We start from the raw sequence: 72,089 nt of genomic DNA, 5'->3' as shown, positions 1-72,089 counted from the left end.
GACAGAATGGAGTCTTTTGGACTTTTCAGCAGCATTCGCCACTGTGAGTTCTTACGCCACTCCTCCACTACTGTCCGTTTCTCCTGGGTTAACAAAGCAGGCCATTGATGCCATCGCTCAAGTTGAAAAGCAAAGATGCTCATACATGTCCTTTCCACTCTCCTTCACACTCGTAACTGAGAGAATTATTTCCTTCTTTGAATCTATTTAAAATGTTCTTATTGCTACTAATCTGATCATAGCCTGAGGCTACTGTGCCTCATTCTGTGCGTACCCTGCACACTCCTTATGACAGTGTATAGAGTTCTCTTAGTGGTATTTCTAAAACCCCTAAACAGATTAGGTGCCTAAATCCTATTGAAATCATCAGGCATTATATGATGCTATTAACTCAGATACATTTTAATATCCCACTAGGCACCTATCTGCATCTTTAGGTGCCCAAATACCTTTGAAAATCGGTCCCTCAGGCACCCAAATTGCACTGAATTTCAGTGAGTGTTGGATGCCTAACTCCCTTAGTTCCCTTTGAAAATCCCAGTCAAAATCTACAGCGTTCTGAATCAGGCTGTTACTCATTGCTTGCTGTGTCTTAAAACACAAGCCATCTATTTGGTATCATCAGCCAGCTTTGATATCCTACAGGCAATGTTTCTGCCCAAGTCATTTACTTATGTGATAACTGACAGGTCCAAAGTTAGACCCTGGGAGTGTCTCAGTAGTTATTTTCGTCCAGCTAGAAAAGCTCCCTCTTCTTATCTCTTGTCCCCAACAATCTAACTAAGTAATTTATTCCTACCAGCTAGAAAGGAAGAGAGAGGAGGACTGATGTTTGTTGTTTTAAAATCTTGAGAGGTGCTCAGATATTAAGTGATGGATGCTGTATAAGAACCTATCTAGATGGTCCCAGTTTCTTTAGACAGTTTTCTATCCCACAGTCTATTTGATCCTGGATTCTATTTCTCTCTCACTAAGCTGATAATCTTTGTTGAGGAAGCTTATCAAGTGATTTCTGACAATCTAGTAACTATAGAACATCCATGAGCTTTTCCCTCAGGCTTCATGGCAGCAAGATCTCTGAAGAACGCCTAGTAAAGCAAGGCCTGCTCCTCATAAATCACACACACATATTGGTTGTCTCTTAATCAATCTTTTCCAGGTGTGCCCTCACTAAACCCTGATTGTTTGGAAGGCTTTCCTTGCAATGTGGATTTGTAACTGGTCAGTAATTGCTTGCGGTGCTCTAAGTCTTTGCATGATAGTGTCTTGTTTGCCACTTGCCTGTCCACAGAAGTCTGAACCATCCTCAGAGAACTTGTCACAATATGTGATTATAACTCCTGGTTGGATGTCATTATGGATTCTCTACCTCAATATGTGAGCACCCGAAAAGAATCTAGACTGTTTCTTCATTAACAAATCTTTTCAATTTTTTTCCTAGCACTCATAACTCCTCCTTCCCTATCATCAGGTACCAGGAAATAGATATACTCTTTCTTGAGTAGTTATCCATTGGGAACAGCCTTCAGGGCTGGTCAAAAATTTTGCACTGAAACTTATTTTCCCCAGTAGAAATCTGAGTTTTTGATTACATGATAATTTTCACAGAAAGCATCTGTTATCCTCAAAAGTAAAATAAAATTAAAATAAAAAATTGATATTTCATCAGTGAATCAACCCCTCCTCCCTCTCAAATGTGATAATTTCTTAGCTTTCAGAAGTTTTTGAATGAATGTTTTCGAATTTCCATTACTTTTATTTGTGTGTATGTGTTTTATTAAAACTTTTTTTTCTCTTTTTGTCTAAATTTTCTATGGGAAAGAAAAAATTTCTGACCAGTTCTATCTACATTTTCATAAAGATAGAAGTAAAATAATTGTTTAACAATTCCTTTGTTCCCATGTCCAATCCACCACTATTGTATACCATATTTCTCTATCTTCTGTAGTTATTTTTGAGGAACCTTTTAATGTCAGTTGAAATATTGTCTGCAACTTGACAATCATTTTTTCCCTTTTGTCCCTCTCCTTATTACTCTTGGTTAATCTGGCTTATTTTTCTAGATTTCTAGTCTCACAACCTCTTTTTTATCATCCATATTAGCAACCAGTTTACTGGTTTCAACAGAGTGGGGATTTTGCCTCTTTCTTATACACTTCTGCTCATCTCTCTGCAGTAGGGCTAAATAACAAGAATCCAAAACCTTTCAGCAGCATCAACTACCCAGTCATCAAGTCATTCTTAAGGCACTGATGATAAACCAATAATTAACTGGAAACATCCCACAAACTAGAGCTAGTCAGAAAATGTTTTTCCTCCCTATGGAATATTTAGGAGTTTTGTTGAAAAATCAAAAAATGAAATATTTCAGCCAAAACCAACATATTTCAGCTAAAAATAATTCAATTCAGAAATGCCACCCCAGTGCCTGTTGGGAGTTGTAGTTTGGGTGCTTCATAATCCTATTTTCTTCTTTAGGCTGGTCTTCCTGGTTGGACTACACATCTGGTGTCTTACCACAGTCTCCCATCTTGATGAGGGTAGCCACGTTGCATCATGGGAGATTAAGTCTAGCAGTGGATCCCAGCCGATTGAGGAGAATGGAGCCATGAAGCAGCTGAAAAAACAGTTTTCTGTGTGATAGCAAAGTAATAAATTATCATAAACTGGAAGATTGCTCAGGGTATGTAAAACTTGGACACAAATTCAAAATAGTCTCTTCAGTTCTAAGCTAAATTGCTTCCTCAGTTTCTGAGTTACTGAAACATGCACACAAAAAATCCTTTTTCTGTATGACAATCAAAAAATTATCCCAGTAAGACTTGGCTGTAGCTAATGAACCAAGGGTGTTGAGATTTTTCCCCAGATGAATCATTGGTCAGAAAATGAGGAGAAAAAAATCACAAAAAATGTCACCAAACACATTCCCTCCCTCAACCTTTGAATTTCAAAATTTAGATTTGTCTGTTTCAGATGTTAAAATATGAACTGGCTATCCTTCTGTGCTTCCTTCCTTTGGAAAATCTACTGCAGCTCTTGTTTCTCTTTCCTTCGTAATTAGTGGTTTGGTGGAGAAAAAGAGTGGAAAGAAAATAATGTAAAAATAAGAGGGCCCGAGGGAGATCTTGTAATCAGTCACCAATACCAGGCCCTTTGTTTTGCTGAAATTGGGTTTGAGGTATAGGTTATTGCCACTAGTTTCTCATCTGTGTTCAAATCCTAATTTTTGGTCACTGGAGAAAATGATTTCATTTCCATAAGTTCAACCTAAAGTATTTATGTGGCCTTCATCATTATAATATCTGAGAACCTTACAGTCTTTTTATTGTATCCACACAACACATCTATGAAGTACTATTATTCCCATTGTACAGTTGAGGACTAAGACTCAGAGAGGCTAAGTGACTTGATTAAGGTCACGCAGGGAGTTGGTGGCAATGCTGGGTACTGAACTATCACCAATTGCCCATGCTATGGCACAATTGTCATTCTGAAGCTGGCCAAGAAGGTCTGCCCAAGGCACCATTTAAGTCCTACATAAGCCCTCAAAATGGAGCTTAGGGGGTAGACCCTCAGCTGTCAGTGATTGCAATGGAACTATTCACACAAGCAGAATGTTCTGCACCTGAGTGTGGCATAAGTCTTCAGTGAGAATTGGTCACCTTGTACAGTGTTGTCAACATTCATTATTTCACTGTGAATCTCACAATATTCAGTGTTCTAAAAGCCTCAGCTCCTTGAGTCATGTGAATACATGAGGATCTCAGCTTTGGTTTCAATAAAAACATTTCTTGCCCTTATGGTTGCAGAGACAAGCCTGAAAATGTGATTGGATTGTCTCTTACTGACTCAAAACCCAGAAGACAAATAAAAAGCATTAAAAATATATTATTTATTATCATTTTAAACCTCTTGATTTTTAAGCCAATATCATCATTTTTGTGATACTGCTTAACTTCCTTAGGTTACGTTGATATTCACAGCCTCTGTGCCCTAGAAAGTGTCAACAATTATTCCTGGCACGTCACTGGTTTTCTTTTACAAACAGGAGCAGGGAAACAGTCCAAGTCTTCCCCACCTTCATCCCCACAAACTTTTCCCTAGCTCTGTTCTGGCTGAAGAACCACTCTTCCAACGGGATAACTTGCTGCAGGACAGATCCTCTCAGCATTATCCAGGCTTCCCCTATTCTTCTTCAGGGCCTAGTGGTGAGAGAGTGCCTCTTTGAACACTGATGGTTGATTAGTAAAACAAGTCCAGCTCCTACTAGCCACCCTCCCACACCTGATGGAGGGTGAGGGCTTAGAGTGGGACATTGCTCCCTTTTTCACATATTGTTGGTTTTTATTTAATTGTAGTAGCACCTAGGGACCCCAAATCATGGATCAGGGCCCCGTCTCCTAGCTGCTGTAGAAACACAGAACAAAGAGATGGTCCCAGCCTCAAAGATATTACAGTGCAGGCATACTAAAGCTCAGGGGAGGTGCAAGCTGTGAGTAGAAGGGATTAGTTATTAAGAGAAAAGCTTCACTGTATTTTGAAACATCAATAAAAGCAAACCGAAGCCTCTTTAGAATGACTGACCTTTTAATTTAGGTGGAAATGGGGCTGCCCGGAGTTTCCAATGGTTGTTAAAATGTCTTATGGGTTTTAGGTTGATTTTTTTTCATAAGTAAGTGTATTTTAATGAAACCCTATTTAGAGTTTCTAATCTTGGCTAACTACACAGTTGGCACGTTGTTAGTGACCCCTCTGGCTGAAGTAAAGGTTTGTGTTGGTAGGTTCTGCAGAGAGTTGTGTAGAATCCCGGATATCTCTGACAGAAAAAGGAATCTTGAAAATTACTATGATAATTTATATAGGACCTGGTTTTCAGAAGAGCTGAGCACCCACAGATCCATTTGTTGCAGAGTCCTTCGACTGAACAGTTTTCCATCAAAAAAAGCAGTTTTGTCAAAATTGGAACATTTTTTGGGAGCATGTCAATTTCAACTACATTTTGTGTCTCTCATTTTGTTTTGATAATGTTGAGATGTTTTGTTTCAAGAAGATAATGTTCTATTTTAATTTTTATCATTTTAATTAATTAATTATATTATATTATAGTTTATATTATCTTGTCACAGGATAAGGTGAGATGGGCCTAGCCCCACCTGACACACCATTTCTTTTTAAGGATCCAAGTTTCTCATGGGATGGAAATTCCAGTTTCTCACCAGCTCTTATCTGTAGCCAGTGGGAGCCCAGTACCTCTGAAAATCAGGCCCAGCGTGCTGGACCCTGGACAGAGTGCAGAAAAGTCATGCTCCTTGCCCTTTTTACATTCTGTTGGGCCAGTCCTGGAAACACTGCTCTGGATAGAATGGGACTACTCATAGTACTCAAGTCAGCAAAAGAAGAAAGGGAGAGGAGAACAAAGATCACAACTAGAGCTGGGCAGTTCCTGGCTGGAAATTTCATTTTGCAGAGAATTTTAAGATTCTGAATTTGGTCTTATTCCAATTCAAAACTAACTCCCCAAATTTCAGAATTCTCAGTGAAACAGAATCCTATTCTCTGCCCAGCTCTCTTGGGAGCCCTGACACTGGGGCAGCTCACCCTGCAGTCCTTTTCAGGGTCAACACACTGGTAAATTCCAAGCAAAAAAAAAAATTGGATGAAATTTCCCCTACCAGCTCTAATTACCATGAAGATCACAGGGTTGCTTGGCTATCTAGATGCACATTTTGTTGGTAAAGGCAAAGTCAAGGGAGTGGCCCTCATAGTGAGTAAGTGGAGTGGATCTAGGCCAGCAAACTGAATGAGGAGGTCCGTGAGAGGAAGCAAGAGGCAGCAGAGACAAATTGGAGAAGGATGAAAACAGTCTCCGGTTGATATGGAGGACCTTCTCCCCCTACATGCCCTAGGGTAAAATAAGCCTTTAGAATGTATGTCTGGATGACTTATTTTGCTGCCAGTGAACATCTCTGTATTACTATGTGTCTGATCACTCTATAATTGCCATCTTCCACCAGTATTGCCCTGCTGTGTCTTTCTTGTTTTATTCTGAATTCTAGCTGCTGTGTCGTATGGGTGAGGGGAGCTTGAATCCTGGACAAAAGTCTAACAAACTTTTGGGGACAATTTCTTGCAATCATGCATGTGATTTTTTAAATAGCATCTGTGCTTAAAATATTGTGGTGGCCAGAGAAACAGTTTTGTATAAAGCCATGATCCAAAGGCCATTAAAGTCACTGGCAAGACTCTCATCAGCTTCAGTTGCCTTTGGATTAAGTTCTCAATTAGATAAACATTGTGCTTCCATCAGTCTTTCCTCACATAATATTTACCTCTGATCTGAAGCCCATTCAAATCAATGGGAATTTTGCCATTGACTTCAAGAGTTTGGGTCAGGCCCAAAGTACTTGTAGTTCCTTGCTTCAAGAAAAGGGAAGCAAACAAGAACTACGATATTAAAAGATCAGAAGAAGGGCTAAAGATAAAGTGTTGGTATCACAGGGTCTCAAACTTTTGTTCTGGAGATTTTGTCCTGTTGCTGTTCTTAGGGGGGATTGTCCCTTTTAGGAGTTGGAAGACTCACTCTCTGTACTAGAAGGTCTATGTGATATTGTCATCTCCGAACAAGCTGTTCACACTCTATTCTTCCATCCCAATGGGACTCATCCTTGGGATCAACTTGTAGGCAGAGCCGGTTGAAAAATGGTTTCAATTTTTTTGTGAAAATTTTCACAACAATTTCAGGTTTGTTTGGGGTTTTGGGGTTTTTTTTTACTGCAATTCAAAAATTTTGAAAACAATATCATCAACATTTTGAAATTTTCAACCAACTCAACTTGTATGTCTCGTATGCTATGCTGAAGGGTAGAAATGTGAAAGGGGTGAAATATCCCCTTTGTGCTGTATCTCATGAAATGTTTTGTCCACATCTCCAGACTTGCTATGACTCCTTGCTAATTGGTTTCCATTAGCTCCTGAATTTTTACCAGATCTAGTTGGAAATATTTGATGAACAGAAAATTTTCAATGAGAAACAAAAATGAAAAAATACAAAAGTTTTCTCCAAACTACTCCCCTTTCTCCACCACCTCGGTTTTCTGGCCAGCTCTGATTCTAATTCTCACCACTCTGTCAGCATTTCTACATCTTTGTTCTTAACAGTATATTCATGTGAAGGTAGTGTCTGGTCTCTCTCTGAGCATGATTGGAAAATCCAGCTACAACTGGTGGCAGTGAGTGTGTGTTGGTACAGGAATACCAACAGCTGAACCAAGAGCTGTACATTAACATTAGGAATAGTCTAGGTATTCTCAATCCAGTCTCAGAGCATGCGGACAGACTAGATGACCTCTCTGAGTCCTTTCTAGCCCTCCATTTCTAGTCTATGATTCTGTGATTACCTACGTTCTCCATCAACCCTCACAATAGGGCTGAAATCGGACCTAGGCTTTGTGCTGGTTCTCTGCACATTGGTCAGTTTCATGTGGCGAGAAGAAGAGAGATTGTTAGCAGGTGCGATTCTACTAAAGCTAAGCCAATTAGCACAAGCTCCCCAAATATTGATTTTTTGTGAGAGCAAAAAGAACAGCAGAGAACCTTGTTCTAACGCTCTCCTTGCCTTAGCCAACATGAATGCGCTTCAGCTCATGAGACAGAGCCCAATTCTGGACCTAAAAGCTAAACACACAGATATGTTACATATTTATTCGAGGCAGCAATTGGCCAGGAAATGGCTATAAAACACACATTTTGAATAAAAGGAGGGAGATTTATGGCACTTTTGCGAATCTGAATCATATTTTTCTGCATCCCCCAGGCAGGAATACCCTAATCACTAACATACCCCAAACATGTACGCACAGTGGGCCGGGAATTGCTTCCTTCTGGCCACAGCTCCAGCTAAAGACGTGATAGGGAGTGAACTACTTTATCTGACAGTCAGTAAATGAATTGCCAATTCATTCTGAGCTCGAAGGGGTTTTTTTTCCCCTTTAAAAAAAGGGTCCTTTTATATGTGTCTTTGATCAGTCGGGGTCTTGACAAATTATTTTCTGAGGAATTTCTTTAGCCTTAATGCCACAAGGAAAAGAAATAGATTTACTCTCAAAGAAAAGCTTTTATGTTTTAGAAATTACAGCAATGTAAGGGGCTTTCCTCCATTTCCCCTCATCTCCTTCATTTCAAGAAATGGAGGCAGGTAGCAATGAAGATTTTTCGATTCTGTTTTAATCGAGAGGATGGAGTGAGGAAAGGGCTGCAAGCTCTACAAACAATTTTCATTCATGCTGTGGAGGGTGCTCAAGAAACACATCAAAATCTCCTGAATTTACAGGTAATAATGAGTTCATATTCATTATTAATTCTGTTAGTAATTAGGCACATAGGGATTGCATTCATGCATCAAATCTGTGATCTATCTTTTCCAGTTTACTGTCTCCAATGGGATCTTAGATGCTTCAAGGGAAGATGCACAGAGCATTGCAGTAGGTATTTATGAAATAACTTGCCCACAGGAAAAGATTCCTCTGACTTTATGCCCCAAAATATGAGGGCCTATATCCCTTCCCAAGCACTTGGTTTTTTGTTTTTGTTTTAATCCTGGCTTTGTATCCTACTAAACAATTGATCTCAGTGATAACATGTGGCAGTGAGTTCCACAGGGTAATTCTGCACAGTTTGTTGTTATTGTTAACTAATGCTGTTGCATTCCTTTCCCCGTTCCTGCAGTATTTGTACGAATTCATTTTTAAGTTGCATTTAATGTACTGCTAAATGATCCTTTTCCTGCCCCCTGAGGGCACACTTGAGATGGCGTTGGATCCAGAGAACATCGTCCCCTGGCCTACATACATACATATGCCTCCTCTGATGAGACTCAGCCTCCTAGGACATGTGTGTCATTAGGACCTGATCCTGCAAACCCAGAGATGGGAAGGCAGACTAGCTCTAGCTAGCAGAACAAACATAGCTGCAGTAGCTCGGGCAATGGTTTGGGCTAGCCACTGGAATACAAGCCCGCCTGACCTCCTGGCTACATACGCAGGGGGCAGGTCTGAGCTGCCAACCAGGCCGCCGTTGTCACACTGCTTGTTTTAAGTGTGCTGGCTCAACCAGAGCTAGAGCATGACTGGCAAGATATTCCCTGTGAGTCTGCAGGATCAGGCCCTTTGATTATCAGCTCCCTGGGGCAGAGATCCTGATTTTGTGCATGGCTTAAATGGCCTGCTATGTAAATAATGAATGAGAATGATTGATTATTTATAAAAATATGTTAATTTTGATAAAGAATAGGATCTGATTATCTGAACAATTCCCCACCCTTCCCCTTCAGCCCTCCCTCCCCACACATACACTATACACAGAGCCTGGATAGTCTGTGGGAACTAAAAACGTGACACTTTTTTGAGGAGTTAAGGACCTTGGTTTATTACTTGTTCAGTGCTCACTTGTTAAATCGCCTTGTGAGCTAGCAGAAAAGTTCTGATTTTGACTCCATTTCTCCCCTGATTTTTCTCTCATTGCTGCTGTTCTCCTAGCTGGGCTAATTGCATCTCCCATCATTAATGCTGTCTCCTGATTCTTATACTCTGTGTGAGTCTAACACAGGGTGGCCAACCTATGGCTCCGGAGCCACATGTGGCTCTTCAGAGGTTAATATAGGTCTCCTTGCCTAGGCACCGACTCCAGGTCTGGAGTTACAGGTGCCAACTTTCCAATGTGCTGGGGGATGCTCACTGCTCAACCCCTGGCTTTGCCACAGGCCCTGCCCCCACTCCGCCCCTTCCTGCCCCCTCCCCTGAGCCTGCCGTGCCCTCGCTCCTCCCCCCAACCCTCCTGAAACAGCTGATCACGGTGGGCGGGAGGCACAGGGATGGAGGTTAGGTGCTGCTGATGGATGGGAGACACTGGGGATAGAGGGGAGAGAGCTGACGAGGGGCTGCTGATGTATTACTGTGGCTCTTTGGCAATGTACATTGGTAAATTCTGGGTTCTTCTCTGGCTCAGTTTAGCCACTCCTGGTCTATCATGTTACAAAAGACAAGGAAAACAAGAGCAGTGAATCTGGGAACTGGTGCAAACCAAGAGAAAGGGTGAAATCCTGGCCTCATTGAAGTCAGTGGCAAAACTCCCGTTGAGTTGAGCGGAGCCAAAATTTCACTCAAGGTCATTCCACCTGCCGGCCTAGCAGCTTCAGGTCAAGGTATAGCAATGGGGTCGGAGAAAGACATATTCGTACAGCACCTTGCACAATGGGTTCCTGGCCCATGACTGGAGCTCCTAGGTGCTACTACAATCATAATAATTAACTAATTATTCAGAAGAGGGAGGGCCTGCAAAGTGGTCATAACTGTGTGGGAGTGAGTGTATTACTTACAGTATTTTACTCTCTTCCCAGTGCAATTACAGACTACGCCCTGCTTTTCATATCCTCCATTAGCCGGGGTGTAAATAACCAAATCACAGCAAATCTTCTTTAAAAAATCATATATATTGTAGGGAGGTCATCAATATCTGATGACACTGAATCAAATGGTGTTGTTTCTCCTCCTTGCTACATCTCTTTGAAAGACAATTAAAAATACATCCAATATCATCCGACTATTAAGTTCCCATGTAAGAAATTGCTGTAGTCAGCACTAGGGCAGTATGTGATTGCTAATTGGAGGGTCTTCTTTGTCAGAGGGATCCAATTACTAATAATTGCACCTGCCAGTCACTGAGGGGGCTAAATTTGGAGCTGGGAGAAATTTTTCAGATGAAACTTTTTCCAGCAAAAAATGCAGTTTTAGTGACAAAGAAATGTTTCCTGACTTAATGTCAGTTTCACTTAATTGTTTTTTTTTTTAAACCCACTAAATGTTCACTTTGATATTTTTGAAATGACATGTTTTGATTTTTCTATTAGAAATGACCTTTCCTTTAAAAAATTTCCTTCAGCTGTATTTTTTTTAAATAAAAACACTCAAAATTGAAGTGAAACATTTTGTTTGACCCGAAACACTTTTTTTTTTTACTTTTTTGTTTGCCAAAAATTTAAATTTAAAAATTAAAAAAATCATTTCAGGTTGACCCAAAAGATATTAATCCTTATTGGCACCGATAGCTTTCCTCTTTTTTGGGACTGTCAGCAACCTGATATATCAGTTTTTTGCACAGCTTTAATTAAAATGCAGACACAATTTTGGAGAGTGACACACCCGTGAAAAGGGAGCCAGGCTGAGACCTCGTTGAATATTTGGGACATCATGAAATGATAATGATCGCAGAACCATAGGGCAGGAAGGGACCTAAAGAATTCATCAATCCAGGCCTCTGCATTGAGGCAGGATAAAGCAAAACTAGCCCATGATGCTGATGATTGCTGTTGTTGCTTTTGAAGCAGTGCCTGGTAATGCCACCTGAGGTGAGGCGCTAGGTGCTGTACAAACCCATAGCAAGAGACAATTCCTTCCCCAAAGATCTTATAGTCTAAAGCCATGATCTTACAAATGAATAAGTCTTTCCAGAGAGTGTAAGGGGAAACAGAATGAGCAGAGGAGGCCTGGCTAGTTATAATAACTATTATATGTCAGCCACATGCAGGAATAAGAAGGCAAAAATGACAGGAGTTGTGAATGAGAATAAAGGCAGTGGCCTCGGTCAGATTGTATTAAGGGCTTTACTATATGCTGATGCAGGTTCCTCCCCCTCTCCCCCCCCCCCCAGTTTAGAGGCTGCCCCATTCCATTCAGAATTCAGACATTATTTTGCCTTCAGGCAGATTAAAAGTCATTTGTTAGGTCTTAAGCTGAGGCCAAACTTCCCCTGGCTTTTAACACATTAGACACCCCTGAGTGAGAATAGCATAGAAACCCCATTCATAAAAGCCACTTTCCTTCTCAGCATCATGTACCTGATTCTCACTCACGCAGAGTTTATATTTATATGTATTTTACAGAGAGTAGAAATGGGTGTGTATATGGAAAAATATATGTAATGTGGTGTGCATCTCTATCTATCCATCTGTCTACCATGTTTTGCAAAGGTACAACATCTCGATCGTCATGGGAGCAACCCATGGTACCATTTCTACAATGGTAGCTCTACAGCAGGGGCGGCTCCAGGCCCCAGCACGCCAAGCGCGTGCTTGGGGTGACATCCGTGGGGGGCGCTCTGCCGATCACCGGGAGGGCGGCAGGCGGCTCTGGTGGACCTCCCACAGGCATGCCTGCAGGAGGGCCACCAAAGCCGTGGGACCAGCGGACCCTCTGCAGGCACGCCTGCGGGAGGTCCACCAGAGCTGCCTGCCACCCTCCCGGCGACTGGCAGAGCGCCCCATGTGGCATGCCACCCTGCTTGGGGTGGTGAAATGTCTAGAGCCGCCCCTGTCTACAAAAATGGGCTAATGCTTCAGAGGTGGGAGCATGTTCGTAAGTATGGTGAGCAATAGAAAGATCATGCTTTAATCTCTAGATTGGTGCAAATATTCTGATCCAACTCATACTGACCTGATGTCTTAGTGTGGGAAGAAACATATTGACAGGCCTGGATTAACCAATGTACACTTAGTGCCCTTGGAATGGGTCCCCATACTAGGGGGCTCTGGCCAACAGACTTGGGTCAGTGGTGTTGTGACCTTGCACATGGGGTCGCAAGATTTAGCCTAGCTACCCCTACATTGTGATGGGGAGGGCTGACTGCACCAAATCTGAGTGAATTTGGGGATCCCCCAATTTCCATAGTACTCAGGTCCCTAAAAGTATTTAATTTGTCACTGCATATTGACATGAGCCATAATTATCATAGTGACAGGAAACCCTAGTAAGTTCCCTACAGCTTTTGGGGTTGATCTCTAATGGGAATGACATCCTGAGAGTATTGCAAACATTAAGGACAGGGAGTTAGAATAAAATATTAACTGAGACCCAGCACCTCAAAGGTATTTAGAAGCCTAACTCTCATCGATTGCAATGGAACTAGGTGTCTAAATGCCTTTGAGGATCTGGTCCTGAATTTCCAGCTTGTGTGGGATCATGTCGGACCCACAGAACCCAATTCTGTGCTGACCTACACTCCCTGCAACTCTTCTTACTTCAGTTGGGCTGCAGGTCAGGTATGGCTTTAAAACAGTTTTAACATCATTGATTGTGATACAGTTCAGGATATGTGCACGTACAGGATGGAGTTAGAAGAAGCATGCAGCATTGGCCTAACGCTGCTCTCCCCGAACTCCCGGGCAGTTTATTGAGTGGAAGCAGAGATAAGTCAGCGCTGTGTACTTATGAAAGTCCCACCCACACTTCCTGCAGAATAAAAGATGGTTGCCAACTCTTAAATTTTGTTGCAAGTCTGGCAATATTTGACGTTTTCTGTAAATCCCCAGCTCCTGGAGGCAAGTGATTATATGAGAATCTCAGCTTTTTTTAACAAAGCAAGCATTTAGCCCTCGAGGTTGCAGAAAAAAGCTTGAAAACATGAAGCAAGTAGCCTCTAAATGTTAAAAAAACAGAAAGCAAAACAAATAAATAAATTAGAAACACTCTCCCCACACACACACAAACAATCAAATCTTTTTTTTAATATCATAATTTTTAAGTCTATCTCATAAATTTGGGCTGGATGGTGGGGGTGACTCACCCATAATTTTTGAATGCTTACGGTAGGCAATCCTGCACTACTACTTTTACAACTCAGATACCTCCATAGCTGTAATATCCAGAAACCAAATCTTTAAGTCCTCACTCAGGCAAAATTCCCTATGAAAATCCATGGAAGATTAGACTGCTTAAGAATTCAGGATTTATCCCCATGTGTCTAACTGCCAGGAAATGCACAGTGCCTGGCCATTCCCCATTTTTTATACATAAATTCCCAGACCTCAGGGGACAATGCATTTCAAGGGGATTATTGCATGACTGAGATGGTCAAAAAGTCAGTCTGCCTTAGCTTTGTGCCTTGTACTAACACGGAACGCATGCTATAATCCCCCAACATGCACAGTCTGCTCGCCTGCCTCATTCACTACAGATAAGGCAATGCACCATACAGCAGCAAATAAAAGCATTTAAAATATATATTTGTCTCACATGAGTTCTAAAAATCAAGAAACCCAGCCAGTCCCTTTGGCACCTGGGCTGAGAGTTCTGGGCCAAATGAAACCCTGACACAACTAATCTGTGTATAACTGGAGCAGGGCTAGTTTAAACGAAAACTGTCACTTCAGCGTATATGGTGAGTGTCACTTTATATCAGTGTTTTCTGTGAAAAGGAGTTTTTGTTGCTAGATTAAGGAATACATATTTCTGGAATAAATTTACCTCCATACCAAAGCTGTAACAAAGAGTATTTGCTGTCTAGCTATCATCACAGAGAGCAGAATTTAGTGATATATTCAAAACGAAATCCCAAGACACATGGCACTCACCTGGTTTCTAATTTCCTTGCAAATTCAATGCACAATCCATTTTTCAGGAGGTTGCTGGCATTCATGAGCTTTTCAAGGGAACTTCGGTTTAGTTTTCAGCCAGCTTCATTCACAATCTCCCTTCAAAGCCAAAAGGAACTCAGACATTTTGAACTGAGTTATTTGGGGTTACTTGAGTCTGAAACTTGAAGCTGTTCTCAGCGGGTGTGAAAAGATGGGGCTCAGAACTGAAGGACACATTCAGATTAGCCTCAGTGAACCAAAACAGTGGGTTTTATTCAACTCTAGGTAAATGCTGTGCATGAGAGGGTGTGTGACTAGGCCTAGGCGTGTGGTGGTCCTGAGTTCCAATCTTGGTTCTTCTATTCAGCCACTCTGGCTCTGGATAAGTCACTCCATTTTTCATGGCTGTGAATTTGATGGGCCCTACCCATGTTGTTAAGTACCTTGCTGATATGGAGCCAAACTCTGAAGTCGGCTCAAACCACAACACAGTGTCCAAGTCCCACCTCAAAATTTAGGGATGTTCAGATCTAGCTCTGAACCCATCTTTCTAAAGGGTCAGATTGCCACACAAAATCCAAACAATCCTAGAGTTTAGGGAAGTTCAAATTTGGGCCCAAGATCAGATTTCAATTTCATGGCTGGTCCATAGGTCAATAGCAGATTCCATCATCTCTGAACTTTGGGAAAGTCCAGAAACAAACTCCGTGACCCAGGATTGTCTGTATATAGAATCAGTATTGCCAAACCCAAACATTTAAAACTCAGGAGTCAGCCACCCTTCACCCTCTCACCTCCCACCAAAACATGAGATTGTTTAAAATCACAAGATTTTTTTAAAAAATAATTTATCAGGCGCTCTTTATTTGACTTCTGGCTTTTCAGCACTCAGGTTGCATTTTCAGGCTTTATTCCACAGTCATATAGGCTAGAAATGTACTTTCTTTAGAGAAAAAGAGCAGCTGAGATTCTCACCTTATCACAGGCTTCCGGGAGCTGAGTCTTTAAGTAAAATGCCAAATATCCTGAGACTTGCGATGAAATAGGGAGAGTCAGCAACGCTGTGAGAGAGAACTCCAGCGTTTTGCATTCCATCAAGGACAAGTGCAAGATGTCTTGCTTTTGTGTTCACTGCAGGAGTGAAATAAAGAAAGTCACTTGTGTTCTTAGAGCTGCCACCTCCAGCAGGTTGCCCAGGGAAAGGAGACCTGCACCACAGCTACGGAGCTGTAGCTATTGGCACTTGACGTTTGAAAGGAGGCTGGTGTAAGCAAACAAAGAGCCCTGTGTTTGCCCCCTCTGTGCCTCTGCAGTCCCTTCAGGCAGAAATTGTGTGGTACACAGGGAATATTTTAGCCCAGGAAGGCAGCTGAAAAAACAGAGGGCTCATGACCACAGCTTGGGCAATGTTTAAAGACACATTTTTCCAGTTACAGTGTAGAGCAGAATGCATGTATTGATCAAGATTAACATAGAAAGCGCTGGTTTATACCCAGTGGTAACGTACCAGGTTAATTTCCCAGCTGCTCACTTGTGCAGATTGCTCACTCCAAAAATGCCAGCAAAGGGGACAGTGTTGTGGTGAAGGTGCAGGGCTTGGAGTCCGGAGTCCTGGGTTTTATGTTTGGTTGTGATGCTGACATACTGTGACCTTGATTGAGCCATTGAACTTCTCTGTGCCTTAGGGGCTTCATCTGTAAATTGGAGTGATACCGTCCTTCAAGGAGATGGGCCAGGCTTGGCTCTGTTCTCACCTTTGCTATCTGAAACTGATGGGTCATTGAAAACTATGGATTAGATTACCATTTACTGTTTATTTTTTCAAAAGAGTGAAACCCAGCTCCCAGGGTATTTCAGTGGGAGCTGGGAATCTAATGCTCTTAGGACCCTTTGCAAGATCCAGCTTTAATCATTTTCCAAAAGCCAATATGGTGTGTGCTGGGGATGGGCTTGAGACCATCAAATTCATTCCACTGTGGCCTGAGCCAGCTTGGAAGATGGTTCAGGTTTGTAAGGCTCAGATGTGAGCCCTCTGAACTGTCTAGGTCACTACTTCACTTCCACTTTTGTCTAGTTTTATTTATGCCATTCATTCCCCCCATCTCCACCTCACTCTATATAAAGCCAGCGTTGGCCTGTCTGATCTCTTCTCAGAGACTTTAACCCCCATTTAGCGTATCATAGAACCATTTGAGCTGGAATGGCCATCTGCTGGGGCACCTAGTATGTCTCCTGCCCCAAAGCAGGATGAGTTTCATTATGCCTAAGAATCCCTAGTTGCAGAATATCTAATCTAGCCTTAGAGATGATGATTCCCACATCCTCCTTTGGCTGCTTTTTTCAATGGCCTAAATTGTTCCTCTGCAGATTTTCCAAACATTTATTATAAAACGTCCCTGCTATAGTTTAAGCCCTTCAAGAATATAAATCAAGGGAGATTTAGGGGAATCAGTAATAAAATATGGCAACATAAGAGAAACTGTCCATATATTTAAAGATCCACGTAGCAGTGTTAGGCCATGTCTGCACTTACAAACTAACAGCAGCACCGCTGTAAGAGTGCTCATGTAGCCGCATGATGCCAACGGGAGAGAACACTCCCATCGACATCATAAAACCAGCTCAACTAGCCGCAACAGCTCTGTCGGCAGGTGAGCGTCTCGTGCCGACATAGTGCTTTGCACGTAAGTGCTTGTGCCAGCAAAAGTTACAAGGGAGTGGGTTTTGCACACCCATGAGCTACAAATGTTTTGCTGACGTAAGTGCTAGTGCAGACATGGCCTTAGTCTCAGCCAGGAGAGCATTAAGTATGAAAACTATGGCCTGCGGCCAGATTTACAAAGGAACTTAGTCACCGAATTGCCTCTTTAGCTATCTTAGTTAAACATTTCAGTGCCACTGGCATTCACAAAACCACCATGCAGCTGCTGCAAAACCCTGAAGGGGCCTAAATCCCCATAAATGCTTAACTTTCTGCTGGGAGCCATGCACCAAGCTGCCTAAGTCCTGAGCCATCCCACAACTACCATGCTGCTTGGCACCTGAGCTTATGCCTAAACCCTGACGTGATTCTCAAGCAAGGCATTCCCTCATCTATCTCGCCTGCAAGGCCCGATCCTCTACATATTCCCAGAGCACTCCCTCCCCACCCGTATGCTGCCACCGCCTCCCCCTCCCCCCACACACACACACGTCTCCTGGAGATTCAAGCACTTCCATGCAATATGGGAGATGTGGGTTCAAGCCCCTGATCCAAATCAGGCAGGAGAGGGATTTGCAAACAGGTCTCCTGCCTCCCCGGTGGGTATTCAAACCACTGGGTTCTTATTTGTAATGAGGAGGGGTCTCTGTGGTTTTTTTGCAAGAAAAGACTGAGCTGGCTTAGGCGCCTAATTCCAAGAAGGGGATTCTGGTGAAGGTGAGCACTTTCTTTTGGCCTGTCAGTCAGGCACCTGAGGCCTAGATCAATGGGCGTTGGGTGCTTACGTATCTTTGAGGATCTGGGCACTTGCCCCTTTCCTCTGCATTTTGCTCCTGGCTAGTGTAGGTAGCTCAGTGCTCAGCTTGTGGCTTCTGGGAATCCCTTTCTTAGGCAAAGTGCTCAGGTTCCTAACTCTGGGATCTGAATACCACAGGACAGCAGGGCGCTTAGGAAGTTAGACGTCAAAATGCTCTGTCCCCTTTGGGAATCTAGCGCTTTTCCTTAGGGAGGGGCAGTAGGCCAAAAGCCAGCAGACCCGAGAAACCTTCCTGGCTCTGAAGCAAGCTCTGTGCCCTTGAGCAATCAAGCCACCTCTTCTTTCCTGTCCCACCATCGGCTATCTTGGCCATTTAGATTGCAAGCGCCTTGGGGAAGAGGCCGTCTCTCTCTCCCTGTGTTTGTACAGTACCTAGCACAAGCAGGCCCTGATTTTGAATGTGGCCTCTGGGAGTTACCATAATTCAAATAAATAATACATAAGGCACTGTCGCCAACTCTGTCTCAACTTCCCAGAATCCAGGAAGGGATTTCAGTTTTTTCCATTAAGGAAAACAAGGATAAAATTAGTCAAATCAAAAGCTTAAGACTTCTCTTCTGAAGCATGAGAAATAATTGACCAATGTGGGTTTATTTTCCCTAATGCTATTTAAGATGCAACTTAATTAGTAATTTATCTTGGACTCTCTAGGTGCTGAGTATTCTGGAGATCTAGCACAGGTTTTATAAAGTAGTGTAAAAATTGAGTAATTCCCCTGGGTAGATTCACTGCTATGAAGAAGACCAGCAAAGGCCTTTGTGTATAACTTTAGATCCCATCAAGCTCTCAGAACACGGTTCAAGTGATCAATAGGTCTTGTTTTGTCCGTCTGTGCATGGGTCAATTTTTGTGAGTAAAAAGGACTCAGAGAGGCGCAACTACAGGACTGAGGCCTAGGAATGAGCATCGCTGGGAGTCCATTCCAGGTGAATACAGCAATCCAGTTCAGGCTCGTTTCCAAGGAGTCAGAGGCTCAGTGGGCCTTCTTCCATTGAAGTTAAAGGGAGCTTTTCCACGGCTGTTAATAGGACCAGAATGAGATCCATATAGGTTAGAGATGGAGAAGAACTTCTAGGTCATTTCAGTCCATCTCCACTGAGGGAGGCATTTCCAGTTTGCTCCTTCCAATATATTTTCTAGTGCTAGTTTACATCTCATTTAAGAGATGGTGCTTCTGCCATTCCTTCAGTGAGACCATGCTGCAGCCTAATAAACCTCACTGGGCCAAATTCTGCCAACTTTACTCATGTAAGCACTACCTGATTTCAGGACTCCTCCTGCTGACTTCAGTAGACTATTTGCAGAGTAAAGCTGGTGGAATCTAGCCTCTGGCCGGCTACCCACCACTAGCCCTCCACCAGTGTGATGCTAAGGGTAGATTATAGGTTGGATATTGAATGGGAAGAGGGAAGAACATGAAGAAGGATAAGCAAAATAAAAGAATATTAAACCAAACTTCACTTGTTATTAAAACCCCCTTTATATTTTGGAAGGAAGCGTGATTTTGTGCTTCAGACATAGAAATGGAACTTGAAAGCTCTGGGTTAAATTCCTGGCTAAACCTCAGACTCCTTCTGTGACCCAGTACAAGTTATTTAACCTCTCTATGCCTCAGTTTCCCATGCTGCAAAATGGGGATGAATATTTCCTTTGTACCACTCTGTGCCTGTTTAGACTGTAGGCCCTTTGGGGCAGGAAGTGTCTTTTACTATATGTATGTGCAACAAAATGGTGTCTCAATCTCTTCCAGAGCCTCTAGATGATAGCAAAATACAAATACATAATAATAATTTAGCTTGTGGTTGTTTGCTAGAAAGAACAGAAAATGGGTGTCTGAGTACCTTATATTCATAGCACCTGGTATTTATTAGACATAAATTGGCACATAAGAATATGGTACAACTAGCTAGGTAGGGATTTTTTTTTCCTTTGCAACATAGATGTGGTCACATTTCTGTAGACAGTCCCACATACACACACACACACACATCCACCCACATCCTCATTCCCCTTCATAATCATGTATACCCTGTTCTCTTAGTTAGGGTCACTTTTTATATATATATAGAGAGAGAGAGAGCACAGTGTGCAGGGGTGGGGAAGAAAAGAAACCATACTTGAATTTGAGTTTCAATAAAATAAAGAACTTTCGACCAGCTGTGTTGCTGGTTTTATTACCTGTTATTACTTATTAGCACTCCTGTTTATAAATAAATAGTACCAGTAAAATATTACATCTGAAGAACCCCGCAATAAAAGTTTTTATTTATACACATTTTCTGCTTCCCTGCCAACCCTGTTTGCTGCACTTTTAAGACATGTTTTGGTCAGTGTCTCGTTTAACATGTGTGAAATAGTGTGCTTTTTGCTTTACTTTCTTTGATCTTTGAAGAAAAATAAAGACTGAAAAGAAAGAGATGAGTTTACACATTTACATTTTCACCATTCTTTAAGAATGCAGGGGGGTTTTTTTATTTCTTTTGCTGTCTGCAACTCCCTGGTTGGCTCAAGGCCTTGGTTTCTTGTTGCTGTTAAGAGTTCTCCTGAAGACCAATCTGGCTTTCAAGTTTTTAAGCTATCCCAGGACGTAGGGGTTAAAAAAGAGACAGTCAGTTAAAGAGGCAGAAAGAGAGATGTGAAGGGAAGAAGAAAGAGAGAAATACAGACCCCAGCTTGGCAAGGAAATTATTTTACTAGACTGCTTCTCCTGGAGACAAATTTCAGGCATGTCGCATTTATATTTAAACATAGCACAATGCAGTGAGTAATTGCAATCATGAAATAACACATGGCCGAGGTAGATACCTACTTTTCTGATTTGTGGGGGTGTCATTTGTTTTTGTTTTAAAAAAAATAACACACACTGAAATCCACCCTTTTTAGGCCTCTTTAAAAAGGGACAGTGTCTTTTTTGAGATAATTGCAAGAATATATATATATTATTATTATTTATTATATAACAATGTCAACATAGAAAAAAAAAAGTAACATCCTAGTTGTTTTCGTCCAAGCACTCTGATTGTGTTAAAAGGCAGCAGGAGTTGTGTGTTCACTTGAAAACCAGAAGGAATAAGGGCACAAGTTTTGTGCAGCAATAACACAAATTCTGTGCAAGTGTGTCTGGAGAAGGGATTGGCCGGGGGAGTGTGCTGTTTTTTCAATTTTCTTTTGGAACAAAATAATAGAAAAAAGTCACAATGAGTTACTATTTAATCTGTGGTTTCAAACAGCTGATCGGATCAGTGTCCATCTCTCGAGTGCTAACTGTGAACAGTCAGTTCAAGGAGTCTTGCAGAATATTCTTGTTTGTTTTCAATTTTTCATGGCTAGATTTCTTGCATTTCCCTTATTGCCTTGTTAGCTGTTCTCGCTCCACTCTGGCACCATGCCCACCCCATGAACAGAGTGGTATTGGTGAGGTGAAAGGGTTCTGGGCACCCCATGGGAATAAAGGAATTCTGCTGGCTGTATGCTGGGAGGAGACTGGATGCCCGTTTGAGGTCCACACTGCCGGATGATGGGCTGGTGAGAGACAGATGTTTGGTGCTGGAACATGCTGTGTGTGTCCCCTATTTGTGGTGATGTGTGATTGGCCACACCAGTGAGACGGGGCATAAGAGGACCAGAGGTGAAATGGGCAGAGAAATGCTGGTAGGGTAATCTGTCCATAGGCTGCATGGCAGTCACTGTGCAACTGCTGTAAGAAGGCACGGTAGGCCACGTATTACAGCTAATGTCTTCCAGGCTGGGCACGGGGTCCGTGGGGGGAGCAGAGCTGGCATACATACAAGCTTGGCGCTGGGCAGATTCAGTCCTGTACGAGGTATTCAGTCCTTGCTGCTGGGAGTAACTGGACCTGTAGAAGGGATCCTCATCTGCTGGTGAGGTTTCCATGTAGGGTTTCTTGTACGGATGCTCAGTGGTGGAACATTCCTCATCTGCTGAGAAATAAAATGCATAGTTATAAATAAGAACATGTTGCCCTGTGTTGAGCCTCCCATCCAAGGATCTTAAAGTGCTTTACAGGAATGGGTCAGTATCATCATTATCCCCGTTTTTTCAGAGGAGAAACTGAGGCACCACAAGTTACACACAACTGGGTCAAATTCTGCTCTCAGATGCACTGCTGTAAAGCTGGAGCCTTTCCATGGAGCTGACTCAGATTTACATTGGTAAAACCAAAAATAGCATTTGGCCCCAGGTCTCCAGATGTGCCAGATCCCTATTTTGTATTCTAGAAAGGAAAACAGGCTACAAGATAACCAGAGAACAGCCAGGACAGAATTTAGCAACAGGTAACAAAATTCTTTGCTATGTTAGGTTTTCCGTATGAAGTGCCAACATTTCACCTTAACCTTAGTCTCAGGGAAATCCTTTAGAAATAAGCATGGGAAATGGAAAATATTAATTGTTAGGATCCAAGTTTATGTGTAGGTATGTGATGAGAGATAGTATGGCCCAATGGATAGTTCATTAGCTAGGACTGGGAGACCTGGCTTATATCACTTGGCTCTGCTACTTTCCCCTTGTGTGACCCTTGGTAAGTCAACAAACATCTGTTTCCCTTTCCACCCTTTCTCTGTCTTCTCTGTTTAGACTGCAAGCCCTTTGATCCAGAGACTGTCTCTTGCTATGTGTATGTACAGTGCCTAGCACAATGGACTTCTGATCATTGCTGGGGCTTCTGGGTGGTATTGTAATTCAAGTAATACATAATGATATACTTCAGCTATAAATATGGAGCTTACTATAAACTCACCCTGGATTATATTACTGTTGCCTGATCGGAAACATCTAATTTCAGGGTTTACACCCCTAAACCCAGTGTAACAAAAGCAAAAGCAGCTTTCAACACTAAATCATAAAGAGCTTTCTCCGGGGTGGTCTTTGGTTTCTGCAGCATCAATGGTTGAGTTCATAGCAGTAAGAGGAATAAGAGAAACAGCTGAGATGCAAATCTCAGAAGGAATACTCAAATAAATACGTATTTAGTCATAGATTGAAATCCTAGCTCTACTGAAACCAAAGGCAAAAATCCCATTGCTTTCTATAAGAGAGGCTTTCACCCGTAGTTTTAATGCCAGATGGGACCACTGTGATGCTCTAGACTATGTCCTAGCCTGACTTCCTGCGTAATGCAGGTTATAGAACCTCACTTAGTAATTGCTGCATCAAGCCTATAATGTCTAGTTGAGCTATAGTTGAGCTTTAGCATCTCTTTTGGAAAGACATCCATTCTTAAATTAAAGACTTCAAGTGATGGAGAACCGATCATGCTTTAAATAAAGTATAGAAAATATCTAGAAAAGTGGACTTCTGACGCTGAGTTTTCAGAGAAGGATGCAAACATGAGGGCTAGTCAAAAACTTTCCATCTAAATAGTTTATTGAAACCCCCGTTTGATGTCAAAGGTTTGTTTGTGAAAAGTGTCTGCTTTTCATACACAAAAATTGAATTCTCATTGAAAAATGAAGCACATCAGAGTAGAAAAGTTTGCAGGTTTTGGCTCAAAATTGAAAAAATTATATTTGGAATTGTCCCAACAGTGCCTCACAGGAGTTCTCTTTTGGGTTCCTCAGGACCCTATTTTCCTCCATGGCCTGGGTTACACAGCAAGACTACATTTGCCATGATGTGGAGTGGCCAGAGACTCCCTTGATCCACTGCAGTGGCCCAGCAGGAGGGGGAGACCATGGTGCATCATGGGAGTTGTAATCTGGCCTGATATCCAATTCCATAGAGGAGAATCAGGGCATGAGGCTCTCAAACTGCAACTCCCATGAGGAACCACAGCAACATTTTTTCAAATAAAAATGTTCAGTTTTTGGCCAAAAAATTTGGGGGTTGGATTTTTTTTTTGTCAGAAAGTCAAAATTGTCATGAGGATGAGGGGAGGGGGACAAGGGAAGAGAAGGGGCAGGAATGAACATTGTCAGACCAGTTGTGGTGAAAAGTGAACATGCAAAGATGCAAGTACCCACCAAAATATGTGTGCACACATATTACCTTCAAAGTGCATGTGCAACCATCATCTCTGCAAGTGTGTGCTCTCCTGCAAATACAAGTCTTCACATAAGGTGCCTGCAAAAATCCCCAGGCACCCTGAGTGCCTGCAAAACCTAGTATTTGCATGTGCTGTCAGACTACATTTCCCATGATGCACCATGGGCTCCCCTCTTGCTGATCCACCGTAGTGATTCATGGGAATCCCTGGCCATGCTACATTGTGACCGATGTTCTCTTGCCGGAGTACCCAGCCCACATTGAAAAATGGGGACATGCGGAAAACATGCAAATATAGGATCTTGTTGGTGCAACCAGTGAAACACACTTTTACAGGCCTGCCCATAGCTCACTTTTTTGAAAATTGGGATACTTAACAATTGCCTGTATATCCAAATTCATATACCTGGAGCCAAATTCATTTCTGGAGGATTGCAATCCCATTTTACAACACTAAAATCCACATTTTAAGCAAACACCATAAATCTGAATCTCTAGCTATAGATACAGCTCTAGATAGTTTACACTGATGATCAGTGGATATTATACCCTTTCAGCTGCACTTAAATCTGAGAGTAGAAGAAGAGAACAGCACAATTTTGGGGTGACATTTAGTGACATTTTAAAAGCAGTTAAACAATTATTACTTGGATATAAACATGCATTATTCTCATTATCATTGATCTGATGGATCTCAGTAGTACTAGAAAAACAACGAGGAGTCTGGTGGTACCTTAAAAACGAACAGATTTATTTGGGCATAAGCTTTTGTGGGTAAAAAAACCTACTGCTTCAGATGCATGGAGTGAAAATTACAGACACAGGCATAAATATACTGACACATGAAGAGAAGGGAGTTACCTCACAAGTACTAAATTAATACTAAATTAGTACTAGAATGAAGCTTACATGGTGTCAGGGAATCATGGACATGATAGCCCTAATCCAGCAAAGCACATACATTTAAGTCCTTTTGAAGTCAATGAGATTTAAGCACAAGCTTAAAGCTAAGCTCATGCTTTTGTGCTTTGCTGAATCTGGGTCCATATCAGGAGATGGATTTAGAGTAACATCCTGTCTAACCCTCCTGAATATTTCAAAATTCTGGTCCCAAGAGCCGCTACTGAATAATAAGAACACTAGGGCTGAAAAACGTCTTGTAAAATGAAGCATTGTTCTGCTAATAAATTTTTCAGCATTAAGCTGTAACACAGCCCCAGCCAGGCTCTGCTGGCACTGGGAAACACCAGCATTGGGTTTTACTGTTTATTTTCCTTTTTAAAAAATAGTTGAACTTTGCGTTTTTTCATTGTACTAAGAATTTGCTTGAGTTACAACTCCAGGCTGTTGATTTTTCCATTTAGTCAGGACATTCTTCTCCCTTCCACAGCAGAACCAGGCAAACCTCTCCAAGTTATAGACCCTTTTCCAGATTTACTGTCAGGTGCAGGGAAAAAATAAACCTGACTTTCCTTTTATAAAATCAGGACGTTATAGGTCAGATCCTCAGCTGATGTAAGCTGGCATAGTGCCTATGAATGCTCTGGAGCTATGCTGCTTGACATCAGTTGAGAAACAGGCTCTCTACTTCCACACTTCAGTTTCCCCAAAAGTCTGATACCAGCCCTCCAAAAAGAATTCTATAGTTTATCCTAACTGCTCACAGTCTGCCATTTGGTCCGTCTTCCCAACCCCCACCTCGCTCATCCTCTGAACAAGTTCTTCAGTAAGGAATAAAATGCCAGTTTGTCTTGAAAATAGTTGCCATTGTGCAGTGAGGAAGCCAGTTCCTTAGCTGGTGTAAACTGGTAAAGTTCCATGGGGCCAGATTCTCTGATCTGCTCTGCTTCCTTTCCACTCTTCCCAGAGCTCCCCAGCTGGGAATTCACCTGGCAAGGAGTCCTGAGCAGGCACAGAGCTGGCAGATCAGATTCTTGTGCCTCCCTCCCTACAGCTGGAAAATGGATCCTAAGAAGCCATTGCTATCTGGCACAGTTTAGAGCAACCCCAAGACACCTCTAAACTGTTTGGGGGACAGGACACAGAATCCAAGGGCCATAATCCTCATCCAGATAGCTCCCCCACTTCCCAGCCTAAAGTGAACATAGCAGATAATCTTGACCATTGTCTTCAGTAGAAGTGGGCCAATTTACATCAGCTGAAGAATTGGTCTTGTGTGATTTTTCCTTGATGTTAATAACCAGATAGCTTTCTAATGTATTCATTCTTGCAGAGCCCAGTCCTGCAAGGTGACAAGCACCCTGACCTCTGGCTACCATCACTGGGAGCTCAGGCCTCTAATCATCTCACAAGATCAGTCTATTATGATGGGCAAACCTCAAAGGTCTGAGGGTTCTGCTGAGTGTGGAGAAGCAGTCAAAGTTTGGGCAAAGCTTCTCCAGAGTGTATCCAAGCAAAACGGAGACTGCTAAATTAGCTGGAAACTTCGTGAGAACTGGCTTCCTCACAAGGAATTTGGTGCTCCTTTTATTGAAAGGATTTGAGCATAACTGGACCCAAGATTTTTGGTATTTACGACTTCCAGCTGGGTCGTAAATACCACAAGAAGAGCTTTTGAAATGGAATTTGCACGTTTCTACCACTGGTCCCATTCAGAATCAGGTACAAAAATGTAAACTATATGGGCGGTTTTGTACCTTGTGGGTCAGATCCTCAGGGTTTCTCCTTTCAAGTCACTGAGGATCCGATCCACTAGACTCAAGGCAACAAAGAATTGGGCCCTGTTTTTGTTTATAGAAGAAGTTTGTTCACACTAATCAGGCTCAAAAAAAAAATCAGGTGGGCTCAATTTGAGTTTATGCTGAAGGCTTGAATGCTTTTTGTTATTATTACGCTACTCAATCTAGTTTACCCTCCCTGGGTTTGAATAACAAGCTAAAAGTTATAAGACCAACGAGAAGTAGCAAAGAAAGGACAATTTTAAAAATCGCCTAAGCAAGCGTGAATGATGCCTGTATCCTGGGACATGGTCAAAGAAAGGACTCACAAATGGACTTTGAGCCAATTGCTCAGCTCCTAGAAATCACTGTTGTTCCACTGGTCCAACAATGTCAAGATCTGCAATGTTGCTGTTAAACTTAAAATAGATTCCAAGGCAGAGACGGCTGCAATTTGTATGGAGACTTTGAAGGAGGGAGCCCAAAGTGGGAGCATCCCAGGGCGGGGGAGGTTCAATATCCTATGGAGACCGATAAATTTGCAGGGTCAGGTCAAAGCCTCTTGTTTGCTGCAAAGGCAGGGAGGATGCATTTGGTACCTTTGGTGTCAATAGGATAACCATAAGTAACCCCTTAGACTGAACAACAGCCACTGAATTGGGCATCCTAAAACTCTCAGAAACTGGGATGGTGTATGGCCAAAATAAAATAAAGGCCTTAAAGGACAAGCTGTGTGGATTCAATTGAAAAACAGGGCTGTAGCTTATCTGTCCAGCATGCAGAAAAAACAACAATCCTGCTGCTTCCCAAAGTGTAGGAAGAAATGGGAGGGATGAGAAAGAATGGTATAACAGTGCAGTACTAAATTGACAGAGGCGTGTGCCTTAATGGTGCCTGTTACAAGAAAAATGGGCATTTCCATATCTGTGAAGACCTACTGAGGCTCAGTGAACCAGTAAGGAGAGAAAGTCATATTCTTTCCACCATGGATGGTATCATCTCCAACTTCGCGGGTACAACAATTTGGAGCTAAAAGTAGCTAACCTGTCATCTAAAAACCATTCTCTTTATGAACTACTTTAAACAGATTCTGTGTGGATAAAGCACAGGAATGCACGGAAGTAACTAAAGACTCTGTTGATCTCATCTCTAGTCCTGCCATTTTATGAGCGTTTCAAGTCTACGACACTTTTGGAAGACACAAACAACAAAGGTCTCAGTTACACCAAGATGACTGGAAGCCTGTAGCATATTATTTCGGATGACTTTCAGATGCTGAGACCAAGTATGCCCAACTAGAGAGAATGTTTGTCAAGTGTATGTGCATGCAAAGAGGGCCACAAGATATTTGCAGGGTCTCATCTATAGGAAGCTTATAACAGACTGCAGGCCACTCATGCTATTAAAAACAGTAAAAACCTAGACATACCTCCTGAGATGGTGCCCACATTTTTTAAGATTTAGATCTATTCGGAGTACTGCCCCAACAAAGCCCCTGGTTGTGGCGGGCACTATATTTAAGAGCACCACGGATCACCCAGATTTTCCAGGACTTGGTATGATATAGAAGCTCACGTGGGTACCCTTTCGAGTGGTCTGCCAGGCTCACCACTGACATTTAGAACTACTAGCACTAATAAACAACTATAAACTGTATCCAATTTTATAGGGATGACCAGTCAGAGCAGTTACTTGTCAGACCATCCTCACCCAGCACATGACCCCTTTGGAATAAGAAAAGAACTCGTCAAAGCTGAAGATCTTATTATCTACGGCACATGTACTCTAGTCCTTCAGTCTTTGCAGGATGCTGTATTAGAAAGGGTACCTAAGGGACTTCACAACATGCTAGGAGCTGGTCCAAATGCTGGTGTGCAGGCCCAGAGTAGGGCAGGTGAACAACAAGGTAGAATCCTGGGATAACCAGAAAAAGCACAAGCCAAAGAACCCCTTGTATCCACATAATTATCCAGAAGGGTTTGGAAACAAATAGCACCTGACCTGTGTGACAAAAAGGCACCTACATGTCTGGAAGCCATTGGTTATTTTTCTAAACTTGTAGAAATTCTATGTTTGAATAGACGCACAAGTCAATGGGCCATAGGAATATTAAAAGGCTTTTTTTTCTCATTTTGGCATTTTGGAAGAAATTGTCTCTCTTAATGGGGCCCAGCCCTAAAGTCCAAACTTTTGGGATAAAATATTTCTTCCTAGTACTTCCAGCTCTCATCACCCACGAGCAGAAGGACTCAGGGTGGTCTCTGAGGAGCCTAGATTGTTAAGAGAATTCTACAGCAATAGGATCCCACATTAGCCCAGCTGTTCATCTACAGGTGAAAACCTATCAGTCACCAAGGTAAGTCTATCTTTACTCAACAGATCAGAACAATGCTACTAACCACAGAGTCAAATCTTTGTCCTACCAAGTGGTTGAGAGGCTGCTAGGAGATGTGAGGTGCCTCAGGAATTCTCATTTAGCCTTTGGCATACAGATCAAAACTTACCCAAGCCTAAATCAAGAGACCCAGTCCTGATAAAAATAGATAAGAAACAAAACTGGACATGACTAGCTGTTGCAGCTACACTCTGACAGTCTTCATGGTAGAGGCTGATCAAAGGGTTTAGCACAGAAAGATACAGGCAGCATCTTCAGCTAGTTCTGAAAGCAGCTGAATCACTCTGTGATCCCAGTAACCATTGTACCCACCACACAGCCTTGCTGAAAGGAGGTATTCCTGTTGAGACTAGCATACAGCAGTTAATGCCTCTGCAGATTTGATGATCCAAGTAAATCAATTGAAGAAAACCCTCCTCAAGACCAGAAGCTGAGCACAGCTGGGTTAATAATGAATCTGGGGAGTTTATATTTTTGTAAAGTATTAAAGCTCAGTAAAAGTTATTTATAAAGAAAATAAAGTGAACGGGGAGGGGAAGATGTGAAGTGATGTGCACTGTGTTCTTAAAACTGTAGCAGGAAGCCTGGTAGGAGTTGGAACCGGGAAAGAACAGTGAAGCAAAGAGAGAGAACACGTTAGGGAGATACTGTTTTCCTTATTCTAATAAAGTTCCTTGTTTCAGTGTTAGAGGAAAGTGGCCCGTGACAAATGCAGCCTGAGAGTCAGGTGAAAGCTCGGGTCAAGTTCTGATTTATCCCAACTGGTTTGCTCATCCTTCGTTACTTTTCTTTTTAATTAATCTCACTTTGCAAAGAGCCACTTGGCAGCTATGTTAGCTCTCTCTGTTTCCCATTAACTTCTTGTTTCTCTTCTTCAAGCCCTGGTGGCTGTTTTCGATTTATTAGATGCTGGGGGGGAAGAGCACAGAAAGGAAGGCAGAGATTCAGGCTCCTGAGAGGTACAGTTCTGGGCTCACGGAAGAAGTCGGTGGTATCTGACAGGACACTGCCACTCTTTGATTAAAGCATTTGGCGGCTTTGATAAAAGGCCCTTAACTGCTTGTGCCACTCAAGCCACTGGAGAGATAGCGAGGAGACAGCAGCGGCCCAGACGAGGGCTCCCTTTGCCAGTCCCCTGCACTTTCACAGGGCCATGCCTGCCGAAAGGGGCTGGTGTACTTATTGCTGAGAAGATATCTTCTCTTCTGTGACAATAAGAGGAAGTGAGATAATTGGGGGATTGAGGGAAACCACCCATGGAGCCACCACTTAGCGGGAATCCCAAAACTGGAAGGAAACCTCTGTTGATTCCTTATCACTTTACAATGTGGAGGCTGATGATGAATTGCTTTGTGTGGCCAGGACACACAGCAGTCAAAGATTGCCATGAGTGTTTGTTGTTGTTCAGGCTTTCTTGTTTTAAAAAAAGAGCATGGGGGAAGAGGGTACGGCAAAGGTTAAGCTAGTTGTGCAATGGAGCGGAGCTCAGATGCACCGGAGGCAGAGCTCAAACTAAGGGAGGGAAAGGGTGGCAGCTTTCTCACAACTAAGGCCTGGTCGACACTAAGGGGGCAGGGGGGTGTTGATCTAAGTTACACAACTTCAGCTAAGTGAATAAGGTAGCTGAAGTCGATGCAGTTAGATAGACTTACCGTGGTGTCTTCACCGCGGTGAATCAACTGCTGCTGCTCCCCTGTCGACTCCGCTTATGCCTCTCTCGGCGCTGGAGTACAGGAGTCAACGGGAGAGTGCTCGGGGGTCGATTTATTGCCTCTAGAAGTGATTAACTGACCCCTGCTGGATCGATCGCTGCCTGACAATCCGGTGGGTAGTATAGACATACCTTAAATGAGCTGAAGGGCAGAGTCTGGCTCTAAAGGGGGGTGGTCTCCTGGACCATGATCTAGGGGGCTTGGGTTCTGTTCCTGACTCTGCCATTGACTTGCTGCTTGTGACTTTGGCTCTGCTTAGATTATAACATCGTCCAGGCATTCCCCATGTCTTACTGCATGTATGTGCAGCAGCTAAAAGGATGGGTGATCTCAGTTGGACCTGTTAGGTGTTACCATAATGCTACTAAAAGTGACCTATAGCAGCCTTATGCCTGAGGAATCAGTGCTAGGGAAGTCACTATTTTTCCCCCTCTACAGCTCAGTCTTGCAAGCTTTTCCCCAGTGACTGCATATGCCTTTCTCCTGCTGGTGAGCAGCTATTCACAAAAGCAGTCCCACTGATGCTCGCAGGATTGCTCATGTCTGTAATTGCTCCTCCGTCTGAATATGGGGTTCCCGGTAAAGCTGTGGCAGGACTGGGCTACGGTCACATAGCAATCAGTGGCAAAGAATTCAGGTCTCCTGATTCCCAGTTCAGTTCCCTATTCACTGGGCCAAAGACTTAAAGGGAGCATAGGCCCCATGCAGGCTGTCTGCATTGGGGTGTATTGCACCCAAATATAAGAGAGTATTCAGCAAACACCACCTGAAACCCAGAATATCTAGGTATGTGCATGTTTAGATTAACCCTTAGACCTTCTCGGAGGCTATCGAGACAGATAAGTCATCTTTATCTCAGTCCCTGGCTAGCTTTCTGGATGTGAATTCGACTTTAGCTGGGTTGCCACCTCTGTGTTTCAGCTGAGCTGCTCTTTCGGAACCGAGCTGAATCAGTACTATTGATCCTAACAGTGGAAAGGCAGCTCGTCAGCCAGTGCTGGCGTCAGTGCCACTGCAGTGATTAACAACATCTGAGGATCTGGCCCAGTGCAGGTAACGCAGACGACACTGACGATAACAAGCCTTTGCCCATCCAAAGGATTTAACTCTAACTCACGGCTGGGGAAATGAGGTGTTTGTGAGGAATGCCAAATGGGTTTGACAGCCATTTTTGCCTGGGGAACCAATGAGCAAGATGAAGGGAAGTTGCTGGGGCCTGACCTTTTCTCTTGGTGCAGTGGTAGATCTGGCTGTGCTCCTGGGAGATCGGGTACGGGTTGGCAGGCGGTAGCAGGTCCTGGGAGGTGCTAGACACCCCATTCTCGCACTGATACTGGGATGCTAGGTTGGAGGAGGCCGAGAGAACCCTGGTCTCACCACTGAAAGGGCTGTGATTAGAGGCCACTTTTTGTCTCACCGTGCTCCTAGGAACCACCGGGTACTCTTTACTGAAAAACACAGGTGAAAAAATGCAGCACATTAGTATCGTCCCTTTGCTCCGACTTCCAATAGAACCATCTCCCCAAGAATCTACACCTTCCCCGTGCTTTATCAGGATAACACACTACGGGGGACCATAGCCCCGCTTATTTTTCTTCCCTCTGGGTCTCTTTAAACGTGTACCTCTCCCACTCTGACTGCTATTATGTACGTATAATAATAACCAGACCTACTTCTGCCATGCTGCTTATGGGGAATCAAGCTGACTTGGATGTAAATTATATATCACTTGCCTATTGCTGTTTCTGTTCCTTCCCACCAGCCTCCGTCAGTTTGTCTGTCCTCAGACTGTGATCTCAGAGCAGAGTGTGTCTAGAAAGCACACAGCCTACAGTGGTGCTACCATAAATAAATAATCAATTATAAATAATCTAGCTAAGCACAGAGGCCTGTCTCATCTTGGGGGCACAACAGCATAGCTGAACTGACGCAACCCCCCAATGAAAACATGTTGCCCCAGTGTAAACTGGGACTTGCTCCCTTTCCGGTAACCTGGTTTGAAGCATCATTGTAGCTAGCTAAAAACCTCATGGTGGACCAGGCCGTATAGTCATTTTCATCCATGGTTTGCAAAGCACTTTAGAAATGTGGGTTGGCATGATTATCACCCTCTGGGAAACTGAACAGGTCCACTGAGGTCAACTGAAGCCACCGTGTTACTTGTATAGCAGCCAGTTCCAGAGACCTCAGCCAAGATCAGGACCCCATGGTCTGTGTCTGGGAGGGCATAGGAGGCTTTAATTGACACATCATGACAGGCAGTCAAAGAGTTTACAATTTAAATAGACAGGGCAGACACAGTGTGGAAGGGGAAACTGAGGCTCTGAGAGGTGAAGCGAATTATTCAAGTTCAGCCCACAGGTAAGTAGCAGAGCCCAGAACAGAACACAGGTCTTCAGTCTCCCAATCTTCTGCTATATCCACCTTTGATGTGAACATGGAGATTACTTGTGTGACTAAGGTCTGCGAGCTGGAGTCTGGGCCTGATTCTGCAAACACATCTGTGAGACTTGGGCATTAATGGGACATCTTATCTGAGGAAAGGGACTCCTGGTTGCAGGATGGAGCCCTATCCAGGATAAGGCCCCTTGGAGAGAACCCATCACTGTGGCAACTAGGAACTTATTTACAAAACTTAACAAAGCCAATTATAGAAAACTCCCTGCAGCAGGCAGCGTTCCTCCAAACCGCTGCCTCTGCTGCTGCCAGAAACATTAGCAGCCATGCTGTCATGGGGAGAAAAAGTCAACTGAGAGCTCAAAGCCAAACAAATGTGTCTCGTGTCGTGCCCTGGAGCCGGCCAAATTTTGGGCTCTGGTCGTCTGCCAAGCAGAGAGCGTTGCAAAGGTGGGGTCCTTTCCCCGAGTTAGCCCATGGGAAGGTCTAGTAGGCTGCTGGGAAGGGCTTGAAGGCCAGAGGCCCCTCTCACATGCCTGGGCTGTACAGGATGAGAAAGAGGGAAAGGGAGTGATATGAATTCACTGGCCTGGTTTTGCAGCACCTTTCGCTCCCAGGGAAGCCAATGGCCGTTGTGTATTGCTAGGGGCTCAGAGATGCACCTTCAACTTGTGCAGGTTCTGCCCCATGCTCTTGTCAGGGAAAGAGTTTTGCCTTCTGGAGAGGGCAGGGGGCCAGGGCCCTCAAACATCATGGAGCTCAGGGTTGTAACTCTGGGTTACATCATCCTCTCTAGCACAGTCAGCAGCCAAGAATGTTTTCCTCCTGCGTATGCTGCAGCCTCTGTACTCCAGAAACCAGAGTGAGACCAGTGGTATAAAGTGGAATTCAGAACTCTGTTTATTAGTTACATGACAAGATGGATCCTCTGGAGTCTAAGCACCCAGCACCTGAGTGTGCCTGCGTCGTGCGAGAGACCCCTCACAATGGAAGGCCATCTGGTGAGTACACAGATTACGAGTGAGGAGTGTGCTAGACCCCCTGGCAGCGTGGGTCCCAATGCTATTTCAGTGGTCTGCCCCTCTCAGAGGAGCCAGGCTAAAGAGGAGTTTACACTTTCACTCCCCCTTGAATCCAGAGGAGAGTATGCTGCACATAGTGCCTGATCCCCAGTCCCTTTTCCCTCTGCCCCAACATACCCTGAGAGCCTCCATTGTGCATGGTCACATGGAGGGAGGGGCTCCCCTAGGCTTGGAGTGGTGGGGACAACACAACATTTCTTCATTTCCCACTCTGTGGCTGCTTTGGGGAACTCAGGGGTGACTTTCCATTGTGTTTGTCCCCAGCACATTATGAGAGAGTAAGTCTGTGTAGGAATGGATCATCCCCTCTCTATTCACATGCGCAACTCACACAGAAGTTACATATACACAGAGAGACAGTATAGACCACTACCGTCAAGAGGAAGTGATGGAAAATTAGGGCTGGTCAAAAATGTTGTGTCACAGCTCTTTTCGATGGAAAATCGGGGGGTTGCCAAAAGTGTCTGCTTTCAGCTGAAAGTGTTGATTTTTGTTTTGTTTCGTTAAGAAAAACCAAATGTCTGAAAATCAGGATGTTGTTATTCAGAATTGCCACCACAGTGCCTAATGCAGTTGTAATTTGGGTGTCTCATGCTCCTATTCTCCTCTATGGGTTGGGCTCCCCACTAAGACTTTACTTCCTGAAGATGCACAATGACCATGCCATTTCCATGAGGCATCAGCTCCCTTTACGTAGAGAGGAGACCCAGGGGAACTGTAGTCTGGCCAGAGAAGCAGGCCTGTCAAAAGAACTCGAAGTACATCTCCCATGGGACACCTCAGTGGCATTTGTCAGAACAGAAACCTTTCGGTTTTCAGCTCAAATATATGTTATTTTGATTTTTTGCCAAAAACTTAAAATTTTCCATGGGAAAAAAACCTATTTTCTGACCAGCTCTATATAAAATGTCCTTCTTCCAACTTGCCTATCTATCTACCTATCTATCCATCTATCCAGACAGACATCTACCAATTTATATCTTGGTCTTCCCTGCGGTGTCTAAGTTCTCACAAAGAGATTTCTCTGGCACCATTTAAAGCAGCAGTCGTCTTGAAACATTTATTAATGTTTGCAGCGCACACTTGATATGTACTGTGAACATTTATCATCTGAGATTGCCCCCTTGGTCTTTAAAAATGCATTAGACATTTTTCAGTGCCGAAAAGTGACTGCTCCAAAAATAGCCAATTGTAATCGTAGGCCAAAGGTTTAATGGAACGCAAGGTTTTACTTATTGCTGGCATGGAAAGGTTGCCGGGTGTAGGACTTTTGCTTTTCAGAATAACTGCATGAAGGGGGACAGGGGAACGTAAAAGGCTGCATGCTACTGGCAAGTATATTCGGCCTTCTGAGCAACAAGGGGATATTGTTGTTATACAGCCAGAATGCCAGGGCTCTACTTCTATATTACGATGTTACTGTAGTATGGTTTTTTTCACATTAAACATCGTATATAAAAAGGCTGGTTTAGGAAAGAATTTACGAGGAGGGAAGCTATTTAGAGCGTTCGAAACAACTAATGGTAAATGTTCAGTTACTGTATTTTATTACTCTTTTGCAGTAGAACCGAGGGGCCCCAATTGAGGTCAGGGTCCCATTTTCTAGGCATTGTACATATGGATAGGGAGAGGCAGTCCCTGCCCCAAAGAGCTTACAGTCTGAACAAGCAAGAGATAGCCAGAAGACAGTATTATTTTGTTTTATTACCATTTTACTGGTGGGGAGCTGAGGCCCAGAGAGGTTAAATGACTTGCTCACGATCACTCAGGAAGCTTCTGGCAGATGTAGGAACTGAGCCTAGTTCTGCTGCATCTCAGGCTCCGTCTACAGTTAAGCTGATAAGGCAGCACAGCTGTTGCACTGCAGAACTTCAGGGTAGACACTGCCGATGCTGATGGGAGGGGGTTCTCCCCTCGGGGTGGGGAATCCAACTCCCTGAGAGGTGGTAGCTAGGTCAATGGAAGAACTATTCCATCAGTCTAGTGTTGTCTACACCAGGAGTTAGGCCGGCTTGAATGCATGGCTCAGGGGTGTGGCTTTTCCACACCCTGGAGAGACGTAGCTATGCTGATGTAACTTTTCAGTGGCGATGAGCCCTGAGTCTACTGCCCTAACCACAAGGCCTCACTGTCTCTCTTAAAGTCAGTGGGAGATGCGTGGCTAAAACCCTACATAGCTGTTTTAAAATCTGCCCCCTTGACAGGGAGAGAGTGGGGGAAGGAGAGAGGAAAGAGGGGAGGCGGGGGGAGAGGTCCTTCTCCATACCCCTGACCAGCAGTAGCAGGGGGGTCAAAGGATGAGGGATTCCTGCAGTCACTTCTGCCTTCCAGACAGCGGCACCGAAAGCAGCCGCTGGAGGTGGGGATCTGGAATGTCTCTGGACAGCCTAGCTAGCGGTACTACCAAGCAGCTCCCCTATGTGGTGGCTAAGTACAGCTCATGTTTTAAACACCAAATCTTCACCACAAACTGCTCAGCAACAACCCACAGGGCTTATAGAGAATGAGAGAAAATCACCAGCTGTTCTGCTCATGAATAGAAAAGGGGAGATATTTGGGGGACATAGGGGGGAATTAATGATCTGTGATGAATTATTTGCCCATTTCTAGTAAAATCTATTGCACGCTCAGAGGAACCAATCCTGAGGTCCTCACTCAGACACAGTGCCCATCAACATCACTAGGAATTTTACCTGGCAGCCCTGAGCAATATGTTTTGAGCAACAGAGTCAACTCCAGTTTCATTGCCTGTTCAGCAAAGAATGTACAGGCAATGAAAGGGTTAATGTGGGGCTGAGAGGCCAATTATGCTACCTAGCTGCACCTGGAGGGAGGGCTTGGCTTAATTAAAGATGAAGCCCAGCTGGAGAAGAAGCTGGGTGGGGACTATAAAGAAGGGAAGCCTGGCTGAGAAAGGAGCTGCAGGAAAGAACTTTCTAGTTATGCTTTAGAACTACAAAGTGGAAACATGGGAAGGTATCAAGGAGTAAGCCCAGGAGGCAAGTTATCCCTGAGATCCTCTCCTAAATAGAGACATGGAGCAGCCTCTGGCCTGGAGCAAGCTCTGGTGCTGAGGGTCCCTGATAAAAGTGCAGGACTGGACTTCCTGGGAGGCATTCAGCTGAGTAAGGGAAATGTGAGAGGGGTGAGAAGTCAAGCCTGAGGAGGGCAGAAGTTGGGTTAAATTTGAACTTTGGTTGGGGGATTCCAGCAGGCAGCCCTGAGACCCCTGGCCCTGACAGAAGGCCTAACTTGAAGAAGCTGTGGGAAATGCCAGTTGACAGGCTTTGGTCGAAAGAAGTTCAGGGAAGCAGTAGCACAGAGTCTGACTGAGCAGATGTTGGTGGCTGGTAGGATACTGGACTGGAAACCAGTGTCCGGAGAGGGCCTGTGCTCTCCTAGTCAGCCCTGGAGACAGTGATGTCAGGCTCAGAGCTGAAGACCTTTTATAAGGACATTGGATTATGTGTGGACATTGTTACCCCAGAAAGGGTGAAACTAAAATGTGACCAGGCCGGAGGGCTGAGCCATGAGAAGAGATGATCGGAGCAACCTGTCAGCTGAGTGCTTTAGAGCTGCAAGAGGCACTCCACCATCCCTAACCACAGCGGGTGCATCAGCCAGTGGTAAGTCTGCTCTTCGACGCCATCCTTTTTAAGTTCAAAGTGCTGGCAAAGTTCACAAGCCTGTATTGGTTTTATTTATTATCAATAAGCTTGGCAGAATTTGATTTTTTTTTATCATTTGAGAGATTATATTAAGTGTTTTACCTATGCAAACATTGCAGGAAATTATGGAGTGAGAGGGGGTCTGATGATGATGATTGATTAATGACTGTAAACACAGATTCCAAAATGTAAAGCTTTGAATGCTTCCTAATTATCTGCAGCTCTAGTTCTGTGAATGCTGGAGCTGGCTGTTTTTAGCAGAGCTGTAAAATACGTGCTCCAGGCAGCATTCAGTACAACATGTTTTAAACACATTAAGATGAGACTGAGTTCTCAGGCAACATGTTTCTTTGCCTATCTGTGAATTTCAATTATCAGTCCAAATTGTTTGTCTCTTTTGTCTGTGTGGTAAAATTGATCCTTCCAAGGCTAATTATCAAAATTGCTGATAATTAGAATTTTAACAAAGGCATTTAAAAGAAGGGGTAAATGGAGAACTGAGCAAACTAAACAGGGAGGGCAAAAGAGACTATAATTGCCTTCAAGAGTCAGAAAAGTGGTTCTGTAAAAATCACACCTCTTTGCTCTATATCCCTACTCCCTGTATGTCTCTGAATTTGTATCTGCTTGCTTTACTGGCAAACAATTCATGCCCTCAGTGCAGAGTTAATGCAGCTATTGGAGACTAGGCTGCATCCCAATGTGCCTCCTGCATCATCCGAGAATTGTCAGCTAGGTTGTGCTGGCAAAGAGCCAGGTCTTCCTGCATGTGTGTATTTTGCACACACCTGGCTGGCACTATGCATGGCAGCTCCAATGTGCACAGGCAAAGTGATTTCAGGATGTGTATGCACACACATCAGTGCATTAAATTCAGGGCTTTACAGAAGACCAGTCTAAGGTGTATGCATCACCCAAATCTGCAAAATAGGGGTTAAGTGAGATTTAAAATGGTATATAATCCTTCCATTGACTCTCTGCTCAGCTTATGCACCTCCACTGAAGCTGCACGGATACACACCCACACAAGTTGGATGCTGCCATATTTGAAAGGCTAGTTTAGAAGCCACAAACATCAAGCATGCCTCAAGGAAGAGGCAAAGACTGTTTATGCTTCCATTTATGCTAAGCCATCTGGACAGCCAAACTATTTTCTGGTGCAAGTTAGAGCAGCTATAGGGCTGCTCTAGCTTATACCAACTGGAATGGTCCCTAAAATTTCCAGTCAGTGGAACATAAGACCACATCAAGCTCCCCTCTCCAGTTCCCTTTCCCCGGCCAAACTAGATACAACCACTATGCTAAGTCCAAGATTCCCCAATGCTGGAAGAATCCTCAGTTACAGCTTGACAGTAGCTTTAAGGTCATTTTGCATTGCAGGGAGGAAGCCCAGCAGTTTTGCTGTTGAGCATTTAAGAGGTACAAGGAGCACAATTGGATTTTCAGCTCTCCAGCAGAGTTTGCATCTCTGAAAGTCAAACAGCTTCACTGGATTTTGCAAACTGAAATTGAATCATCATGGAACCTCACCATGTGAGGCTCATGCCACTTTGCTGACTGCAGAGAGGTCCACACCCCACTTACATGAAGCAAAGCAGCTGGCATGTCATTAAGTAAAATTTGGTCTTGTAAGGTGAGTCTTCTACAAAAGGTGCCCCAAGGCAGGCAGCAAATATCAAAACTATCCAGAGTTATCCTGATTTGTTTAAACAAAAATTTGGAAGGGAGATTCAAACCTCATGCTGTAGGGCTTAAACCAATCTCTAATTGAGATCAGGATGAGACCTGATGTGACAGCAGATCATTCCATTTCTGTCATGAGTTTTACACTTTCCTCCAAAGCATCTTGTGCTGGCCAATGTCAGAGACTGAATACTGGGCTAGATGGACCTTGGGTTTGACCTGGTCTGACAAGTCCTATGTTCCTAAGGTAAATAAGATGAGTGCAATTGCTAACTGCAAACCCAACAGTTCATATCCACTGACTTATCATTCACACACAGCCTTGAGCAATCAGGAATGGTTTTATTGAAAGGTTGGCCAGGACACTGTGGTTATCCTTGACTGTTTGTTTTTGTGTTGTTTTGTTTTTGTTTTTGAAGAGTCATGGGATCTTTAACTTTTACCTGGTCATCTAGCTTAAGCTGGTAAACATAAGCCCTCTCTGCTTATCAGTATGATGCCCCCTCTATGGCTGCAGAGTCAAAATGGGGGATGGACCTAAGTGCAGATGTGCATATTTGGCACAAAGGTGCTTGATTTTAGGCCAATTTTTTGTTTATTGCTCAGAGCAGGAGTTAGGAGAGGAATGGAGGTTAGACACAATTGATGCAGACAGAGGAAGAGAAATTCATTAACATACCATCCCCCAACAAAAAAGCCTGTCAAGTGTAAACTTGCATAATTGTAATGTTACCTGTGTAACTAAAAACAGGTGTCTTAGAAGCATTCTTGGGAGAGTGTCCTGGGATCCTGAATTTAGTTAAGCTACATTCTGAGAGGAGTCAGAGGAAAAGCTGACACACTGCCTTCCCTCGCCAAATGATTCCCTGATCTCCTACAAAACCCCTGCTCCCTGAGCCAGCAGGTCAGCGCCACAGAAAGCAACAGAGCTGGGAGGGTTATGTAATGGAATGAGCTGAAAGTCAGGAGACTAGCTAGGGCTGCACTATTCCATCTCCACAGCTGTGCACTCCACATTGCTATCCAATATCCCATCCTCCCCCTTCCTCCCGACTTGAGAGGTGATTTAATGAGACCAGTTTGGACGAGTGCAGGTAGCATCTTAACACCTAACACTTTCCACACACCACACCTGATACCAGAAGTGCAGCCTGATGGGGGCAGAGAAGAGGAGTTGCAGTGCAGTGGGGGAGCCCAGCCTCAGTTCACTAGAAGCTGGGAGTGGGTGACAGAGGATGGATCACTTGATTGCCTCCTCTGTTCATTCCCTCTAAAGCACCTGGCATTGGCCACTGTCAGCCAGGACACTGGCCTAGATAAATCATTGCTCTGATGCAGTATGGCCATTCTTATGAACCAGAACTGAGAATAAGAGACCTAAACCTGTACTAAGGTGAGGGATTAACAGGCAAGCGAAAAGCTGGGGCATACACCCTACTCAAATGGTTACACTTACGCCTAATGTAAACTCTCTCGAGCTATAATGTTCTCAGGCTAAATATCTAGTCTTAACTCTTGCTGAATGGGAGACTGAGGAGGGGCAGGGGAATAGGAAGGTACCCTGGAAATGTTGATGTGGGTATTAATTAGCATTTAACTGTGGTGACCTCCTGGAGATAGTCTCACTGGATGACCGCCCTGTAACTGAGCACCAGAGCAGTGAAGGAAGCATCAGCAATATTATGCTTCCCTAATGGAGATTTGGCAACTGTTCTGGTATCTGCAGAGCAAGTTGGAGTGGTTCCCCTGGGCCAATTCCTTAGTCTTACTCTGGACCTGATCCAAATCCCATTGACTTCAGTGAACTATATGCATCAGGCCCTGGGTTTGTACTCAGTCCTTACCCAGGTAACCTTCTGTTGGAGTCAACTTGGCAGAGCAGGGGCTGAGCAACATCTCCCCACCAGGGGTGATAATGGTAACCCCTAGTGTGGGGGGTTTCTCTTGGGAAGTGTCTAAGATGCTGCATGGAGCTGCTGAGATTTCATTGAGCCAGAGCATGGAAAATGAAGAAGCATATAGAGTTGCAATGGTAAGATGATGGCTTGCAATGGAACAAACCCCAGTTGCATCAGGCATGATGGACCTAGCAAACAGATTTGGTGTTAGCATGTCATCCTGAGCAGACACTCCTTGGTGAGTCCTCAGATTCACCCCAAAATTCCACCAGCACCAACATACGCTGACATGCATGTCTCAGCTAGGGAATCCTGGCACTAACTCTTGATCCATATTGATCATCATACTGCACAAACAGGGGGCATCTCCCCATTTAGTTCTGTAAACTGTTCTCGAAAGGTTAAAATCTAGACGCTGCCATGATAAAAGATGTTGGACCAGATTCTGCTTTTGGTCACCAACCTCTATCCAGAGCAGTGCCTTTGAGACCAATGCAGTTACTCTGCAGATATACTACTGAAAACAAAATGTGGCCCTTTATCTCCATGAGAGAGACCTCAATATAATGCCAAGCTCTTCTACTGTTTTGTGTTGTTTGCCCCATTCTATAACTTTGTCGCATGTTATAAAGGCCAGTGAGAGCCATTTAAATTTTGCTTTCATATAATTTTTCCCATACAAGAACTTCCCAAATGTGAAACTAAATACAACTGAATTAGTTCAAATGGTAATTAGGACTTGATTTTCAGAAGTGTTGAGCACCTGCGACTCCACTTGAAGTCAACAGGAGCTGCAGGTGCTCAGCAAAAGATTCAAAATGAGAGAGGCCTTAAAAGAAATTGTAGTTTTTACTGTGCTTCAGCCCTGAGTGCTCAAACTCTCTTCCCATCCTCTATTCTATTAGCTTCAGGTATAAAAATCTGAACTCTCTAGGCAATGCTCCCTCCCAAAAATCACTCCGTAGATATGATTTATTACACCTCCATTGGCTTATGGAGAAGTTTACGGGCAAAATTCTACTCTGGAATGCACAGTGCAGATCCTTGCTTTAATTTAATCTGCTGTGGATCTATGCAGAACATTCTGCATGTAATCTCCAGTCTTAATTCTCACTGGCACTATTAGGGAGTTGTAGGCAAAGATCTAGGGTGAAATATGCCCCAACAGTTCTCCACTGTCTGAGGTATGAATGTGAGAAATAATTTGCCTAAAATTTCCAAGCATTAAAATGATTCAAATTTTAATCTGAATTAGTTTTGAATTTCAGCATGAACACAACAGGCAAACAAGGACACACACACACTTTCTTACTATGAAAGTAACAGATTTGATCTCTCAAACTTAAGCTCACAAGGTCTGTACTCCTGAAGTATATATGCAACGGACATGACCATGAATAGTCCTGTTGCTAATGGAGGGGAAGATAAACCTGTATTGGAGGCCTGCATTAACTAGAAGTTGGATCTCACTGCAGACCTAGTCTATTCTTTGCATATGAATTACCTGCTGTTGAAAGGTGTTGGCTTGATTGCCCAGTTGACAGAAGTCTTTTACTTGGACAGGCCTATATGCTCACTTCTGCTGTGTATGTGGAGGAGACCAACCCCATGGAGGTGCCATGCAGAGAAGAAGGCAGCTAGGGGGATGGTCTCTCAAACTCATACATATGCATACATGTTCTACACAGTTGACAGGTCCTCTCTGCTAAAACATCCATGTGTCTGAAAGGCTGGTTAGAAAAGCATGCATGTCCAGGCAGGTGGGGGTGGAGCCAGGGGGAGAAGTCCCATGGTACAGGTAGATTCCTTTCCCCAAATGGCAAATTTGCACCAAAATAACCTTGAATATCAATGCCACTCAGAGTAGCATGATGCTGCTGTAGATGGGGGGGGGCTCAGCAAAACACAGGCAGCTGTGGAGCAGACAGTAGTGGTAATACAAGGTAGGCTTAGCTGGTACCATGGTGTGGGTGGGGGAGCTGTTTGGGGAATCCAGAGTCAGAAGGAGGGGCTCTCTGCAGAGATCCTAGTGCGTATTCCCAAGCATGTGCTTGCTTTGCTGGTGCCATTTCCAGGGGCAGCATTCAGGCAGCCTTTTTTTTCGAGGCAGTTGCACTCTCAGAGCTGTGCCACTTAGATGGGGCGAGAGTGCCATGCCCCCGGCCACAGCGGGAAGGGGAAGCCCCAGCCCCGGGATGCTGAGCTGCCAGGGCCCAGCGACTACCTGGGTTGGAGAGGGCGAGTCCTGCTGGGCAGCCAGGGCTGTGCCACCTCATCTTCACACTGGATGCTGTGCTGCCTTGTGCCACTCCTTATATCGGGGCTTCTCGGTGTGGAACTGCCAGCATGTCTCTCCCCTGACCTGAAGGGGTCACCCTGCCAGAGACAGGGTAATTCGAGACACATGGCTGTTCTATACTTGCTCTTTTCTAAGGTTGCTCACAAGGAAGAGCGTGTGCTCACAGTGGTTGTGGTGGGTTTTTAGGTGGTAATGGGCCTGTCCTGCTCCTATTGAACTTAATGTCAAAACTCAGACCAACTTCAGGAGTCAGACCCAATGGGCCAAATTTTCTCCTGCCTTTTGGTCCCCTTTCTGCCACTCTGATAGTTCAAAGATGCTGGGGAGCAGCCAGAGCTGGTTTAGTTTAATGTCTGTGCACCCTCTCCTCTCCAACCTGGATACCAGGGGACATGTCTTGGGCAGGAAAATGCTGAGGTGGATCCTCAGTTGGGGTATGATCCCTTAAACCACAGGCTGATCTGATGTGGGGACAGGTGTGAGAACCAGGAATCCATAATCAGTAGATGCTCCCCTCCTGTCCTTGGCCTCATCTTGGCTTTGCAAATTGTTTTGGTTCTACTTGCTCTGCTGTCTTACATTAAATGTCCTTCTGTAATAACCACAGACCCGTATTTAAAACTCAACAGAACTGAGCTCTAACTAGAAGAAGATAGCATTGCCATTCCTTGAACACGAAAAATTAATTCTATCCATGGCTATATTACCCAGTGAGATGACAAGTCACTGATTTCTAGTGGTCTATCTTTACATCTTTTCAGCTCCTTTTTTATAACAAGTAGTCTGATATTTTTAGTGCAGCGATGTTTTCAGCTGGCATAAATGAATGGAGCTACACATCTGGCCCATCATTTTAAAATTCATTTTTCTCTCTCACACACAGCTATCCTGAATGGTTATTTATTCCAAAATAACCCCCTTACTCCACCCTTCTCCAAAAGAACTTCTTTATGAAAATGTCAGGATGCTGCGTGTTTGTTTGTGTTTTTTTTTTTTTTTGTCCTGCCATATGGTAAATTGTTTAGGAAGCAAACTAAGCCTCAGAAAATATTCTGCGTTGGCACTGTGTATCTTAACCCTTTCAACTACTCCACTTTCCACTGTGTGTGTATTTCCAAGAGTTTCTGTTCACTAGATCAACAACCACAGGATTGCATAAAACTATTCACTGACTTTAGCACCAGCTGAGCATGACCATGTGCCATGATTTTCATATAGCATGAAGTTTTTCTAAGGGTCTTTAGCATTTCACCCCATGGAAAAATAGTAATTAATGTAAAGATTCAAGACTTTCCATTCACCAAAGCTATAGGGTAACTGAACAGCAAAAACTTGTCAGGATGTGATTGTCCAGATTTAAAAGGAGGTGTAAGTAGAGAAGGAAAAGCTATTTCATTTTTTCAGTGTACTAAAAATATTTACACCACCTGCCAGGATGCGTGTAGCTGTTAGAAAGGTTATATGATAAGGGATCACAGGACACAGGCTGATTATCATAAAGGTGGATTCAGAGGAGAATAAGGCAGCTTTTTTATTTTTGGCTCTCTTGGATGTGAGCCTACAAACACTTGAACATGTGAATAAATTTGTCCAGTTGCGTAAGATTAGTCACATGCATAAGTGTTTGCAGCAACAGAGACGTTGTCTAGCAGTATGATTTACATATCCATTAAGGCTCTGATCCTACCAATGCTTGCACACATGAGTAACTTTACACATGGGAGCTCTGAGTGCAATGGAATGAATCAAGTTAATAGATTCTTAGACCTTAAGGCTAAAAGGGACCATTCTGATAATCTAGTCTGACCTCCTGCAGAACACAGGTCAGAGCCTCATCCTGTGATTCCTGCAACAAGCCCAACTGCTTGTGGCTGAGCTAAAGCAGGTCTTTTTTAGACAGACATCCAATCGCCTTCAGAATCCATCATGTCCCTATTTAAGTTGCTGCAATTGTTCTCTATCTTCATGGTAAAATTGACACCTTATTTCTCGTCTGAATTTGTCTGGCTTCAGCTTCCAGCCATTAGATCTTATTCTGCTTTGTCTGCTAGATTAAAGAACTCAGATATTATAAATCTTCTCCCCAGGTAGGTACTTATAAACCATGATCAAGTCAGCTCTTATCCATTTCTATTTTCAGTCTTGACAACTTTTTTTCATCAAGTTAAGCATATACATAAATGTTTGCAGGATTGAGGACTAAATTTGACATAAACTAAAATAATTGCTGCAATGGCAATAAATTTTCATACCATATATATAAATATTTTACCTTTGCATTCTTGACATTCTGTGTAGCTCCATATCGTCACTACCTCGAAATCCTTTAGCAAAGGGATTGTTTTCAATCTTTAACTGAGTTATCTGAAGGAAGGAACCAGAAGTGGTTTATCATGAGCATTTCATTCCTACTCCAAAGAATTAGGCATTACAAATCAAGCTTCCTAGAATTTGAAATCTCTGAGCTGACAAGAAGTCCTCAGTCAACAACCCCTCTTTCTTGGGCTTTATTATGCAACCCTTATCATAAAATTGAGTAAAGACACTTACAGGAGAAAGGGCTAACTCTGGTAAACCCTTCTTCCAATGACAATTGCTTTGTATTGAGTTAAAGGTAATTTTATATTGTGGTAGCACCTAGCACCAAGATTACGGACCCATTTTTCTAAACACCTATTATATTTGTATTTTATCTGAGAAGACATAACTGAAGTGAACAGGAATCCCCCCCTCCTTATATCAATCAACAGATACCCACAGTGCTTTTCATCTCAGGGCTTGTTTACATGGTGTGGGCTGTGAATTCCAAAGCAAACCCACATGTTGTGCACACCTTGCTGGAGTGCACTAAGAGTTCCCCACTGCATGTTACAAAGATGGGTAATATCCCCATTTTATAACTGAGGAAACTGGCACTTTTTTTTACTCAAGGCAGCACAGCCTGACAGCAGCTGATCTGAAAATAGATTGTCTCCTAGTTCTCAGCATTCTGTTCTTGACTCTAGACCGTGCTGCCTCCAATATAGAGACTCCTGCTGAAGCTGGATAACGGCATAGGTCCTTATTCTGTACTTGTTTAACGTTACACCTGTGAACAGTCATTCCACTTGAGTTCCGTGGGACTTCTCATGTACAAAGTTAAGCATGTGTGTAAGTCTTTGCAAGGTCACAAATGAAATGAAATCCAGGCTCTATTGAAGTCAGTGGCTAAACTCCCATTATTTACTTGTATTCAGCAACACCATGCCCATGTGAATAGTTCTTACTTGCTAAACACAATGGGAATAGTTGCTTGAGGTGAGCAAAGTTCTCTTGCAAGCTGGGGTTTGATACTGGTACCAAAACACACATGAATTCTCTCTCAATTTCCATGAAAATATTAGAGCCCTGCAGTGTAAATGCTTAAGTATGTGAGTCAGTCATCCCACAGCCTTCAGTGGACTGTTCACATGAGCAATGATTAATGTGTGTTCATAGATTTGGGCCCTGAGAGAAGTTTTAAAAAGTGATCTAAAGCCCTTGTTAGGGGCCTGATCTAATGCCCGCTGAGGTCAAGAGGAGCTTTTGCATTAACCAGTGGGCTTTGAATCAGGTCCTAGCTCTTTAATTCATTATAAGCGTACTTTATAGGAAGCCGCTTTTTGCTTTTGCTTTTTAAGAGCATGATCAGAATATTTGGCTCATTTTAGTCTGACTTGTCACCTCGGAAAAGCATTGACAGCAAGTGAACAGATGTAAATTAACTTCTTCTGAACCCATTTTGGCTTAATGACACTGTCTAATTGCCACTGACTATGATAGGTTTTTTCACTTTCTAAGTGAGTCAATTACATTTTTTTAAGTAAAGGCAATTCCCATAAAGTCAAACAGAATGCCAAGGGTAGTATTATGCAATATGGATGCAATAAAAATAGAGGGCTTTAAATACTGTACTACTTTGGGTGGGACAGGGGGTTAACTGAAGGAAACTGTCAAAGTTCTCACCCGACCTATAGATTCATCTTTGCTTTACTGCTTCTCTATTATGATAAACTGGGCACAAAGTACTTCTGAACAGAGTTTATGGAAGGAGCTTGCATATAAAGGGTCACTTTAAAACTGTCCATAATTATAACATTTAATGTATATAACATTTGAGAGAGAATGGCAGTATATGTAAACATTTATATTTATATTTTATAGATGTACAGTTTTAGATCATCGTGTTATGTGCTGGTAGTGCCGCCTATTAAGGTTGCCGAACACTTCCCATTATATATAAAACCCTATTTTCAGTTGCTTTTAACTTTAACCATTAGAACTGACATTTTCCATGCCACTGTCTTCCTCTGGCTGATTTTTTAATTATTTCTTTGTTTCAGGCAACAGAATGCAGCCATTTTTGAAAACAAAGCTAGGGGATAATTTTTTTTCCCATCCAAAAAAAAAATCTGGCGATCTTTCTTTTCTCTGAAATGCTAGCCTCTCTGTATTTTGGAGCAGGATCCCAAAATTTTGCAAGGGGGCATCCTTTCACAGGAAGATGCCTTTTTCTGTCCCTCTGAAAATCTGCCCCAACTTGGTCTAGTTATAATCCTTTGGGGAAAAAATGCAGTTTGCACACGTTCATTAGAAACTTTTCAATTTAACAGCTCAAATCTGAAGTCTCCGTCTTCATTGCCAATACTTCACCCAGGCTAACTCTAAGTATCTATGCTAAAATGTAGCTCCCACCAATGTAACTTGCCCACTCCCCTGACTTAACAACTCCACCTCTGTGAGAAGCATAGCACTTCAGTCGATGTAGTTAGGTCAACAGTGTCAGCGCAAGCCATTGTGTTGATTACATCGACTGTTGCTGGCTTTCAGAAGCTGTCCCCCAGTACCCCACACTGAGAGCTAAATCGGTACAAGAGCTCCTGGGGAGGACATGCATCCCCAACACGAAGTCTGATGTGGACATGCAAGAGCAATTTAATTATTGCGGTGGCTGTACATTGGAGTAACTTAGGGCAAGTCTACATTGCAAAATTAAGTCGAGCTGAGTATTTTCTAGTCCAGAATTACAGGGGCTGAACTGGACTCTCCCTGTAATGGCTGTTCACAACTGCTCCAGGTCAGGGTGGGGCTGGGCACTGGCACTGCAGACAGGGATGCCTGTCTTTCCTGTGCTCTGTGACACCCCTGCTGGTGCCCAGGCAGCGCAGAGAGGAAGCTGATTTGAATGCAGAGAGAACAAATCCTAGACCTGTGGGAGGGAGAGAAGTGTATTGGGATAAGGAATCTGGTGACCCTACAATGGGAGGGAGTGAAAGACTGAGACTGGCTGGACAAGAAGACTGGGGCTGGGAGCTGGTGAGAGAAATGAGATGAGGACTTGTATTGGTTGGACACGGAGCCTGGGACTAGGAACTAGTTAAGTGGTGGGGGTTGCAGAGGGAGGAGAGAAAGACCTGACAAGAATTTGGGGTGTGGAAAAGCAACTGATACTAGCTGGGCAGGGAGACTGGGACAAACAGCCAGGAATCGGGATGACTAGACAAGGATCTGGGGACAGATTGGAAGGAACACTGTGATTGGATGAAGAACCAGGTGGGAAACAAGAACTGGGGGATGGGGGAGAGACACAGGATGAGGAGCCAGGACAGAAGAACTGGGATAGACTGGGCAAGGAACTGGGGACAAGTTATTGTAGTGGGAGGTGGGAACTGGGACTGGCAGAGCAAGGAGACTGGGATGAGTAACCTGAGGAGAGAAGACCTGGGAGTAGGTGGGTGAGAAGACCAGGATAAGGAACCAGAAGCGGGGAAGAGACAGGACTGGAACATGTTGGAGGGGATGTAGCAAAGCCCCAAATGGAACCAAAGTTTTAAGTCTCACCATTCCTCTGCTGTTGGAAAATATCTGTGAAACCTGCTGGTAAAATGTGTCATCCCCTTCTAGTGCTGGTCCCCATAGAGGATGACAACTTACTACTGCTATCAGTTACTCCATTAGCTCAAGTGACACAGGTCTGTAAGGTGGAGCTAAAGGTTTCAAGCTTGCTGATGAACTGTATAGTCATCTGCTCTTTTTTTCCTTGCCTTGTTCAGAGTACACAGGATGTGTGGTGCTCTGGGGATGAATCAGGGTTGTGAAAGAAAGGAGGCTGACATCTGTAGGACCCCTGCCTCATTTGTAGCAGAAGCTGAAAGGTAGGTAGTAAAGGAGGCAAGAGTTTGCAAGTATCAGAGGGTAGCCGTGTTAGTCTGGATCTGTAAAAGCAGCAAAGAATCCTGTGGCACCTTATAGACTAACAGACGTTTTTGGAGCATGAGCTTTCGTGGGTGAATACCCACTTCCTCAGATGCATGTAATGGAAATATCCAGGGGCAGGTGTGTGTGTGTGTGTGTGTGTGTGTGTGTGTGTGTGTGCTAGCAAGCAAGCTAGAGATAACGAGGTCAGTTCAATCAGGGAATATACAAAAACCTGTAGGAGAGCACTTCAACCTCCCTGGCCACACTATAGCAGACCTTAAGGTGGCCATCCTGCAGCAAAAAAACTTCAGGACCAGACTTCAAAGAGAAACTGCTGAGCTTCAGTTCATCTGCAAATTTGACACCATCAGCTCAGGATTGAACAAAGACTGTGAATGGCTTGCCAATTACAGAACCAGTTTCTCCTCTCTTGGTTTTCACACCTCAACTGCTAGAACAGGGCCTCATCCTCCCTGATTGAACTGACCTCGTTATCTCTAGCTTGCTTGCTAGCATATATATATATAATACACACACACACATACCTACCTACCTGCCCCTGGATATTTCCATTACATGCATCTGAGGAAGTGGGTATTCACCCACGAAAGCTCATGCTCCAAAAACGTCTGTTAGTCTATAAGGTGCCACAGGATTCTTAAGAGTTTGCAAGAAGCGTAAGGATGGTCTCCCAGTTAAGGTGGTTGAACGCTGCCCTGGAGAGCTGGATTCTAACCCTGCCTCTGCCACAGAGTTCCTGTGCGATGCTGGGCATGTCACTTACAAGTGAGCACTAAGTGTGTGTTCCTCACTTTCTGGGTGCCTGACTCAACTCCCTGGGGTTGACGTGCAGAATTGCTGAGCTTTGAACATAAAATGCTCTAATGCGAAGCACTCTGAAAACCAGGTCCAGGCATCTCAAGTCAGGTGTCCAAAGTCAGTGAGCCTCTCTCTTTCTTTCTCTCTCTCCCGCTCTGCCTGCCTGCCTCCAGTCCTGATCTGAAAAATGGATAATACAAATCCTTCACCTCACAGGGGTGTTGTGAAGATAGATGTTTGTGGAGCATTCAGATACTGTAGTGGTGAGTGTCATAGACTCACTGAGGAAAAGTAGTAACGCTGTCTTCAGCGCTAGATGTGAACAATGTGCAGTAAATAAGGCCAGGAGCCATATACCAAACAATCGGTATGAAACAAAATATTGAATAGCTGCTCAAAAATTGAGGCCGACATCGTGTGCTGAAAGAGGCAGGGGCCTGGTGAAAAAATAGTATGTGATCATGCAACTGGAGACTGTACAATGCATACACATGGAGGCCAAATTAATATTGCCCAGGCTACCGTCGTACTGGGTTTCCTAGCTGCTGAGTGCTTGACTTCATTAAGATTGCCGTGTTCTTTTAATAGAGGTCTTTGAGTAATACGTGTGTATACATACAAGTGAAAATGTATCAACACGTTTGATACAGATCTGTAATGACGTGTGAATACTGCTGTTACAATGTTTGCTTGTGCATGGTCCTCTGCACATCTCTGTGCACTGTAGCACATCTGGGGATGTGCGTCTTTTTAGCTAGGGCTGTTCTTTCCTAGTGCTGTACTCTAAAGGATCTGGGCTATAAAGCATGTTAAATAACCTACCAAAAAATAAGCATTAAAACAGGATATCCTGAGGGGGGAGCAATCTAAAGCCCAGGTCTAGCTAGGGGGGCAGTAGGTTGTAAAAATTAATGAGAATAATTGTGAATTCTTGCTTTGGAAAGAACCCTCACGAGAGCAGAACTTTAATTATTTCTGTCTATTAGGGTTCATTTCCTGGTCCTAACCAGAAAGCTAGTACCTAATAAATACCAGCGAGTAACGCAATGATTTAAGCTGCAGCAAAAGAGTCCTTAACTGCAGGGGAAGTTTAATATTTGGGTATCAACCTGATTGCATGCGTCCATTGTGCAAACGGCAAGGAAATGAAATGGCATGTGATCTAGTTTAACGGTAAACGTTTGTGGGGTGAGGGTAGGAGTTGGGGTAGGGGGGTCTCCTCTGAGCTGCTGACAGCTGCACTAAAAACCTGACCAACTTTCTTCGTGGCTTCACCCTCCCTTGATGGGGCTGGGGAGAGGGAGATCGAGTTTGTTTAAATATCTTTTCTGGCTGCCTAAAATATCAGGGGAAATAAACACCGCATCCAACAGGGGGAATGCTGCGATGCAAGGGAAATAAATCAGTTGGGTATTTCGATAGCCTATATGAGCACGCTGACTCTGATATGCATCTAGCTGCACAGCGAAAAGAATCAAGGGTCAACACAAGCCGTTTGCAACTAATACTGGAATTCATTTGCAACGTGTGTGAGACAGACAGACACACACACACAGGTCACACCAGTACATATGTGTAAACTAGACAGACGGGTGGGACTGTGAACAAATACCTAAGTTGAGAATAAAACTTCACCATTGTGCCATGAAAATATCTTATGCACAATTCGCGTCTCATCCCTAAGGAAAATCAATCCCCGCTGTGAACGAAATAGACCCACGTTTTCAGAGTTTTTCTTTTCCTCACTAGAGTAATATGAATCCTGTGAAGCTATTTCACTCCTCGGTCACACAGAATACACTAAAACATCAGCTAGTGCGGGGGCTCGGAAAACTGGCTCTTATTGCAACTGGGCAAACTTGACTCGCTTCCCTGGAGGGAGATGCCATTTCGTGTAGATCATTAGTTATATAATTTCTCAATTGGGTCTTTATCCTGGCTTAGAGCTATTTAGTTGTTCCTGAACGCTTGGATGAATTCATGGGGGCTGCAGAAAGGAGATCCACCCGTCTGTGTGCGTTTCCAGACTGGCAAATACACAGGTCGTGTCTTATCAACCGAATAGACCCCTAGAGAGAGGGATATTTGATTGCAAGGAAAGTTTACCCGCACATGAGGATTGTGTTGGTGTCTGCTCACAAGACGCTCCTTGCCCCTACAAAGAGCAGGTAAATTCTAGGACCTCAAAAGCGGAGTTTGATTTCCTATAGGAAATCAATTTTAAGGTGTCTTTTTTTTCTGTCCTTTTTATTACCATAAATTCTATTTTGGGAGAGAGATGTATAAAAATAAAGGTGAAGCCGTCAACCAGAAGTTAAACCAGATTTTATAGCATCCACAGTGGGGTTATAATTTAAACCATAAATTGGCTAAAACTCAATTTGGCTTCAGTCTACTAGCAGGGATTGTTCTGTCAGTGCCAACATCTCCCGTTTTAAACGGCTTGGAGCTATTTTCTTCTCCCTAGCGCCAGTGAGATGCTGTTGCGTCACAACCCTATCTCTGTTTTGGTATCTAATGGGTTGATGGAGATACCGATGAGATTGAGAAAGTGAAACCTGTTTAAAGTGGTTCAGACGTTTCATAGCCACATCTCCGGATAAATTATGGATGTTTTCCAGGAGTATTAAAGTGACACGTTCTTGGTTTGAAATTAACCACATGATTTAACCTTTTTAAACACAACGAAACCATTCTACACGTCCAGCAGTGTAATTAAAAGCCCTCGCCCTGACTTATAAACAGTTGATGGAAGATTTTTTTTTTAAATGATTAAAATTCAATTTTACCTTAACATGACCTCGGTACCTTGAAAATCATCTGTTTGCCTCTAGTCTAATCCTGCTCTCTCGCCACAAGTTTATATTTGCATTAATAATTAAGGATTATCTGGCTCCAGTTAAAAGATCCACGTACCCATCAGGTCTTCTATAAGTGTCACCTGATTGCTATTCAGGAAATTTAACCAGCTCCTCCCCATTTATCTTTGATCTGTTTCACCTTCTATCACCCCTCTTTTTTTAATATTTTCCGTTCTTTGTTCCTGCTGTCCTACAGTTAGGACCACTTCACCAGAAGGAAACACGTGCGATTTGCCACCGCTGGAAAACCGGTTTTGTCGAGAGTAGTCTCTCTCTTCTCTCCCTCCCCCCACCCCCCAAAAAAAATTTAAAGTCAAAAAACCAGGGCTGGGTTGCTTTCACTATAAGCCGTCAGGCGGACACTTTTAGTCGAAATAATACGACGCCCCAAAGCTCGGATACTAGTTCTACGGACGAGCCAATAGGAGAGAGACAAAGTGGGTCTAGCTCATAAAAGTTCTATGCAGGTTTCACAAGCATAAATACGTCTGTATACATCGCTGTGCCTGTAGAGGTGTGTGTGTCGATATACTCGTATAGAGACCGCTACATGAACACCCAGCCCTCTCAGGGATTTCTTGCGCAGAAAAATAAGGTAAGGTGTTATTTTATCCATGCCTTTATAGTGATTCTCTGGGTCTCTTCTTCCAACCCGCCTCCCTTGACTTCCTTACGAAACTTAGATACACCCCTGAGAGGCTGGACAAGTCACGCAACTCCCTTGAGAGCTTTTGAAGAGTTTGCCACTGAGGACCCATTCTTAGGGAGCAAACGCAACCAGCCTAGGGTATAAAACCAAACTGCGAAAAATACCGCTCGGGCTGCCTGCTTCAACGCCAGATGACAAGCCTCTGACCGATTGCTGGGGGGTGGGGGGGAGGAAAGAGAGAGAACCCCCTTCCTTGGTTGGTCCTCTGAGCACACCCTTACCAACCAAACTTACCTCTCAGCAAACCCTCTTCTTCAACTAACTTCCGCCCTCTCCCCGGCTTGCGCTAAATCCCATCTTTACCTCGTCTCGCTGACACGCCAGGAATAACCCCCCGTGAACAGTGCAAACCCTCTGGGCTCCTGGTGTGGAAATACAGAAGGGGTCTCTGTGTGATTGGGGTGGGGAGGAAAATGGTGCCTATGTTAGTAGCGAAGCCTCTTCCACGTTGAGTGGCTCCTCCGCCCCCCCCCCTTACCTTGTGGTTTTGGTAGGAAGTCACGGCGATGAAGGCCGTCTCCGGAAAGACATGGGTGCAGAAGGCGGTGTTTTTGGAGCCGAATCCGTTATTCTCGTCCGCTTTCACGATATGAAGCCTGGGCTGATATTTGTGCATGGAGTTCAGTATGATCTTGAAAAGAGAGAGAGACACAAGGGGGGAGGGTGTCAAGCATCACTGTTTCCTCAAGCCAAGGTCCCTCTGACAGAGCTGGGGGGGGCTTCGCTTGGGAAAGGGGCGCCTGAGGAAATCCCAAGTGAGCTGTCTTTATCATTCATAGACTTCACGTCCCTTTAAAATGTGTGTGTGGGGGGGTGCATCTTTATGGGTCTCCCAAGGAGTAGAAATAGCTGAACTTATTTTGGGGGGAACAAGACAGATCTTCTCCTCTACTGCAGGCCAGTCCCTTGACACGGGAAGCAGAAATGAGCAGTGCTAATATTTTCCAACAGGAATAACATTCATCTCAACAAGGAATCCGCAACCAGCCTGGCCATAAATCAGGTTCCTCGCTAAACACGATCTTGCAATAACATAACTTTAGAGAACTTAAGGGACACGTGTGTGCCTGGCTCTAACATACATATTTACATTTAATAAAAGCCACTGGGCCAACAGTTCTCCCGGGTGCAATGTAATGACCTTCAATTGCAGCATTTGGCTCGTTGGCCCTATGTCTCAGTGGAAGGGTTAGTCTCCTGTTTTATTTTGACTGCCTAAGCATTACAGTTAATGCTGGGCTAGTCGCATTTATTGTGGGTGGGGTTGAGTACGAAAGGAAATCCGACCCATCAGAAATTACATGCTAGAATTCCTGGGGCTCCTAAATTTAGTCATTGCTCGGATTGTGGGAAAGGCCTGAAATGAAGACCCAGGTGGCGTGATAAAAACTACACTGGATTTCCCTCAAGTGCCTTCGTCAAGGATGAAGCTGCCTTAGTGATGACTCTGGAGGGGACTATTTAGCACTGGTCGAAATGACTGTGCAAGGGGAGCGTGTGTGTGTGTGTGTGTGTGTGTGTGTGTGTGAAATTGTTTTTAAGCCAACAGCCTGAAGGTAGTAGCACTTGCCTCTCCTCTGAAATGTCTGTTTCTTTGCCTCTTTTTAAAATTTGTCCACTTTTTAAAAGTATAGAGCTATCGGAAATGGTTTGAATTGCCAAAATGTCCACAGCTCTTTATAAAAAGAGTATTTTCAAAAATACTTGGAGGAATTTTTTTTCCCGAAAGATCCAAGAACTTTTTCCAAGAACAATCCCGGGCGTGGGGGGAGATCGCCATTTTCCCAACTGTTTCTAGCTATAAAATCAATAGTTGGCCTCGCCGTTAACAAATGTCAAAATAAGAAAGCAGAGCTCCTCTTTTGGTTACGCAGCGATGCTGATCTGGCCCCCGTTCCAGGTTCAGCCTTCGCCCTGATTTTTCTCCAAGAGCTAAACATGCTCCTTAAGGGCTCACCCTAGCCGAAGGGACCTGAATGATTTTTCTAACCTTTGCATAAACTTCTCTGGGTGGCAGCGCTGGTGCCCACCATAAAACCAGACCCTGTCTCTGTCCAAAGCTTGGCATTCAACTGGGATTAATCCTGCAAGAAAAGATTCCCACCCCCGCTTTACCCTCCCTCGGCTTGCAGTCTGCAATGATAATGACTGCTGCGAACCACGGCGACAGACAGACACAGTCCGTCCCGCCAGCCGCGGCCCCTGCAAGTCATCTCTGCCTGCCAGGCCCCCTCATCCTGGGGCTTTGGCCAAATTGCTTTGACATCCCGGTAAGTCGTGGACATCAACGGTCAACGATCTAATGATTTTTAATTTCATTACAGCGACTCTAATTGAGGGACCGCTGGTGCCGCGTCTCCTCTGAAGCGCCTAGTGTTCAGCACGGCCTTAGGTTTGGTTAAAGACACTTTTTCATATCGCCGCCTGCCCACCGCGGGGCGTAAAATGGCTGCTGGCCTCTAGTCCTTCCAGGGGCATCTCGCCTCAGCCACCCGCCGGCCCCTTCCTTCCCTACAACTTTCTTTGAAGCCTCGGCCCTTGCGGCGGGAGAATTTCGAAGGAGGAGTTGCTGGTGGAGTCTAACCTCCAAACACAGGACAAGATCGGCTGGGCACGAATTATTCCCCCTCTCCCGGAGTTTGAACAGGAATCTCAGTTCCTGGAAGGGACGTTTCTCCACCCGTGCTGAATGAAGAACCATAAGGAGAGCCTGTACCCTGTTTGGGGGAGCTGGGGGAGGGATAGATAAACCCTAGGACGATCAAGAGGCGGAAGGGGGGTTAGATTAGGTTGGGATCTGGCATCCAACCCCTCCCCACCCCCACACTTCATTGTACTAGCCCTGTGCACCAGCAGGCCACATGGAGGATTCATTCCATCAGTGGAGGCCACGTGTCTGTGGATTTAATGGCACAAGCTTTGTTGTGTTCAAGGGAATCAAAGTGTTGAAATGAGACTGGAAAATACACCCTTGGAAACTGGGCACTGGGGCTCTTGATTCATATGCTCTTGTCTAACTATAAATGTTTTTGTTCAAAGGAAGCCTTTGAAAAATGACTGGGCCTGGCTTGGCAATTCCCACACGCCTTTTCGCTCCTGGCCCTACGCATCTAGGACTTGCAGAAATTGTTTGTGTACCAAGCGCTAGCGGGGGGTCTTTTTTCTTTTGAGCTCCGTTCTATTTTGAATCGGAGCCCACAAAGCACCGTTACCTCGTATTTCCTTGAATAATCACGCTTGATTTTTACCTTTACCCCAACTCACGGAGGCAGCAAGCAGGTTTTAAAGCGCCGGAGGTTAACCCCAGGTAGCTAAACAGTTACTCACTGCAGTAAAGCCCCGCCTGCCTGTTTCTAATACTGTCAAGGTGCGAACCTGCATAAGCAACTCCCGGTCCATACAGTTAAATACCCAGTTTCCCAGAACGTTGAGAATGAACATGAATTCAGATGTCTCCACTCTCCCCCTGACCAACAAGAGAAGACATCCCCCAGCTTACAATCCTAGGAATGACCTCGACTTCCCCGGGCCGACACTCCTTGCAAATGTTCAGCACGAGCAATACCGGCAACACAGCGCAAAGTACAGACAGGGGCTAACATGCTTGCCAATGAAAAAAGGGCCAGAGAGCGATTCTTGTGTCATATTTCTGGGGCAAGAGAGAACCCTAGAAAGAGGACCTCTACAGGTTATCTACGCCAGTCAGCTGCTCTGATGGAGGATGGGAGGGGGAAGGGGTGTGTATGTGAACATGATTTTTTTGCTTCATACATGGATACAAAAGGTACCATGCTGTTTATATTAAAGGCTAATTAGTTCCATTGCCTGTCTTTCCCCGTTGCATTATTCCCTTACATTACAGCCTCATAGACTTTGCAACTGGCCCATATAGGATTTCTCAAGGATTTCCTTGCCCTACCAATGACACTCTGCTGGTTCTCTAAACAGGCCTGAAGTCTGCGCTTTGTAGTGTCCCGCTACAGCTGCCAAGTTCCTGGGACAACCTCCGCTCAGATCCAGCAATTTACCACGTTGCACAGAGAGATGGCTCCTGTTTTATATTTCACAAAGCATCCCCCCCCCCGCTCGCCCCACCATATGTCTTACAGGAATGTCTGAAAATGCAACGTGCGGAGTAACAGCTCAATTATAGCCAACTGGTGACAACGGTCCTAGGACTTTGTCAACCAGCAGCAGCCATCAAAAGCCATTGAGTGAAATTAATACCAACACTGTTACTCGTATTAAACTTCTATCCCGCTCCAGCTTCTCCCCGTCCCCCCTTGACTTTTCATTTCATCTGACAAGCAGAGATGCCACAAAAATAGCAAACGAGTCCCCCTTCCTTCCCCCCCCCGCCCCCCAAAAAATCAGCCTCAATATTAACTCCCGGACCCTGCGCTGGACAACAAGCCACCCCCACCACGCGCAGCAAGTGTCTAAGGCCCGGGCTGGCAGACGTTTGTTGCAATGATTTTGCACCAGGCTCTGCCCAGCGGAGTTCAGGGCGGAAAGCAGGTTTAGGCTGATTGCCCCTAGGGTTTGGGCTCCCTCCGGAGCGGGGACTCGGTAACAGAAAGAGGAGGGCGCCTCCTCGAGAAGGTACTTACATGTCCGAACGGGTCAAGGTGGTTGTTGGTGAGCTTGAGTTTTTGAAAAGAAACTAACTGCCTCATCCAGTGCGCCCCGGTAGCGGGTGAGTCTGGGTGGACGTAGAGCCTGCCTGGCATGGCCGGCTCTGCCTTCCCTGTCACTGACCTAAACCAAAGGGACACAAAGCCAACTTAGCCCTTGGGACCCGCGTCAGGCCTACACACCATGCTCACAACCACGGGACGTGCATGAAAGATCTGGCTGAGGGCTATGGAAAAGGGGCTTGTCTGTCTAGCTACCGCCTCTGGGCTAGTTGAGAGGAAGGGGCCGCTGGACGGTCGCATCATGTATTTTGGAAGCGGAAGGAGACACGAACACATGCTGCTCTGGAAATGAATTGAGATTTTTTGACACGTTTACCGTTGGATTCTCCCTCCCCCCGCTCCCTTCCCATTTAACCCCTGCGTCCTCTCTACCTACATACCAAATGTGGCAATTCTTAACATTTACCTTCATGGCGATTTTCTCTCTCAAAGGCAATTAAGTTGTTGGCCCCACGATAACCAATAGGGTCCAACAGGATTAGAGTTATTCGCTAATTAAAATGTTGTGCGTGTCCCCCCCTTAAAGAGTTTGGCTAGCAAATTATCTCTAGATAGACTGCAAACCCCCTCCCACCTAACATTTCTTCCTTTGTAGCTTATGAATAGCACCCGCTGACAGCTAAAAGGTATTTTTCAACCCATTTGAACTCGATTTTGCTAACTGTGCAAGCCAGACCCAAAGATTCCCTCCTATCTCTGCACCTCTCCCGTCCCCCCATGCATGCATACCATTTATTATCTGCAAATTTGTATCTGTGATCATCAGCTGGTACAATATCCATGAGCAGTATGTACTTGGTTTTTGGATTGAGTCCAGTGACCTTCACTTTGTAACTGGGGAACATACGCCTAAAAAAATAAACAAATATACATAAATACAGCGACAGGCAATGGTGAGGGGATTATACGCTAGGGTAATTCAGCGATATTAAACGAGAAACCATTCCGCATCCTCCAAACACAGACACACAAAACAAACTTTCCCTTTATGGTGCAAGCGGGACTTTTTTCTTTCTGTGGGTGTTGCTCCGCCGTTATAGTTCCTATCTCAGGAAAAATAATTAATGAAAGTTACTAGGGTTTTTTTTTCTCTTCTTTTTGTCTGTGATCAATCCAGTAGTTCAATTCTTCATTCTTTTACTATACAAGAGTATATAATCTCTTTCAGGGATCGTTATATTTATATCCCTACAAAGAATAAATTACCCTTATGTAAGTATGAGCCATTATTTGGTGGATTTTTTTTTGCTAAAATCTTGACCTTTTATTAAAACTCATGCTCGTACATATATTTGTGTGCACATGTATGAAATGTTATATACACACATACATAGGATATGTGTACACATATGTAAATAAACACACTTGACAAATATTTTGAAACATGCAAAACCCCTTGAAAATGTGACTTTTAGAAATATTGTCCTTTACTACAAGCAACTGACTACAAGCAATATTATTTTGGTTTGAGCTTTCCCAGTGTTCAGAAATAGGCATATGAAACTGTATCCTTGAATTTAAAGAAAACCTTAAACTTCCTTAGTTCTGAAATGTTATTTGCTGTCACATCTTTGCAATATGAAATCAAGCCTATTTATTAGTTCAGACTGAGTGATTTGAAAACAGGGGAAAGAAAGCTCTATGAAGCAAAGTTACTGATCAAAAATAGCAAAAACTGATATTTAATATATTGCAGGAAAAGAAAAAAAGACCTGAACGATGGAACTCAGCTTTATCCCTAAATATAGAGCTAAAAACTATGACATAAACATATAATTTATACAACGATAAAAATAAAGTGCTACATAAATAGCTAAAACGATTTAGTTTATTCTGGGGTGATACATGCAATTACTTCTATAGAAGCTCCATGTTGTAAATGTTCTTCATTGCTCCCACGCCTCTACTGGAATTTTATGCCAGGTGTTTTATTTTTCTCTTCACTGCTCTGTATACTCTGATCCTTTGCAAGGCAACTTATTCCTGGCATTTTGAAACAAGTCGATGGTCATTTCACAGCATTGGAGTCTAGAGGCTCTTTGCTCCTTTCCCTTTTCTCAGTAGGACAATTAATTTGGTCAGCTCTGCTCTATGCAAACCGTGCTCCCTAATGGTTCTAGAGAGCTCCAGCCCCTTTAGCTGTGGAATATTCTCCTTTAAAAACGATACCATATTTTCAACAATAGATCCGTTCAGAGGGAAGCCGAGCCGTTAGACGGGTCTGTTTGTTATCCACTGCACAACTTTGTGCAGCTAGATCTTTGTTTCCCTAAAGCACGATTTGGGAGACCGCACCGAGCACTGTATAACAGAACAGAAAGCAGGTTTGAGTCTAGATTGTTTGCAGTGTAACTAGCATTTGGAACTATTACTATTTTTCTGTCTGGTGACTTTTTCCCTGTATCCAACGACCCCCTGTCTATGACGATGGCATGAACGTTGTTCAACTGAATATAAAAAGGACAATAATACATTTCGATTCCCGGGAGCTAACTGATGGGAATTTGCATGGTGCTAAGCAATACTCAGTCTCAAACGATCACCAGTTCTTCTTCTCCTTAACTTTTATTTCAGTGTTTCTTCAGCAAAAGGGGCTTTCCGGTGCCCCAGCGCATTAATAGCCAGGGAAATGGTAAATTGCACCAAATGCACTTAAAAGAGGTTGGTGGGTTGTTTTTTTTAAGTGATCAGATTTACCAGGCCAAACATGGAAGTGATCTCTCTCGCTCTCTCCACTTAGATTTGAAAACTTATGTTATTCTAGATAGAGACATAAACAGTAGCCCAGGATCATATGCACTTTTAACAGAATCACTGGGAGATGTCTCTGCATGTGTCTCTGCATGTGTGTATTTGCCCAGAGCTGAACACAAAATAAATGTCTAGAAGCAGAGAAATCAAATATTTCACTACTGCTTATATTAAAAAAAATTAAATCGTCCACCGGGTTGTATCACATGAAACTATGCACAATTTTGGCCAATTGATTGCAACCAGCGTGAGTTTGGAAATACTCCAATGAAGTGGATTAAGGAGAACCCTGTCCTGGTTAAATAAGAAGCCAGAAGAAACAAATCTTTTTAATATACACTGTACTGGAGGCCTCTCTCTGAAAATATTCCAACCAGCCTTCCTCGCTGATCTACTCAAAATCCTTCAAATACCGATCGAAAAACGTCTTCAGCATTTCTGTGGCTTCAGTTAGGCACGAATCTTATTTTATTTCTTCCTGTTTATTTTCATTCTGTTTTGTGAAAAGGCCTTGGTCACTCGTAATTATTGAGATTTTACCGTGATTTAAAATGAACTTTTGACTCTCACAGGACACGTGTCATACATAAGGCGCACACACACATAGACAAATGGGTGTGTTTGTGTATTGTGTCATAGGAGAGATGTTCATTAAAAGTTTCTTTTCAGCCTCTGTATACATACGAATATGTACATAAACATCTGCGCATACATAATATACGTCTGTGTATACAATATCTATCTATATGTCTCTATATATCCATTTTAAAAATTAGAAGCATGCGATATTTTATTATCCTTACCTTCCAGCCTTTGTTATAATCATTTCTGTCCCCACTTCGTGAAATTTTAGCCACAATTCTCGTTCGTGTAAAAACACTTTGATCCCCTCCATGCCCTGCAAAGAAATAAGCTAATGAGTGATCACAGGAAAGGACGAGCTGCGAGCTTTCCAAGAGCTGGGGGGGAACAGGAGACCCAGAAGAGGGATTGAACTTTGGCATGTCAGCACCGAGCGCTTCTGCTTTCTATACAGTCCTAACTGACGGGACATTAAAAGACTGTAACTCCCAGACCAGCGCAAAGGAATGATTCATTGAGGGGAAATCTCCAGGAAAAAAAAAAATTCAAAGAAGCTGCTGCAAAGCATTGCAGCGAGGAGACGGATTTCTGCACAGCACCCGCTTTCGTAGGAGAAGTTTGCAGCCTTTTGATGTGTGGCTAGAGATAGGCACGGGGCCAACTGCATCAAAATAGAAAGCGCCGTGAGGGCAAGACGGTGCGCGAGTTTACCAGAAGGAACGTGATCCTGGGCAGAGGCGATTCGAAGAAAGAAAGAGACTAAAATGCCATGTGCAGAGCCAGAGAGTTGCCCCGCACGCTTCAGTTCCTCTGCTGGTGTAATGGGCCCTAGCTGCACCGCAGACCATGCTTCGCACCAGCCGACAGTGTCGCCCGGTATATTTATAGAGATTGTAATGGGAGGGCGAGAACAATACACTATTGACAACAAAGCACCCGAGCCTGCGGTTCTTAACATCCCCCCCCCTCCAAAAAAAAAACTGCACCAGGAAAGAAGGATCGGGCCTCAAAATAGGTTCCCCCCGTCACACAATTAAAGTGTGTGTGTGTGTGTGTGTGTGTGTGTGTAGTACGCCGAAAGAAATCATAATCGTGAGGCATTTCATGATTTCTTTTTAAATCTGCTTCTTCCTATACGATTTTTGCGCGACCTGAACACAGTTAAGATCCGAACAAGGACAGATTTAGGCTAGAATCTCTCCCCCCCCCCTCTGTTGTTCATCACACACTAATAATTTCCCAGTTGTAGGTGTAGCTGAGATGAAACAACGTAGCTACATTCAGAATGTATCCAAGACTTTCCCCGGCCTGGCTACGCCATCAGGCGTGTTGTGCTCTGTTTTCGTTTAAAGGGGGGGGGGGGGAATAGTCGCTTAATCTCAGCCTTAACGAAAACGTCCCCGCATCCAATGGGCTGGGTTTAGACGAACAATGGTTTGTTCTAGTCCACGCGAGCCAAATCCTTGCGGTGGGCTCTAGTTTAAAAGAGCTAAACAATCCGTTAACTGGGCCGCCGGCGTCCTGGCCTACTTGCACGGGAAATGGATCGGTTCAAAGGCGGAGCAGACACGGTAATACCCGGCCACAGACTGGGCATTCTGGAAAGTCTCACGAGAAATGATGCGCGTCCCTTCCCAGCAACACGGGGAGGGCACGTTACTTCTGCAGTGCTCCCCAAAGCCTCCAGCTTAAGGGAGAGAGGTGGAGGGTCAGGGAAAGGAGGGAGACACTGGAATATGCTGTGTATATGTGTGCGAGCATCGTGAATGAGTGAGTGTGTTTCAGTAGATATGTGTATCTTTGTGTCTGTGTGCGTGAATGTTTGTATGTTTGTGTGTGTGTCTATTTGTATGGTTGCTTGTGATTACCAAAACTTAACTGTTGTTAGAGCTGGTATGGTCTGACACGGGTGTTCAGTCTCATCACTTGACCCTGTGTGCCTAGAATGACCCAGAAACCCGGACACATCTCCGCCACAATCCAACAGAAACCCAAGCAGGGAAAAAGACAACGCGAGCAGCGACTGTTTCTCGTCATGTCTCTTCTCCTCCGCTTACCTGCTGGGTGAAAGCTGCCTGGGGAGAGGCAGGCGACTTGCTGCTGGCCCCTAGCTGACTCTCTTGTTTGGTTTCAGACTGAAGCTCTTTCGACTCGGAATCAGCCGGCGTGTTGGGGAGCCCAAAGCCTTCTTCAGCATCCGCCATGTTACAAGCTTCCTTCGCTGCGTCTCCCACTGCAGGCGCACGCAGCAGAGAGGGGAGATAAGAGAGACATAAGTCAAAGCTGGCATTTAAGAAAATGTATAGAGAGCCCTATAAGATATAGACCAACTTCTCCCCCAGCACGCCCTCTGGCAGCAACTCCTCTTCAGCTGCTCGGAGAGAAAATATTGGACCCTTTCACCGGTGGGGGCAAAGAGAAGCCTCGACTTATTATTCCAGTCCGCAGGGGAGATTAAATTTTTTATCAAACATCTCTCTCCTCTCTCTCACACACACAGAAACAGATCTTTTATTAATCAACACATCCCTCCCCACGCACACACACGAGGAAAAGATTAACAATATAGGTTAGCTGCCCTTCTAGCAAGCTGGTGGCTAAATACATCTGGAAAGGCCAAAAGAGATAAGAACCGGGTATTTTTGGGGGGGGGGAGCTCTAGAGTGGAATTAATAAGCTCATTACAGATTTCACCTTTTTAAAGAAAATGTACAAGCCTGACTGGTGAGCAACTGACCGCCCTTGACTTTTGTTCTGACACTAGCGCCCCATTCATGGAGCCATCTACAGTTGATCTTGCTTAACATGATTCCCTGGGAGAACTGAATTCCCCCAAAGGGGGCTTTGCCCTCACGGAGACTGGGAGCAGATGATAAAACCTCATTTGCAAAGAAAAATAAAGTCCTCTTGCAAATGCAAACCCCCGAAGCAAGCAACATTCTCCCATGAAAGTGACTTCTCCATTCAGCTGCAGTCAACGTGTGAAGTCGCCTTTAATAGATAGTATCAAGTAGTGTCACTGTAGTAGAAGTGACGAATAAATACATAAAATCGAGCCATTGTATAATTTCATGAATTAAATGTATCTGTCAGTTACACTTGCAGCTACGTTGATCTAACTTACAATGTTACAGCAGAAATGCAAAATCGGAGAAACTAAACAGAGAGAACAACTTCAATCAAATACTAACAATAAAAAGTGAATTTCAAAAAAAAATTAAATTGTCCTTTAGGAAGCAATGAGGGATAAAAGCGATTAAATTGCCCGGTTTTTTTTCTCTCTCTCTCTCTCTTTTAAGGATTCAGAGCTTTAGTGTCATTTTAAATATTTTTACACCTTTAAAACAATGCACCAGATCCGTTTGGAAAAGCCAGGTCAAGTGGAGAAAGTGACATGTTTTAAGCGTACTAAATTAATTGCTTCTCCGGGGGCTCTTTCCTTCTCCCCCCGTATTTCAAGTGCCCTCTTTAAAGATGAATCCTCACTTACAGTCTCCTTTAAATACTGAGACGTGACGTAGTGTGTTTGCACTGGTGCTTGGGGGCGAAAAAGACGAATTAAAACAAAAAGCGAAGGGGGACACATGCCACTTTCCTCTCCCAAGATCATTTTATAAAATGATCTCGCTTCCAGCCCCCCTCCCGCCCCCCATTCAAATGCTCCTTTCCCATAACGCACAAGGCAGATGGTTTGTAGTAAGTGGCTGAAGGGCGAAGTTTGGGGGGAGGTCTCGGTGCAGCGAAGGTGTGTGAGAATTGCGTGAGTCGGGCAGAAGGGTTGAGCCGCGACTGCTGGATTCCATGTCTCACGGCTCCACTCAACAGCCATGAACGCTAATGGCAACTGTGTTGTCCTGGCCACGCCAGAGCCAGGGACCGTTTAAGGCTCCCTTCGCTGGGCTGCTGTTTTCGCTCCGCTTCCCAACCAGCTCCAGATATCCTGCCTGAGCCATTTTCAATCGGCTTCTCTCTCGCGCCTGTGTCTATTCTGCCCCCGCAACCGGCCAAGTTGGTTCATTAAAACAAAGAGCCCAGAGCCAGGGCTGCAGCCGCGGCAGCTGCGGAGGGGAATTTCCCGAGCTCCACACGTCGGCCGTTTTAAACATAATTAAGCAGAAGGGGGGGGGGGCTGGAAAAATAACCACAGCGACTCAGCTCAATTTGAGATCACTCCCCCCTCCTTTAAGAGCGCCACAGAGGAAATGGGGCTTGACAGAACCAGGCCTCGATCGCGCTATGAAAAATGCATCTTGCGCCGTTAGCTAGCACCAAAGTGGGTTAGCAGCAAAAGAAATCCATTTCCTTTTGTTCCATCATTGATTTGTGTTTCTCTTCCCCCCATCCCAGGAGGTTACCTGGGAGGAAACCGCCACCCACAGGCCTTGGCATTCCTTGGGAAAGACAATGTCTGTGTAACAAGGACCCCCTGCCAGCACTTCCTTCTCGCTGTCTCCCCCCCCCACCCCACACACACACACAGACAGTGACGGACAGACAGGGCAATGGAAGATCCGTTACCTTGCTTGTTGAATTCCATGCAATCAACGCATTTCCTGTACTTCCCCCCCCTTGCAATGGAAATGAGTGGCATCAGGCTTCTGCTTTGCATGTCCTTGAATTTATTTACGTTCAGACCCGCATTTTATTTTGTTTTAAAGCACAGGCTGGAGGGAAAACAAGCTCTCCAGCGCAACACTGTCTCTGGCCCTCTTTCTCTCCAAACACTTCCAGGTTGTCAGACGCACCAGAAAGGATCCTGAGACCGAGATAAAGCCTCCCTTCTCGGCCTCATCAGGCGGGTCCGGATTCTCCCCCACCCAGCCCCCTCCTAAGGACCTGGGGGAGGGAGAGAAGGGGGGGAGACGGCAACCAAAAGTTGAGGGAGGGAGGTCGCTGTGTAGCAGGAGTAGCCTCCCCCAGCAGGTTTGTGATCCTGGCTAGTCCCCTCTCTCTGGAGAGCAGAGCGCGTTGCACATAGGAAATAGCTGCCGAGCGGAGTGCGGTGACGTGGGGTCGGGCTCAGCTTTGCTCGCAAAGTGCTGAGATCTTCTGTCCAACCAGCTCGGATCCTGCTCCGAGTCTCTCTTTCGACAGACCCCCCCCCCCACCGCAGCCTATTTTTCTGGCAGGCAAACAAGAACAAGGCACAAAGACAACCATCAAACTCACCAGTAACCCCCCCCGCGCCTCCTTCCCCACCCCCTCCCTCCTCCATCCATCTTCCCCAACTGGAGAGAAATTTCAAAGCTTGTGAATCCCCCAAAGAAACCGTTGCCTTCCCTAACACAAACCATACATCGACCCCTCTCCCATCCCCCCAGCACGCAGTCCCCCAAACACCCCTGAATATATAGGTTCATATTTTAAACCAACTCACTAACAATATTTTCTAGTTCTCTTGGGGGGCTTTGACATATGAAAAAGAAACTCATTGGCCCAAGCCGGACTGGATAAAAGGGATACCCAGGGCAAAGAAGGAACCAAGGCACCTCGTTACTCAACCGCCTTCTATCCAAATGGGTTTAACACAGAATGTAGGGGGTGCCTAGCATTTTGTATTTTATCTGCAGAAAGATCAAAGCTCTTTTACAAAATAGATTCCCCCTCCCTTCTCTCTTGACCCCCCCACCCTACCCCACCTTTGCAAAGCGAGCAGGAATTCTCCAGCCCTTCACTGCGAGATGCAAATATATACAAAGGCTCAGAGGCTCTGCTGTATTAAAATAATCAAGCCGTCAGTTGAGAAGCCGGGATGTGTTTTTATCTGCATCTTCCTTCTCTCTCGCTCTCTCTTTTTAATGTATTATTTTGAGGGTAAAGTTGAATAGGTCAACGCAGGGTAAACAGCCGTCCTGTCGCATTCTACAGCCTGAAGAGAACCAGATTGGTGGGTTGTATTTTTGATAAGAGTTGGAATAAATGGCATGGTTTAGATCTCTGCCCACCTTTCTTTCTTTCTTTCTTTCTTTCTTTCTTTCTTTCTTTCTTTCTTTCTTTCTTTCTTTCTTTCAGGGTTTCACAGAAGCTGAACAATCGACCCAGACTTCCGCCAACAAGCCCCTGGAGTGCTAATTCTGGATTCCTATGAAAGTTTGAGGTGAAGTGGGGATAAGACAACGTTGTGCAAAATGCGTGTGCGTGTGTGTGTGTGTGCGCGCAGTTTGGCATCTGCTTAAACCTCTTCACGTGTCCTCCAGTTTAATTGCAACTTGAAAAGAATCAGCAGAGTAATAGTAAATTCTTTTTAAAATGTGCATAGCTGAACCTACCGTTACAACCAACAAATTAGAGACCGGTATTACAACATACTATTTTCTTATTATTTTTAAAAGGGAAATTATATGCAGAGCAATGCAAAAAATAAGTATTTTCCCATAAATATTGTACATGTCAGAATAAATCAAGCTGCTTCTTTGGCCTTAGCATGAACATGCCTGCTGTTTATCTTGTAAAATTCATTAGCTCAACTCTCTGTTGCTGTTAAGTAAAGAGAATGACATTTCTGCCTTTCTGCAGCCCCCAAGTGCTTTCTGAATGAAAGTTTCCAGGTAAGCAACTTGGAGGCACCATGTCAGGTCTCTTGTATATTTTGTAACCATTAGCTTGTTTATAAAATCCCAGAATTGCACATGGTCTCCAAATAGTGAGGATCAGACACGGAATTCTGCGAGTGACATTTGAGATTTAAAAAAAAATAAAATTAGAAAGTTGCATCCATGGAATGGTTTTTTCCCAGTGGACAGCAAAGTAGCATGAATGGAAAGAAATGCAAAGTGCGATGATCTAGTCTAAGGTGCAATCCACAACGTGGGACATAACGATCAAACACCGGGCAATGCTTCTGCCTTTAGGCTCTAATATTGCAATGGAAACACTCACCTCTCCAAATCCAAACTAGCTTTTTCAAGGACCTTGAAGAAAAGTTGAAAACGACGCAGATAAATCGCGTTTATTTCCTTCTGCAGATTGGAAAAAAACAACAACAATAATCTAGGGAAAGGACCTCAAGCCCAAGCGCTATAGGACTGTTTAGAGAAGGAGCCTTCCAGCTAGAAGCCGATTTGTGGTCTCAGACAAATTAAATATTACTGTTTATTACCAGCCATACTCCAATAAAATAAAGAGAGTTCAAGGCGATAGCTGCTATCTCACAAGCGCTTGCACCTATAGGACTCAGAGACGTCATCATACACGCAACTGGCCCATTCTATCATGGTTGACTGCAGCAGTAATGGAAGGTTAATTTGTATTCTTCTTTTCCTTTAAAGCCCTATCAGCTAGGTTTCCCCCTTTGCAAAGAAACCACTCGGTGCAATGCAAAATGCAGCCAGCCTGGGGGGGAAATATAACCAAACAAAGGTGCTTAATACATGTAAAGGGGAAGGACTGGAAAATCAGAGTGCTGTCTTGGAATGGAAGAGGAAAATGACTATTAAAGCCGTTGGCTCTCCAAGATCAACTCCTTTCATCCCATGGTACTGGCACGGTGCAGCTTACTTTTTTAAAAATGTACAATTAGTATTAATAGGCAAACTTGTCAAATAAATGTTGAGGCGTCTCTGAAAGCCAGGGCACTGGGCTGTATATAGTAGAGGATAACCTGGTTATTGGCACAGATTCGAGTGCGCTTCGGGGAACTACTATCTGCCATGCTTCATATAATAAAAATGGTAAATTGAGGCGGTTTCTTGATCAAAGAAACTGACCGGAAAAACCTTCTCTGAAACTCTGAGTCGCTGCAAATGAATAGCCAGAGCATGTAAAACAGATCTGATAAGCTGGTGCAGTTTTGTGTTGCATTTCACCTCACGCTCTCTGGGGCACAAAGATTTTCCAAAAGATGCTAAAACATTGTGTCCTCCAACAGAGAGAGAGAGATCGGAAGAGAAATCAAGAGGAGAGAAAATAGACTGGACACCACACGGCCCTCAGGAAAACTCTAGATACAAAGCAAGAAGTTGATGCAGGATCTGTGGACTTCAAGGTAAGTGAATACAGCAGAGACCCAGTGAGCTTCCCAGCTATTGTTTCACTGATTCTCTGCCCTACAGTTTCCCCTGTTTCATGCCCGTGACCTGGCTTTTTCTGGTGGTGGAGTTTGTTCCCTCCCCGCCCCAGATTTTCATTCAGAGAACCGTGTTGGGGCTAGTGCTTCCTGGTACTCACTGGGCTAAAGAACCAGCGGATGAGGATTGCAGCTTTCCGAACAAGAGCAGAACCGAGCGAAGGCCGGTTAAAAAGCAATGGAACCCCAACTCCGGTTAAAAAGCAATGGAACCCCCATAGATCGGCCCTGCAGGGCAATTCTCACTTTTATTAATCACCAGGAAAACCGACTCGGTGCTCGCCGATCGAGATCGGAATACACAAACCCGCTCGTTTGCCCAGAGTGGATTTAGTCCCTTTGCACGGAGAGCCAATATCGGACAATTTAGCAACAATCTCACCAGAAACGTTTTGCTCTTCAGTTGGCGCTACTTTGCCCTAGGCTGCATGAGGCTGGCACTCACCTGGGTGTATTTGCAATTTCAGTGTTAACCTTAAATGTGCTCTTCATCTCGAGGGATCTTGACTTTGTTTTATTTCGAACGAAAACACTGTCCCTTCGCACACTGCCCTGGTGCTGATCTTCCGCCGCACCCCCGGCCCGTATATTGAAATTTACCAGTTCCTGTTAGCTAGAGGAGAAGGAGGTACCCAGTAGCCGCATTTGCTTTTGAAGCCTTCTCCCCAACACTAAAACAATCAGACCAACTCCTAGTGTCGACAAGGAACAAATTTACCTGCTACCTTTTCATTCCAGCAAGGAACTTTTCCACTGCAGCAGGTTGGAGATTTGTGATTATTTTTTCCTTTAGGGTTTGCAAAAAAAAAAAAAAAAAAAAAAAAAAGTCAGAGACGCTCAAAACCTAAGCAACAGGAGATACAGATATGTGTGCGTATGTATACGCGCCCGCGCATACCTAAGCACATACATCTATATAAACACGCATATTGTGTTTCTTCTGTTGCTCGTTTGTTTACTCATACTTGGGATGTGTGTGTGTGAGAGAGAAGTGTGTGTGTGTGTCTGCGTGCGCGCATATATTTAGATATAGAGGTAATCACATTCTGTATCTGTATATCGGGGGAGGGGGGGCTGCATATACATCTCCATATACTGTGACACTCTCTCACTTTATTCACAGGGCTGGATCCTTGTCTTCTCTATTCCAACAATAACACCCATTGACTTCAATGGGAATGTTGCCTGAGTAAAGATTATAGGGTCAGGCCTACAAACATAACCTGTGAACGGGGAAGCCTTTGGGGACCTTGCAGTGCCTACAATGTTCCGCATGTATTACCAATGCTATTGCATTTAGCTGGAAACAGCGGCAGCACCCATGCAGCTCGTCTGGCAATTTTATATTGTGTCAGTCGCATCAGTTACTTGTTTATTTAAATATTTACTCGGGGAAGGAAAGAGAGATGGCAAAGCTGGTGTCTTGCAGTGGGTCGAGATATCAAGAAAAAGAAATAATGCCTACCTGCCATCCCCTTTTTGGTAAAGGATTTCACATTTTAGGGTGACATTTGAACATTTTAGGAACAACATGATATTCACGAAATAAGGGAGTGTTCCAGAATTCACGGAGAGTGTATCAAGAAATAATTATCGCTCTTTTTACTTTTCCATTTTCTCTTTAGACTTCTCTGAAACAATCAATGTCTCCG

At 44.1% G+C, this 72,089-nt stretch overlaps 1 protein-coding gene across 1 annotated transcript; it reads right to left on the bottom strand.

Annotated features, from left to right (window-relative positions):
• Positions 1-20,111: 20,111 nt before the first annotated feature.
• On the bottom strand, positions 20,112-67,470 carry TBX5 (T-box transcription factor 5). The gene is made up of 9 exons (XM_030582868.1): positions 66,891-67,470; positions 64,430-64,605; positions 62,594-62,688; positions 59,769-59,888; positions 58,953-59,100; positions 54,821-54,973; positions 46,010-46,101; positions 31,932-32,158; positions 20,112-21,860 (listed from the first exon to the last, which is right to left on the bottom strand). The coding sequence occupies exons 1-9, from the start codon at positions 66,979-66,981 to the stop codon at positions 21,280-21,282; spliced, it is 1,683 nt and encodes a 560-aa protein (XP_030438728.1). The 5' UTR covers positions 66,982-67,470; the 3' UTR covers positions 20,112-21,279.
• Between the last annotated feature and the right edge of the window lie 4,619 nt (positions 67,471-72,089).

Source organism: Gopherus evgoodei, chromosome 13, assembly GCF_007399415.2.
Source record: "Gopherus evgoodei ecotype Sinaloan lineage chromosome 13, rGopEvg1_v1.p, whole genome shotgun sequence".
Classification (NCBI taxonomy): domain Eukaryota; kingdom Metazoa; phylum Chordata; order Testudines; family Testudinidae; genus Gopherus; species Gopherus evgoodei.
The sequence above is the reverse complement of the archived record's forward strand: the minus strand, read 5'-3'. Positions and strand labels throughout refer to the sequence as shown.

Bases quoted from the DNA above. Each gene is read 5' to 3' on its own strand.
- TBX5 (XM_030582868.1), bottom strand. From the start codon at position 66,981: ATGCAAAGCAGAAGCCTGATGCCACTCATTTCCATTGCAAGGGGGGGG. The intron at 59,889-62,593 runs GTAAGGATAATA...TTATTTTTTTAG, and splicing joins ATTATAACAAAGGCTGGAAG to GCGTATGTTCCCCAGTTACA. The intron at 59,101-59,768 runs GTATGCATGCAT...CCTTTGGTTTAG, and splicing joins AAATTTGCAGATAATAAATG to GTCAGTGACAGGGAAGGCAG.